Below are 72,089 nucleotides of genomic sequence, written 5' to 3' on the forward strand. Positions count from 1 at the left end.
CTCTCAAGACTTCTCTTCAGGAGAGTATTGGGTAGTCTGTTATTTGGATTTTACAGTTATTGACACCTGACAACCTTTTCAGCTGCCAGTGTCATCTACTCTGTCTTAATCGGGAAAATCTAAGCAAGACCTCCTCCTCCTCTTCCTCCCAGCCTTGAGGTCAATGGTCTTGAAATGAGAAGCTCTGGTGTCTTATTTCAAATCTAATGGTTGTCCCTATGGTCAACTCATCTTTAGAGTGATATCTGGTCATCTGGACCCAGACTAGACATGGAGCTAAGCACATAGCTGCCTTTGCAAGACTGGATACAGAAAGCAATAGGCCTACATTAAGCTAGCTCAAAGACTCAGCTGACCGTCTAACGCCCTGGGCTGGGGTGTGAGGGGCTCCCAGCACTCCACCGGGGGACGGGCTGAATTCCAAATTGCTTTGGCCATGTTGCTAATAACATATGTGAATCTGGTGCTTTTTCTCGTGCCTGCCACCAGAGCTTGTGAGTTTTGAAAGACAATACTACTGATATCAGATCTTCTTTCCACTGCTGTGCCTTAGTCCCCAGGATTGCTGAAAACACAGCAGCTCAGTGTTATTTCAGAGTGGCAGAATGAAACTGCACATGTCTAGCAACCTAACGCTTATCTGACACTAAAAGGGATATACAATGGACAACTGTTTTCCTCCCAGTATAAGACAATATAACCATTGCTTAGCTCAAGTTGTTTCAGTAAATACAGGGTACTGAAGTAAGTTTAGCTTCAATTAGTTATATTAATACCCACAGCTCTCAATCAAGCATGTTTCCACCATACTGCCCTTAAATGTTTTATGTTTGTGTATTAAGCCAGAAGTTCTTTCACAGATCTGCTTTTTAAAGAACTGTAGTCAAAATAAAGACATCAAAGTAATGGAATCCAGTAATAATAATATGTTAATTCCAATACCACAGAATGGTAAAATTCCTTCACATTTCAGCAAACAATCTGTCTTTCTTACAGGCTATAACTGCGCAGATGACTAAGGCAGTCTCTGAGGGGGTGGAAAGGCATGTAGAAACGTTCTGGGTTGCAGCTTGTTAACCATTCCAATGGAAGCAGAGTCTAACGCCTCTAATAAGCTCACTATTTTTAAAACAAAGATACTGCAACAACTGTAGAGCTTGCTGGTGCCACCAATTAGTGAAAATATAGGCTTGGTTATTGTTCCTTCTAAGGTAAAACTAACTGTCATTTGAGAGCATCAAAGCCACTCTCATCACTGGTAAAAGCACAGTTCACTGTACCAACTCTGTGAAAAATAATCCAGAGGATGGAAAAATAAAAATAAATAGTATATTAAAAATAACACGATGATGGCTACTATCCAGCTGCAGTTGTTAGCTCTTACTCTTCTATTTAATTTTCTTAACCATGAAAGCTTGTAAATGCATGACTTTTATATTGGACTGCCTGTCTGCAAGGCATGATGTTTTGGATTAGTGCATTAGTTTAACATTAGATACCAGGACATGGAAAAAGATGGGAGTTTCCGCTACAACGTCAGACACATCAACACCACCCTTCTCGTGCAACAGTGAAAGTCAGTCTGAGGTTAAGAAAGAGGCTGTTACTGGTAACAGCCAGTAAAACATGATGATCATGTTGCATCATGGCACAGTTTGGTGAGACATACAGGAAATGGGGAAGCCCTCAGGGAACCAGCACAAGGGTTTAGGACAAAAAGCACCTTGAGAGAGGAACTTGGACAGCGGGGAGGAAACAGCGGGGGGACAGCGGGGAAGAGACGCTGAAATATTACCAGGTTGAAACAAGCCAGAAGAGCAACGGCACTAAAACAACTAGGGCACAAATGAGTGGCAGGCTCTGTCACAGACATTTTTGTCCCAAAACTAAAGAGAATGAGAAGATAAGTTAGAAACACAGTTCACATAACAAACTGAAATCTCCACAACGTGGGCTATGTAGCATGTTTAGCTCCTAAGGGTGCAAGAGAGCCAGTCCTGATTGAGAACCTGTAACTGATGATGAAGTTTTTAGTTCTGTCTCCAAGGAAGAAGTGGAAATCACAATACCAAACAACACTTTTCCCTTTGAGGCTGCACCTATTTACTATACTCCCCTGCCCTTTACTGCCTGACCAGACAGGCAGCTCCATCTAGGAAGTGGAAAGGAGGCAAATTCCTAGAACTCTTGGCCTTCTCTACAGAACATACATAGTATTTATTTAGGAACTAGCTTTCTGCTAGTAACCCATGCCCCTAAACAGATAACTTTTACTACATCACAGTTTTGTACTTCATAATTGCTGTTTGTTTGCATTTTATAAGAAGAGCTGGTCTAAAAGCAACAACATCTGAACCATCTCAAACTGCTGGAAACTAGAGCTCACTGGGAATTCTCCAGCGAAATGTGCTTGTTGAAAATGCTGGTTCATCAAAATCCATGTATTTTCCCCAAAGTCTCTATTTCAGCCAACATCTGATGAAATCCTGTCTGTCAGGCAGGTCTTGGCATGTCTGGCTTCCTGCCAGCCTGTCTGCTGAGCTGTTGGGAAGCCCAGTTTCCCAGACTGCTGTATGTCCTTCTACTGAAGTTCTCAGAATGGGACTCTTATCTGCCCAGAAGCCTTGCCAATCTCAGTCAAACCAGAGCTTTTGGGATCAAGGACCCTTGCCACATGCCTGAAAATGACTTTCAGGGGCTGTAGCTTGTGGGTGTCTGCAGGATGACATCTGTCATCATACTGAATCCCAAAGCTTTCAGATTCCCAGTTCCGATATCTGTGCAGGCTGCCTGGCTCCCGTACTGGTCCACAAGTTGAGAGCCAAGTGGTCTACAAATCTTGGGTCCCTGCTCTCAGGACAGACCGTACGATGGACTGCGGGCCCTGGAAGCCCTGGCACCAACAGAATTCCCTCCACTTTGACTCTTCTCTGCAACTCACAACACTAAAACTGACCAAAATTATGTCAGACTCCATCAGTCAGCTCAGTGTTCCCTGCAGCACAGTTCATTTCGGATATACTGTGTTTCCTGTGGTTTTGGCTTTTGTCAAAAATGGGGGGTAATTCTCCCCTCTTCCTTCCTCCAACCTCAAAGAAAACATGAAAATCTATGGCAGAATGGAAATTCAGTTTTCCAGCCAGCTCTACCTGCACTGTTAGAAGCGACATATTTGGCTATTTCATGACAGTATCCAGAGTTCTCTGTAATGCAGACATTGGTATTTCAAGGTCTGTTTTCTACAGCTCTTCTCTATTAAGAGGAGATTTATTTTCCTTTCACCAGGCAGAGGAGAATGCACCTGGCCCTGCAGAGGCATTTTTAAGTTTCGAAATAGGCCCTTCTATTTCCAGCATTTTCTTTGAGATTGCTTCAGTCAGTGCTTGATAAAGTAACCTGCACTGTATCAAAGTGTTGATGCAGAAGCCCCAGGAAATCATAATTTTCCAAAACCTTTATGCTAAGTCTCTCAACTCCTGCTACAGTAGCTAATACAGTATGAACAACACTCACCCTCTTAAACCTTCAGGTTCCCGTGTCTAAAAATTAATTCCTTTAGGGTTTGTTTGTTTCTAGATATCACAGGCTCAGTCCAGGATACATAACACTTTGTCAAGAATATGAAGCAAAAAGCAAAAGCATCTTCAGGAACTATAACTGAAAGACTGCCAGAGAGCTCACAGAACGTCAAAATGGTGTGCAACATGCCCAGGCTTGTTTTCCTTTCCAGTTAACTGAACGTTAGGCATAATTTAGAGCCCGATTCAGTACAAAATACACCCACAGTTTCCCTACAGTAAAAGCTTGCACAAGGCTTCTGTAATGCTGAGCCTGAATGACATCTTTGCTAAATCAGGCCCTCAGGATTCCCAGTACGCATACGTAAGCACGGCTGGAAATGGGGAAAGCAAAGGGGGCAGACTCCTTACCGCTGCAGTGCAGGCCTGATCTCTGTAGCAGACCAGAAGGTCACAGCGGAGGCTGGGAGGAAGCACTGTTCTGCTCCATTCGGGCAGAAGAATTTTGTGTTTGTTCAGAAGCATAAGAAACTTTGAAACACCATATAAGGGCCGAGACTCAGGCCCTGCTGGAAAAACCTGCTGGAGCTGAGCTCTGCGCATAACTCATATGAACATTAATGAGAGTTAAATGCATGCATTGAAAGAAGAATAGACCCCTTAGTGATTTGTCAAGATAAAATTCAAAATAACTTTGAATGCTCAGAGGTAAATATTAGGTTTAGGAATTAAAAACAGCAGAAGTAGTGGAACAATTGCCTATAATGAGATCCAGGAACAATCTACCCACTGTACCAGGTTTTCATTAGAGTTATGGCCTGCAGCCATACCACCTTGTGCTGTGATCTTAAAAGCTAAGACGGGCTGGGCTGGTTAGTATTTGGAAGGGAGACCTCCAAGCAAGCTTACCACTGCAGGAACAGCTTAGTGATGCCATAGATAATGTTCTTCCTTCTGATTCAGTATTGGATCCAGGTGTTAGCAGATCTGAAGGTCTTTTGTGCAAGATCTAAATCTAAGGATCTGATGATCTGTGGTCATTAAAGTGTGCCTGTCATTTCTCATGAGTGGTACAACATCACTTTGAAATGGCTACTGCATTTCACTGTAGAAGTGGTTGCATGTCAGTAATAGAGAAGTGCTGCCAATATAATGTAACAATCAACTTCACATGGAGGTTGAAAAGCTAACTTTGCCAATAGGGGGTAAGTGGTTTAGGTCCAGAGAGGTGCTAAGAAGTGTTTGCTGCATTTTTTTTAAGGGGTCCATATCTACCCTGGAAACACTGTTCCATCTCAGAGCTCTGTGAAGGGAGGGCACTTTTAACCCTGGAGTTACCATTGACATTATCATGTGCATGCTTATGTGCTCTAGCCCCTGCACACACAGCTCAGCTGCCTCTGCAGCAGGACCTGAACCATCGGAGTCCAGAAAACGGGCTCCAAGCTGTTAACAGCGGTGGTGGAAGAGCAGCTCCTGAGGAAGCTCAGCTGTCTAGCTGATGGGAGAACAGCAGACAGCTTGTCAACTGTCCCATCCCTGCTCTTAAATCTGCTGGGATTAAACCTCTTGGACATTAGCCCTAGCAAGGAATTAGGTCCATATTCAGTTGAAGACACTGAGTAGTTCCCTATATCTAAATCAATGGGACTACTCACAGTGCATGAAGTTAAAGATGCATCTGTCTCCAAAGAACGAAGGCATGAATGAGCAGTGCAGCTACAAAATTCCTAATAGATGTTCTTGATTTATTAACCTCCCTGGTTGTCATTCAGGACACTGTACTAACATCGTTTTGTTTGTCCACGTAGGACACGATCCTGAATACTGCTGAGAGCCCTTGAGTCTGTAGTGCTCAGAGGGCTGACTTCATCAGGAATTCACTGAAATACATCAACTGGAGTTCATTGAATTCAATGGGATTTGAGAGCATTTGGCATCCCTTAGGAGGCAATTAGCACCTTCCAGAAGCAGGCTTTAGACAATCAGGTCTAGGAAGTTCAGACAGGTTTTCTTCTGGGTTTTGTGGCAGTTAGTATTTGTATATAATAAATAGCCGTTTTAATTTTTTGCTTTCATTTTAAAATGTAATTTTGAACAGAGCTTGAGCTGTCTATTAACATTTGGTATCATGCTGGGACTGGACACAGCAACAAGTCTCTGATACCGGTGAGTAACTTACTGGTGATTTGCCAGAACTGAGTTGCTAAATTGATTTAATATGGAAATGCATTATAATGTGACCCAAATAAAACATCTCTCCCCTTTACCATGATGCTTTTATTTGCATCACATGGCTGAATAAAATGATCGGTTCGAGATACCCATACAACTTCCAATAGGTGCTCATCTCTGACTTCCTGCAGTGACAAGGAGGAAGCCATGAGTCTGTTGGCTTTAAGTAGCTTCCAGACTATGTCATGACTTGTGCTTGTACGTGGGCCATATTTGCTTAATATTCCAGTTTTACCATTGACTTCATGGGAACAAGCAGGGTCACATAAACCAGCTGGTGATACATATTTGTGAGGAGGAGGGAAACTATCAGCACACACTACCCGCTGTCTTCTATCAAAAGCTCTTCCAGCTTACTGTAAATGAGGTTGGAAACTGGAGCCGTAAGGAAAGCCTTTTCTTAATTTTGATATTTTTCTTTGCACTAAATAAACTTAGCCCTAGGACTTCACTTCTATTGCCACAGGCATTCCTCTTGAATGAGTATGTTTGATATCTGTGTGTTATCATAATGCTGAGAAAATACTGTAGCCGTTCAGTACAATGAAGACTTTACTACACAAAATGCTGGATAGGCTGCTGTGAACTGACAAATTGCACATGAAATCAGTTATTCAGGACATCCTGGTGATCCACTTGAGCAAAAAGACCTCGGAAGATTTTCTACAGAGTGGTTGTCAGGGAAGAGAAATTATGAATTGAAAAATATCTATTTAGTCACTGATAATGTTAAGGTGAGCACCCTGAGCCCATTCAGAGAGACCTTTCAACAGTGCCCCGTGTTTGCAATAGCTCCAACTTCGGACAACTGAGACTTCCTTCCTTTCTTGAGGTGTGATCCGAAGACCACTGGAGTCCATAGGAGTTTTTAAATCAAATCAAATAGGTTTTGCATTAGTCCCTTAAACAAAGACGATTTTACAGGAAAATGAAGCATTGCAGTTGGTACATTTTGACAACTAAGTATTTCATACTCATAAATAGCAGAACACTTTAAAGTCTGCACACTGTTCCTTCTTTTTGCTGTTTATAGGTTTATAACTACATTTCCTACTAATAGCAAATTATTACACAAAGAATCATGTAAATGTCCAATACTCAATACAATCAGAAGAACTGAAGGAAACATGTCCCCATTTAGTTTCCAAATGATGCTCTAATCCCTCCTAAAATCCTAACAGCTTGTACAGCACTGCACGGGAATCCTTATGCTTCAGAAATACATCTTATTTATCCATGCAGTAGGCAGCTCAAGGCAATAGAAAAATCCACATTAGAAAGAAGAAGAGTGTAATGCTTTTATAGCATCCTATATCAGCCTTCACACCAGAAAGATGTAAACCACCAAATGTCGAAAGAGCGTATTATCCAGGATAAACTGAGCACTGCTGCCACTGTCAACTGCTTTAATATATAAGCACTTGAAGCACTGACAGCAATAAGTGAAACTCCTGTTTACTTTTTTTTTTTTTAAGAAATACACAACCACTTTTTTTTTATCCAGATAATGCTGTAAAGTTCTACCAAGAGGTTACGCAAAACAACTGCAAATAAAGTGCATGTACATAAATAACTTTGTCTGACTTTTTGTTTAATGTCCAAGATGATTGGAACAGATTGTATCATGAACTACTTTCCCTTTGGCTAATTAAATAGCCGTCCCCACTTACCATAAAGCATATTCTTATTAAAACAAGTATCTATATTCACTCTGTTGGATAAATTACTTCCAAGTAAGTGCCATAAAGCCCATTACATTCTTGCTTTAGAAGTGGATCAGGTCCAAACAGACAATCAAAGGATTTCACTGGGATTATTTTAGATTAGAAAAACTACAGAAGACATGAGGCACTGACAGGATCGTAAAGACGTAAAGGATAAATTAGCAGTTACATACCAAACAAAGTACTCCAGCAGTTCCCAGCATATTCAAAAAGGAAAAAAGAAAAAAAAAAAAGAAAAAAGAAAAAAGGAAAAAATCCTATTGTACTAATCTGAACCCAAATGGAAATCTGTTTATGCAGAAATAACATGTCACGACTAAATGTTATCTCCCATACAAATCAAATAGGTATTTCAAAGTTTAAAAACCAACAATATACAAAAATAACCAAGTTCACCAGCTAGCTGAGTAGGAACTTATTTCTTTCCACAAGTTCCTTTTTAAATTGAATAGAAAAGACCATGTTATGATTTACCATATTAATGAGCCATTATTGCATAACTGTATTTTTATTGCAGATATATTACCTGCTAAATGATGCTGTTTTTCCAGAAAAAGTTCACAGTACAGATTCTATGGGAATGTTTCCTGCTGACAGTTCCTAAATCTTTCAGAAGCTGTCAGCAACCTCAGAAATCAAGTTTGCAGTACCCTAGCAAGCAGAAGCACATGCACAGGCTTTCTATTTTTAAACTGCAATCCAAACCATTAAAGAAACGCCTTAAACATAAAAGATTATTGAAAATAAGATGATCCTATCTCACTTGTCAATCTAAAGGACACTGTCAATTACATGTAATCTAAACTGCAATTTCTATAAATATAACTTGACATTTAAAATCTACTTTCCCCCCCCCCCCCAACTTCTGCCCAGACTGATTATCCTCAGAACCACATTAACAAATCCTTGATACTAAAATAAAGTAACATTAAGTAAAATAAACATTTCCACAGAGAACACTGATCCACGGGGAACACCGTCTTCTCTGTTTACCTGTACCCAGCCTGCCTATCACACATTCTTCACCCATGGAGCTCATGAAAGGATAGCAAGTCAGCCAGAAGCTTACAAGAAATTAAGCAAAACAGGCTATAATTGCAATCAATTACTAAAGATGACCTGCCAGAATTTTGAAATGTCCTCATGCTTTGCTTCACTGTAATGCTCTTGTTCTGCTTTTTACATTTTTTTGAATGAAGACACAGAGCAACCAGACCCAACCGACTGTAACTCTTTGCTGTACCAATACCACAATGTCCTATTATACGCTGAACATGAGGACAAACATTCCTTACCAAAGCTTACTAGAAAAACTGATTACCAAAGCTTCCATCCAATCTGATTACTCCCTTTTTATTACAGTGGCCATTTTCAAAGTGGTGCTCAAGAGTTTACAGGCACAAACTCTGTTATTGGTAAATTGGATTTTTATGACTAATTTCCCCATTTGCTGTTTGTTATGAAGATTTGTGCACATAAACCTGGTACACAATTTCATGACTATATTTTAGAATGTCCCTTTGTGTTGAATTTCAGCTAGAAGATAACTTTCTCAAGAGCATAATGTACTCTAATACACAATATTCCACGCTGCTTTTCAGCTGGCTTGAGCAACACAGAGTAGCTAGAAAACTGCCACAGTGGGAAAGGGAAATTTCCCCACCACAGCCAAGAGTTTGAAGGTTTTATTACCTCTAAACCGACCTCTTACATTCTGCAGGGCTGTGAATCAGGGCAAGGGTTGTATTCCAGAAATCACTGGCTGGCAGAACATTTTCTGTGAAGACCATTTTACCCGCTGATCTTAGCTTAATAAGTAGCAATTCAAATAGATGTGGATCAACTTCAAGATAGGCAGGAAAAGGCGACTTAGAGCAGTCATTTCCACCTATCTTGGGGATGCTGCCTTGAGACCCAGTTTAGTAGTCCAGCACATCATCTATACATATCTGTGTGAAAACTACTGGCTACTGACAAACAAGACTAAACTAACTCCTAACTCCTGGATGGGACGTCATTAGAACAAACTGCGACTGTTCTGAAGGACAGACAAAATCTGCAGTTTTTTAATCTTATCACCACAGAGGCTGCAGGTTCAATAGTTCCACACTCACCACACTTAAATAATAAAAAGCAATAGTAAGAATTATTTCTGAAAAGTAATGAGGTTTGTTTTTTTTTTTTTGCTAGTCTCCATTAAGCTTTCCAAATAAACACTAACTGCAGTTGGCACTATAGAAAATGCTGTAAAAGCAAAACCCATGGCCACGAAGGTTGCTTTAAAACTGAAGCCCAAGGAAAGAAGGGGAAAATGTGGATTATGATTTGCTACAAAGAGAGAAAGGAAAGGATGGATCATAAAATATGAACTATGTGCATGGAGGCACATGTGTATGTTTTATACACACACTTGTATCTACGTGCATCCATATATACACTTCTAGTCTATATATATATTGGGCAACATACATATTGATCAGCAAGTAAGGAAACTACAGTGTAGGGTTTTCATTTTGCATAAGATTTACAGTAAGTCCAGAATCTAAAAACATTTTTTTTTTTTTTTACTATTTTGTCATTGCCAATTGCCTCTCCTCTGCTATGGATTGGTGTAAACATCTTCACACGATAAACATGAGTTTGCCTTCCACCCCTAACTTTGGTTACAAAGCCTCCAACTGAACTTCAACAAAATAATGTGAATCCAGCTAACACTTTACAGATCTGTTCCTATGTAGATAGGAGTTTTCTGGGGTAATAGCACACTTCTAAAAGTTTTGGAGAGACCAGAGCACAAATGTTCAGCAGATATGGTTTGTCATATACTGTTTAAAGCTTTTCAGAAAACCACCACTCAGTGTTGAGAACTACTTTTAGGTCTTCAGCAAATCTGCAAAGCCCTCCTTAGTTTCAGTTCCCCCCCCTCAAAGTAGAGACAATGATCATATTTAACTTCCTTCATAAAAACCTTTGATACCTATTGAATAAGAACACCTTGTAAGAAACTCGCACATATAGAGTTGATTTCCTATACATTTATAAGTGAATTACACCTATGGGTACAGATGCATGCATAGAACAGATTGGCAAGTTAATGTTCCTACAAAAACAGAACTATAAAACTATCATAACATTTATGGTCAACCTTTATTTGTTTTGTAAATCGCATGGAGCCTTAAGCCAAGCTTGAGCATTATGCTATATACTGTGTATTCAGAATGGACAGAATTTCTAAAGAACTTCCTACTAGAAACTTAATGCATTTCTTAACCCAGAGGTTTGTCTTCAGTCTCAAATGATCCCTCTAAAAAAGTCTTCTTACAAAAAACTACCAGCATTGTCACAACTAAGTTTCTCATATATATCTCATATCACTCACATAATTGTACATACTTATGACTGGAATGGGTTGAATAATTTATAGTTTTTTTTAAAAAACTTCAAATCTTCAAAATTGTTTCATTTGCATATATGGAAATGTAACTACTTTTCCTCCAAAATTTTGTCATTTTTTCCAATGAATATATTAAGGGAACTCTCAAAACCATTACTCAAATACTTTTATAAACATACACTGAGTTTCAACAAAGCAGGGTAACATTTTGCTCTAAGTGCGTTAAGTCTTCTGAAGAGGATTGATTGTATATGATGCACACGAGCTCACTTACTAGAATTGTTCATTTTTCTGAGGTGAATGTTCAGCTATATGCCTCAGGGCACAATTATTGGGCTGAATCACTTTTTGAGGTAGTATATTTTGGTGAGTGTGTGGTGGTTACACATATGCAAACACAGACTAGCAGGAGCAGAAGGAGAAGCAGCAAGATGAATGCTAATATTTATGAAGTTAAAGGGCTTAGCAGGCTTAGAAACAGAAGCATTTTGTTTATCCAGAATCCAGCTACAATTTTGAGGGTGCCAATGCAAACTTCTAACGGCCATACAAAAAATGACAAAAACCAGTAAGAACCAGCCCAGTTTAAAGTCTGCTTGTGGTTAAAAAAACAGGCATTAAAATATGCTGTTACATAGCAGATTTTAAGTATGCTTTTTGTCTGGTTTTCTCCATACTTTTTATCTCAGCAGGCATCTACTATCAGCTATGCTCACTGTGTCCTCCAGCCAGCTCTTTCAGGCATCAGCATGTCCTTCAGACTTTCATCCGCCCAGAGCACCTGGTTCATAGCTATCACAGAATCTCTCTTTTTGTCTCGCCATGGTCCTCCTCAACTGAGACCTGGTGTCTGTAAAACCCTCGAGATACTCCTCTCCAAGGAGCTCTAATTCCCATCTTCCTCTCACACTTGTTTCTTTCAGCTGGCAACATGCTGTGCTAGAGGCCAACTTTTCTTTTTGTCAAGTTTTAACAAGCCTTGTAAAATGTGTCACCTCAAATCTCCTGATTTTTATCATGAAGTGAATGAGCTACTACTAAACACTTGGGAATTGCTAAAATGGGAAGAAAGGGGTTCCCTTCTGCTGTGGCCTCTAAGTCATGTTTAGTGGTGTATTTTGGTTATTTCAGCCTTTCCCAGCAGCAAGTCCTTCTCCCTGTGTTCTACAGCACTCTTTCTTTACAGCCCAGATTACAGCCATTTGCTAGTTCCCTGTGAGTTTGTCTCTCTACACTCTGTCCTTCCCTGGGCCTACAAACATGAGAAGAATCTATAGCTGAAGGTCATAGGAGATATCTTCTGTCTTAAGTAAGTGGACAGGGACCCACATCTCCTTTGGACCATTCTGTCTAATCAAGAGGTGCACCAACCTGACAGGATGCTGTTTTGGTCTGTTAACCCTTATTTATTCTTCCCCTCCCAGGGGTTACAGTGGGTGTCTCCTTAGAATTTCACCAATACATCGTGCCTGGAAGGGAATGGGATGGAGTTAAACCATCAGTTCCTTAGATGTGAACAAGTGGGCCTGTCGTTAGATGACCACATTGACTACCTTCTGCTTAGTTTTAACAGAAAATGCTATCTGCCATCTAACAACAGAGCTCTAATAGCTCTCTAGCTTATGGTTGCTACTGAAATAAAGCAATATATCTATCCATACCAGCAACACCTTCTTTCTTAGGGCCTGAATACAATTTATCAATTCCAAAAGTCACATTTCTAACACAATCATCGTCTAGATTTTCCAAGAACCCTGTGGATAGACATAGCCTAGCAGATAGGACAGTCTATCTTGCCATCATCGTGGCACTGAGGACAAGAATAAAGAAGTCATTAAATATTTTAGTAAAATAAGGTTATTTCGCCAGACTTCTTTCTTTCTGCAGTATTTAAGAATAGAAACATGTCGGATAAAAGATCCATCCAGTCAAGTATCCTGACTCTGACAATGTCCAGCTGACACTGAAAAACACACAAATAGAGGTAAGCATGTACCGACATCTCTCCAGAATACTTTCCCAGCAGAGACACCAGCACTAGAGTTGTATACAGTAACCCTTGTTGGATTCCCGCCCCCGACTCTGATTTTCCCCTGTTGTTTCTGAACTTGTGTAAAAAATTTTAGCATCATACGACAGGGATTTCTACAGTGACTGCCTGTTCTGCTCTAACAGATCACCTTCAATCAGGAAGTGACACTCAGAATTCCAGGTTCTTTTTAAACCACACATCTTTTACACAATCTTGAGAATAAATAAGGAAAATTATTTTTTTCTTTATCAAACACTTCCCTTTAAAACACTACATTTATACTATTACATAAAAATCCCCAAACAAGGCTTAATAAAGCAAATAAATGACAGAGCAACTAAGCAATGTTTGTTACACAAAACAAAAAAACCCCAAACAACCCAGGAAAGAGTTTTGGTTTGGGTTTTTTTTGCTGTTTTTGTTTTTTAATATTTTCAGTTTATCTGATAGAAGAGAGGCTGTTAAGCACCATTAAACATGCTCAGCCATAGCACATGCAAGGATGGTGACACCCAGGCGTCCTCATTGCCAGCACTACTGCTCAGGCTCCTTTACAACTGCAGGAAGACATTACCAAGAGCCCTTTGTGCCTGCCTGCTTCAGAGGTACGCCAAGCAAAAGCAAAGGAGAGCATATCCTATAAAACAGATGTGACTGCCTCAGATAAACTTTCTACTGTGTTTCCATACAAGGACCCACGTAGAACGCAGTTCCTACCATCACACAGTAATTTCTTTTGAAATCTTTACCACACAGGCAGTGTGGTAAGGCAGAATGTTGAAGACGAGAGCTTTCAAGAGATATTAGAAGACAAAGTACAGCCATGGACAAGTGCCTTGTAAAGGTAAGTACCCCCTCTACTGACCTTAAGGTGATATCTTCCCAACAGACTAGAAGTATAGCATGTACATGTGTGTGATTACACACACGGTATGGGCGTATATGCATGCACTGATATATTCACAGAAATGCAAAAGATGAATGCCAACCATTAATATGGCAATATTTTCTCTCTAGAGATGTATCAATATTGGTTTATTTCTAAGGTCTATAGCTAATTTCAACTCTGGGTCACATAAGCTTCATCTAATAGCACACCCATTTATCAAATATGTCATACTACATCACCAAGAAAAAGCATTGAGCTGCTTTCTAAATCAGCTCCTTTTGCCAGGAGTATTTTGGACAATGCCACCTGCCCAAGGAATTATTTCTGCTAAGCTGTGTCTTAAAGCCCTGTTGGTTGTGGGGCTGCATCCACTCTTCAGTAAAATCAATGGATACCCTTGACTTCAGTGACAACAGGGTAAGGTTTCATGCTATAAAAATATAATGCCCACAATATTTGTCAAAACAACTTCATTCTGAGATCTTCTGTCACCGTGAGGAAAACCCAATTACTGGCTCACTTTAAAACTGAACTATGGTTTAAGACCAAGTGCTAAATCAAATTCAGTCCCACATAGCCGAGGATTTAAATATATATTTTAAAGGGACAGTTAAAGAGCAGTTTAGGCACCACATCCACCAGCTAATTCATGTTTAAAATAAATCTGATGCAATATATAGTATGTAGTATGTTTGTAGTTAAGAATGCAATGTTTGCTGGAATATCTGAGGCAGTTCAGTGTCAGAAATATATAACCCACCATTGTCCAGCACTCAGCGAGTCCAATACGCTCAGAGAAGCTTGCTTAAAGCTCAGATAACTTTATGTAGCATGGAACTGGGTGGTATAGAAATACACGTTGTATTAAAGTCAGCTAGTTAAAATGTAGCTGTTCATATCAGGCGGGATGGAGTTGAAAGTCATCTGTCCTGATTGAGACAAGGCCTCAGAACTGATGCATGAAGGACAGTTAGACTAAAATGAGACAAAGATGCATGCGTAAGACAGTCCAGGATGGTGAAGAGATGGAACATGCCAAAGGAGGAAAGATAATCACCCAGAAGTTGCATTAGTTTGGGCTCTCTTTACATTCCCTTAAAATGCTCCAGGAATGGTCCTGTGCTAGTAAGCTGTTTCCTGAAATGCCAGCTGCTCGTTTCAAATTTTAGTTGCATAACTTTTTAAACTTCTAGAATTATAAAATAGTTAGAAAATAAGACGTCTGAATAACACAAGACCAGTCAAGGCATGAAAATGAGTATAACAGCACAAAGTTGTTTTTTAACAAAAAAATTATTTTATACAAATTTAGGTATTAGTAATAATGAGAATTATTACTTTCATGACTGCTAGATTGCTGAAGGATATTTGAATGCCAGCTTTTAAAGATGAGGATTTTTATCAAATTCATACTTAGAAGACTTCAGTGGCAGACAACTTGAAATACTTCTATATCAGCAATAGCATAATGTAATGAGAAACAGTTGATAACTTGTGAAGTCAACATCGTCACCTGTTCTGGTACAGGCCAAATTTAAGTGATTCCTGCTATTTCTGTGACTTACCTCAGCCATTCTCTTTTATCACACCTTATATTTGTGTTGATCCCCAGGTAGGTCACAAAGCTTTTTTGTTGACAAGAAATCCAGGTACTGAGGTCAGCCCTTCAACATTGAAACGTACGACTAGCAGGTAGGATTAATCTATAGCTATCCCATAGTTCTTTTAACTCCTAAAGCAATTGCTTCATTCCCACTAGCAGCACCTTTGTACACAAGTACAGTAAGTGTTAAGCCTCACAAACCATGAAAACTTGAGATAACAGCGGCTGTACATCAAGGTCCATCAGGTGGTAGATATCAAACTGCTGTTCTCAGTGCTGTGGGCTCCATATATTAGCACTCAGAATAGTTGAATCAGCACACAAGTCCATTTCTTGAAAGGTATTAATCTTTTTAAAGGTGAAGAATTAATAACACAGAGAGAGAGAAGGGGTGAGAGAAATGCAATCTGTTACAGGACTGGAAGAGTGCAAATGAAGATTAGAGCTGTAGTTAGCTGTCGCAAGAGATTGCAGCCTCTGGTGAACAAACCCTCTCAGCTCCCTGGCATTTGTCACTCTCCAGCATTCTAGCCTAAATTACATTTAAAATAATTTTGAGACAGTGGAATTGTTCATAACCTGTGTATAAGAGAATATGAGTATGACAGGAGGCTAGAAGTAATGAAAAGGGAGGGATAGATTCTTTATTGATTAACATGTATTCCTTGCAGAAGAAATAGGCAGAGGGGAGCAAAGCGGTATGGATTTTCTAGCTTGTATTAAACTACAAGATGGAAATAACTGCAAGTACAGAACCATCTGCAAAATTTCAGAGACTCAGCAGGGCTTTTAAGATAATTTGTTTCTCTAATCCCAGACTTCTACTTGATGTGTTTCAGAAAAGGCAAATGAGGATCAGGAATATGTCTACAGAAGAGATGCAAGCAGGTCAGACATGTCTTAATACGGTCAACAGCTACGCTAAACCCTCCTGGGAGTGGAGCTGAAGGGACAGCAACTGGAACCTCCAGTTTAGAAGCCATTTCCTGCTATTTCCCTCTGCTACTGAAGTCAACCCATAAAGCAGGATGGAGCCATTTGGGGTTTGGGATTGTGCCAGACTGCACAGCCTGAGGACTCAAGGCTTGTGCCGGCACCAACACATCCACCAACAGAGGGATGGTGGAGCTGGATCCAAGGGATGGGTTTTCAACACTCAGTGCCACACAGTGCAGTAACAGATCGCTTATGGTTTCTGCTGCCAGTAGAGCTGCAGGAGAAAGATGTATAGAACTTCCCTTTCACAGCAAGTACCCAGCCATCGTGAAATGACGGATGACTTAAAAGAAACAGCCTTCAGCCAGGCTAGGTCATGCCAAATCCCATAAGGATCACTTTTGGGAGTGAGTTTCCCTATGCTATCAGGACTCACAGCAATTATATATTTTTATCTTTACTAATACATGCTATTGACAGACATACATATGGATAGTGACCCTTTTTGTTCATTTGTTTTACCTAATCTGGCTTACAACTTCAAGGATAGCCTGTGGTAAGAGAGCTCATATGTTCATTCTGTGATGAGGAAAAACTATTGCTACAGTTACGTTCTGTCTTTTATCATAATTTTGTATCCCTTTATTCTTGCCATAGGTAGGAAGCTTCAATGGTGCACCTGAGAGAGCTGCTCTAAACTCATCTGTTTTCATTTACCTATATTGCCAGTTGCCAAAGTGTCCCATAAACAGGCCTAAATCTTTTCAATCTCCTTCACATTCAGTGGGAGAACTCATGTGGAAGAGTTTGCAAGACTGAAGTCTAAATATTTCATTTTAGTCTTGCAAATTAATTTACAAACAATGACATAACATAATATAATTGAAGATTTTTTTGTTACTGTTTCAGAGAAAAAAACATGCAAAAATCTGGTTAGAATACAGCACAGTAACTACGCTGTATAGTAGCCTTCATACAACGGTGACCCAAAGCACTGTACAAACTTATATAAAATAATGGTTTAAATTACATCACACAGTTACAAAGACGTTTATGATTAATAAATGAAAGCACTTGATCATAAATCCAATGAGAGAGAGAAATTAACAAGCATAAGCAAGGCTGAAAGATGCGTTTTAAGATGGATGTGAGAGGAGATGGAGAATCACCGAAGCAGACACAAAAGAAGGCTGGTCCATGCTGGCAAAGCATGGAAGAGTCTTGTGATGAGGAGCTGTGGTTATGGACAGAAAAGCACTTGAGAAAGACGGCGGGAGCAGTAACAAAGGAGCTGGTGCTCCACTGCCTTGTTGCTCATCCTGTCAATTTACCCCTAGGGAATGGGATGAAGTACAGCCAGATTAGACTGGTAATATTTACAGCAGTCGATTTTGCTCAGATATAAAAAGAGCTGGAAGACATGGAAAAAGCAGAGTAGGTTGATTGGATCTGAGAGGGCCACTAAGACCAAAGCTGTGGGAGTGGCAAAGGCAGATGAAGATGGGAGGATTTAGTGAGATGGTATAGAGGACAGTGTTTTGCACCAGGCACATTTATATTCAGAAGGAACAAGAACAGAGCTACTGGAGCATGTGTGCTATAGAGGTGACATTGAGACGCAACATAAAGGTGATACAAACCAGGTCTTTTACACCAAGGTCAATTGGCTGCAGTCAATCACTTGTCTCAAACTCAGACTACACATGTCCTGATAACCAAAGTAGGAGTCCTATACTAGGGACTCTGAATTGGCTTTTCAAAGAACTGGGACAAAAATTAATGTTAACTGCAACAATTAGCTTAAATGCACTGTCTGTGAACCCAAGTACATTTCTCTACCACCTTCCGAGTTAGCGTATTGCTGAGAGGCAAACCAGGAAATGCTCTAGAGAAAGTCTGAAGCATAAGCAAGTGATCTCTAAACTATGTGCTTTACAAAGTCTACAAGCAAGCCCCAGCCTCCTCCTTAGACAAGGATAAGGGATCAGGTAACAAAAGCCTGCAATGAGCTCCAGGTATAGAGACAGCAGTACCCTTCTGCAAGTCTGGTGTAGTCTGACCAGTTCTATATTGACATAGGCTGTACTGATGCAGAGGCCACTGCGACACTGATGCCAAAAGGATTTTAAGAACTCAGATTCATTTCTCTGCAATTTTGTGACACATATCTTTGGCCTGGGGCAACGCTGGCTGGGATCAGCGCTGCCTACTACTGCTGCCTACTCCTTCTCCAAAGAGAAATCACTGCTCTATCACCAAGTATCCCTTTTAATGGTAAAGGCCACCTTCCCTTTCTAACTGCCCAGGAAGAACATCACCTCTCACCTCGCTCATCCCTCTTTCATCTGAAACAGACCAAAGCCTGTGCCAACTGCCACTGATCTATGGGTGACTAATTTATAACATATTTCCATTGGAACGCAGATTCACCATGATTTAACAAAAAATAATACCTGAATATGAAGTCATGTTAATAGATGCAGACTAAAAGAGCGCAAACAGAATTTGTAACTGTGCTGCACAGCTCCTTGTGACAAGATATCATCCGTGTGACAAGACAACCAGCAGTTAACCCTTTGTGGTAAGCTGCAGTGACCCTCCACTCAGTATAACAATGAAAGTCCGCCATGAAGGCATGAGACCAGTCCTTGCCCCACCTTTCCTCATTCAACATCATATGCTGAAAACATTTTCCAGACAGAGCACCTTGTCTTTAAAGCTAGGATAAAACTGGAAAGACAAAATGGGAGGCAGAAAGATAGGACTCCAACCCAGTTTGGTCTAATTATTAAATGGAGGCAGTGTTTTTCACTCTAGATGCCTGCTTACTTATTCAACTCAAGCTCATTCTTAGGGGGATCTTGTCAATAAAGTCAAATCAGGCTCTCTGTGAGCAGTGAGGTTTTTGAGGGTCTTTTTTGAGGGCTTCATTAAAAGCAGACAGTTTCTCTAACCTTTTAGCAGAACCTGTTATCTGATGACGTGAATTAAAGTCTCTCAAATGACTAATAATCATATCAAGGCTGCCATGTCAGCTTGTAGATTTGAATAAGAGGGTCTGAAAACATTTGCATGCCTCGATGTGCCAGTGCTAAGAAGCTAATGTGATAGTGCTGTCATAAAGCACTGGAAAGACATGACTTAATGTAATCTGTCATGTCATATGCTAATCTTCAGCCATTACTTGAGTGCTGTAAGTAAGTAGAGAGCATTTGGGAGAAATCCTTTTCAATTTCTCTGAGTACCACTTCTGCTGCTGGTCAGCTCAAATGGGTTTTGTGCATCTAATGCAGAGCTCAAGTCAAGTTGGTTTAGGTCACACTTAATTAACCAGTACATTGATGGGTTGGGCTGGTACAGCACTTGGAAAATGGGTATTCCTGATACTGCCTAACAAGTAAATATTTCATATGCTGAAGAAAAAAAAAAAAGAAGAGACTTCCTCAGTCCTTGATAAGAATGTGTCCTTTCACAAAAACACTGACTTTTTAGCAAGACACTGTTTTTTGTGCCTCACTTACCTTGCTTCTACATATGAAGACAATTTCAACAAAGTTGATTATAAATAAAGACATTTCCATTTGTAACTGCAAACTTTTAAAGCACCTGATCTGGACTTGCCATTTCAACAACAATAGACAAGAGGCAGCTTTAAATGCAATGTACTTTTTAATAAGAACAGAGAAAATGATCAAAGGGAAAATTTCACTTTACTTATTTGTTTCAGGAAAATGACACCAACATTTTTTTAATATACAGCAGGTAGAAGAGGGAGAAATTCTCACAGTGCTAAGTACAGCATGTGGGATGGAAAATGAAACATATTAGTGAGAATGACAGAAATTTCAGGACAATTTTAGCAAAGTGTGAAGGGATTTTGAGTCAACACTTGAAGGTTATTTTAATAATAGCTACAGCCTATTCAAATAAAAGCTTAAGAACCCTGTGCCTTTTGCAGCTATGAGGATGTTTAGCAGGGCTCAGCAGTTTGCAACCTGCCCCAGCTAAACCTGAAGGCTTTGTGCTCAAGGATTTCAGATCATTTAGATTAGGACTGCCATAAAGAAACATAGGAACATTACACCCACACCAAGAATAAGAAAACTTTCCTCATTCTGTTTTCTTGGTGGTCACATTGCAATCAAATCCTGCAAAAGTCAGACATTTCATAGACCTACAGGAAACAGAGATAGACAATCTTTGCAGTATTAGGTCATTACGTTCATTCTCTTGCCAATGCTGGATTGTTCCCCATAGTAAATTCTGAAGTGCTTCATTCAGTCTAAATTTAAAATGGCTCATTTTAATAGGGCTTCCACCCTTCCCAAAGGGAAAGTGTAAAGTATTCTTACCCTCCAGCATCAAGCGTGGCTGTTCCTCCTTCAGATCTAAGCCCCTGCCCTGCCTTGCTACAGCATAGGGAAACCTGTGTCACAATTCCAAGCCTCAGTTTCTCTTGCTACTAAAACATTTAAGAGTTTCTGATCAAGAAACAGTCTTCCCCTTCTGGAGGAATAAAAAGACACAAAATATGCTGTCAGCTCTGTATGGGATCAGTAAACCTTCAGTCCTTTAATACTGGGCTGTTCAATTGTGTTCTCAAGCTAAAGACCTTCTTCCTTCCCATTTAATGGGTTTAATCCTTCAAACATTAGTCTTTTAGACACTTTTTTTCTGAAGTTCCTCATCTGATGATGGCACAACTACAACGAAATAAAGTCCTCTGCCTTTTTCTGCATCATATAGGTATGACAGCAGGTCCTCCTCCCATTCTCACTAGAAGTACCAACTGGAAAGGCAAGGACTTAGGGCAAATGCAACCACAGGACCTCAAGCCTTCACCAGTTCAACAGTGTAGTCTCAGCTCCTGGTGACCTGTCTGGCTTTAAGGCACCTGAGTACTTCTGCTGTGGAGTAACCCAGGACCAGAGCTAGCCCAACCTCATGGACAACAGTTTTAAAGAGACAGTTTCCCTGATTATTGAAAGTCATGTCTGTAGTCCAACACATGTCACTATCATGAAGCTCCTCCAGATAGTATGCCAGAATAGGTCAGCAAGCCAATCTGTTTATATTTCTTTTACTCTTTCCTCATATAGAACATTCACCATTCCAACTTCTTAATAATCTTTGTTTGTGTTCTCTTAACTCCTTCCACATTGTTAACTACCTTTGGATATAATGGTGTCCAGAACTATTTGTTAAGAAGCAGCTCCTCAGAGCTGTGAGAGGGACTGCATATCTAGAAAGTGAGGCTGATGCATTTCATTGTCCTGTACGGTATTTTAGGGGAAGCATGCCATTTTATTCACCAACAGATAGAAAGAGGCTATTTTCACAGACAAACAGACAAGCAAGCTGGACTTCAGCTGTACTGACTTGGTTGTCTCATTTGATCGCTGCCAAGTAGCATGTTTTTCAGCGTATTTGCCTTTTACTAGAGACAACATCTATTCAAGTTCAATTGGGCTTTGTCTTTGCTGTACTAGCTTGAGTTGTAACTCCAGTTTTGCATATAATTTGAGTTCTATCTGCACACGGTAGGCAAGCTTTGGTGGAGAACCTAACACATATTAATTCAAAATAACCCTTGCAGTAAGACGACTTAGCAGACGTTTTAAAGCATAGATGATACTCTCAGTCTTCTGAAGGTCATCCCAAAGACTGCAGGTCAATATTTGGTTCACCTCCTGAGGATACCATGAAGGGCCCTAGTTAACACCATCTGTGATGGTACTTGCCAACCAGAAGCGTGCTAAAACTACCTACTATTTCACTTGTGGCAGGATATAGCCAGCCATCATGCAGAAGCATTTTCAATTATTGTCATCTGAGTTTGCAGGCTCTGACTCAGAATGTCTGTGTGCATGATTACACACACTCAGTTATCCAAACAAAGCAAACAAGGTCTAAGCTAGTTCAAAATTACTATTTATTGGTCTACAGAGTGATATTTATCAAGTGTCACAAAAGTATGGAGCATCAAAAAAGAATGGAAAGGCATCCATTATTGTAAAACCCACTTACAATTGGTTTACAAAGTTTGTAATAAACTTTTGGAAGAAGATGAAATGTATCCTAAATTTTTCATGGTTTATGATCAATAGACTATAGGAAATCAGCTCAAAATGACAATATTAAACTATGAATGTTTGCGTGCACCACTGCAGATAACTACCTGAAAGATGTAAATCAATAATATAACAGATGGGAAAAAGAGAGATTATTTTTATATGCAAATGGAATGACTTAAACTAGTACAAATCAGAAATCAAGACTGTTCAGCAAAAGGTTTTCTGAAGGTTATCAAATTTATATTAATTAGTGATTTCTTCTTGTCATTGGGGGGAACATTAAGACTGGAAAAATACAAAAGTGAGATTCTCCATACTGCTTCCTCTCATACCAATGTGATCGTATTCCTCAGATGATGCAGCAGCACCAAAAGGAGACAAAGTTTATAGACAGGCTAAGTAAACTAAGATTCAGAAATAATAAACAACACAAAGATTATTAACAGACTGACTGCACAAAGAAGCAATTAAAAGCAGAGAGAATGCAACTGTTTAAAGTCTCCTCAGTCCATGTTAAACCGATTTCCTCAGGCTGACTTTTTTAAATCATTTATGGCTTGATCTGTCTGTATGAGTGTGATCACAGTGGAAGGCACCTTATGGGCTAGCTTTATAGGACTCTGACATCCAGATGAGACAACAGATTTGAGGATCCCTTTGTATCTATTTGCCAGTTGTAAGGTAATTTGCTCATGAGATTTCTTACACTCTGTTAATAAGGATTAATGAAAATAATAGACTAATGAAAGAACAGTGTTTTACATTTTCACTGATATATGGTCAGATTTTTTGATATAACGCAAGAAATCCATACTCAATATTCTCCAGGTCTCACAGCATAAAAATCTTTCCAATTAGGAATGAAGAGAGCTGTTTCCTCATTTAGGAAACCTAACATTTACCATATCAGATTAATCAGAAATAGTCCCACACAAAGAAAGTCTTCCCACCAGTACCACCATTTTCCACAGTAAACTGGACAGGTTGGATAGTTGCAGGACTTCATAGATGTAGTTTTCTGGTCTCTAGACACATCTGCTAATGTCATTAGGCACAGACACTGGGGTGGGTCCCCCATTTTCTTTGGCCCAAGTTTTGACCTCCCCTAAAAAGATGTATTAAAAGCCAGCAGGCACCAATTTAGTTCCTTGCTTTTCCATAAGCAACAGGGCCAATGGCAAACAGTCAAAATATTCCCTCAGAAGCTTGAAGTGGCATTAATATGAGCTTGGGACTTTACCAGGTCTTTGAGTGCAGAATTTAGACTTTTCTACCGTAACGCTACACGCATGAATGTTCTGAAGCTTCCATTACCTGCAGGCTTTTTTAAAAACAGAAGAATGTTTGATTTGGATGGTTGCATTAAATTAGGGGATATTAATGGATTATACCCACAGCCTCAAAAGTAATTGCCAGTTGTCTACAAGTGACTACTTCTATATGAAGGCCAAAATTATCAAAGCAAACCACAAACAGTAGTTCACAAGCACCAAACATGTGCTCCCTGTTTATCTTTCTAGGTCAGTGCCTCCAGTCTAGGCAGAACCTTCGTTACTTCTCAAATACAATAGACAGCAGTTAGAATTCAGAAATTAGGCTTTATTTACAAATGAATGTCCTGTTTTGGGGCAATTGTTGCAGCATGGCCACCCTAGAGACATATACACACTCATACCCAGACCTAAAATGAGTGTATTTGGAAGACAGCAAGAAAAAACGTATACTGGAAGTTCCTTAGTAGTCCTATTGTACAGGCAAATGGAGGGTTTCAGATTTTCTTTAGTACAGATTCTTTCACAAGCACATCATCCCCAAACCCAAACTACAGTACACATATATAAATACGTGTATATATATGTGTGTGCATGTACAAACATAAAACTTGCATATATTGTTTTTACTGTATAAGGCTACAAAAATAGACTGCAAAGGGAAATAGAAACAAGATATTAAAAACAAAAAATTGAATGTAAGAAAAAAGTTCATCTGAACCTCTTATGGTCTGAAGCATCCTAATGTGAATTGCCATTCAGCAGTGCCAACCTAATAACCAACATCATGATGGTTAACCAACAAGATAATAACCAACAAGAAACCTAAAAAGTGAACCTGAGTGGAACATATCAGTTCTGAAGTCTGAAGAAAATTAACTAAATAAATATCTAGAGAGAGCTCTTATTTATGCATAAAGCTTCAAGTGAGATTAATGCACCTTAAAACTTTTGCAAATAGCTAACAGGGCAGTTCTGCCCTCACAGGAACGTTTGTGTCCGAGTGCTATAACTAGTAATGGGGCCTGCTTGGATGTTCCCAACAAAATATTGTAACTCCTATTAACTGTGATTGGACACACACATATTTGGATTTGATGCCTAATGCTAGACACTCCAGTTTGTGTAAGTCTGCCAAAACACCTATACCATGCATCTGCAAATAGCCTACAAATTGCTCTAATGTCTTCTATGCAAACAGTTATAAACCTGAAGCTGCCTCAGTGGAAATAAAGTATGCATATACTCCCAGCCACCCCTGACTGGGAGTATATCTATCCACAATACTTACATAACAAGCAATGGCTTCTCAGACTTTTTTTTTTTACTTCTGTTCAGTCCAATTTAAAAAAAAAAAAATATTCTGTTTTCCCCTCTTCCCCATTTTGTGCCTTTTTTCTATTTTGTATTTTACAGTAGCTATGAATAATAGAGATGAGAAAATACCTATATCAACACAGAAAATCATTCTGGACATGAATATTCAAATGCTAACGCATAGTATATTTATTTTCAGAGTAGTTGTAGCTTGAGTACTCTGGGCATCTTCAAACACAAACACAGTTACGTCTCTAGGATGAAGTCTCATATAATAGGGTAAACTTCATAGTTTAAGAAATAGAACAGAATAAGAATATGAGCAACCCTCTTATTTGCACCACTGTTGCTTCCATAACTTCACAAAACTATCCACTTCTCTCTTTGGGAAGCTGACCCTTCAAAAAAAGTAGCAGAAGCATGGGTTATGTTATTTACTTCAGTGTTTTGAAATTTCAGTATCAACACTGACCTCTGACAAAGAATCAAGACAGCCAAAGAGCAGGTGGAACAGTGTAGAATGCACTAATAGATCTGAATGTAAAAGCTCAACTACTTGACAAAACCAACCCATCATATCATCAGAGCAGTTCTGACAACACAGAGATGCTCAAAGTAAACAACAAAAGATTTGGGTATCTGGAAAGAACTACCTGAAGAGCAGAAATTCAACAGAAAGGCCTCCTTTGAGAAAAGAGAGACATAATAGTCATTCCCAGGAAATTCACGATTTCATAAGGCAGGCCTCTTGTCAGGATCCTGTTTTTAGACAGGATGACAGAACAGAAATAAAATTCTAAGTATGCAGTGGTATCAAATTGGAAGAAATAACAAATTATGAGGAACAACATAATGAGATATGGAAGCCATTTGATGTTTTAAAAATCCAAGTTAATAGATATTAAATGCAATTTGGTGGAAGTATTCACCCATGAAGGAAACAAAACCTACAAAATGATAAAATACTGTAGTCTGCTGATCAAGGAAAGATTACTTAAAAATATATTATATTGAAATGATTGCTAGTAGAAAGGAAGAGTTGTTTGTCAGAAGGAAAGCAGACAGGCATTCTCATGTGAATTTAGCAGTCTCCAACCACATGGCTGTGGTTAGGGCGTAACAATCTAAATCCCATTTTATTTTAGGTATGAAATGGGATCTCTCTGTTTCTGAGATGTCAGGGTCTTTACTAACCGAGACAGTCAACTTCTTGGATCATGAAACAGTGTTTCTAAGGGATTTTAGACTTCAAAATAGCTCTTACTGAAGGGCTGGTCAGATTGATGAGCTTTGAGTCCAATTTTATCTGTACAGAAGACTTGGGAAAGGATTAGTCGACACACAAGGACCAGACACCTACATATATACTGGAAGGATCATATAGTCAGGACTTTCTCCACCGCTAAAAGTATCACTGGAATTCACAGCTATTACCATCATTATGGTAGCTTTCCACATTATGTTTTTCTGGTTTGAGTTCCGTGTGATCACCTGCAGAGTAGGCAGGGTGGGTTTATTCTAGTCAAAAAATCTATAAATAAAGTCTAATTTGATTAATATGGACCAAAACCATTTAAAAAAAAAAAAAGGACCACAACAATTACAACACAGAACTCAAACCTTAGAAAGTTAATATATAGGGGAGAAAAAGCAAATATTGTACCAAAACATTAAATAGATTAGGCCAAATTCAGTCACCACCAATATCTTCAGATGTGTCATAACAGCATTTAGCTGTAACAGAGGGGTATAAATGGCTTTTTGAAATCTCTCCATACTTTTTTTCTCCAGCCTAGGATGTCCATGGAAACTCTTCTAATCTAGGAGGACAAATATCTTCCAATACACTAGTGTGTTGCCATTAGGGAAAGCAATGTTTCAAGTAGGCAACATTCTTTTCTAAACTACCCTGAAATTTTGTGAAGGTAAGCTGAAGGAAAATGAGTGCTACAACTAAGGTTTAAAGTGGTTGAGAACTGGACCCAAAGTGTCTGATGTGAGACAGCATGGTAAGGGGGGAAGAAAGTGACAAAAAAACCCAAATGAAATGCAAGGGGAAAACCCCAAATATTCTAAGTCTCAGATTCTTCTCAGTGCCTGTACTTTGGGGTCCTCATTTGGCAGAAACATAGAATCGTTAAGGTTGGAAAAGACCCTTAAGATCATCGAGGCCAACCGTTACCCTAGCACTGCCAAGTCCACCACTAAACCATGTCCTCAAGCACCACAGCTACCTGTCTTTTAAATACCTCCAGGGATGGAGACTCAACCACTTCCCTGGGCAGCCTGAATTAATAACAATTCTTTTTTTCCTGGAGCTGAGAGTCATTTTTCCTTCTTTCCCTCTCTTTCTACATCTTTGTACTGCCTTTGGCATAACAGAGAAAACAAAGTTAATAACAAAGGACTAGATTTCTTTAAAATGTTTTATTGTCAATTGTAATTCAGCTTTAAATGGACTCTTGTCAGTTAGGGAATTGGTCTCAATTATACTTTTTATGAATGTGAGAACACAAAGCGTGAACTACAAAATATTACTTTATTTATCAGCATTGTATGAGCTACCCTATGGGATCTCCCCTTTCTTTTCCATTCCACCCTCTTTGGAGAGTTTTTGTTGTTACAGTACCATACCTCATGATTGCTGTTTATCTGAAGACTCTTCTAGAGGCAAGAACAGGGAACAAAAGGGGGAAGAAAAGGGAGGAGGGAAAAATCTCAGGTTCACAGCTCTGTCTGTGCTTATATCCATATGCCTTTTTTTCCCCCCCTTCCTGCTGCCTTCTGCCAACCAAACTCTAAAAAAATATAGTCAGTGTCTGCTATTGTATTGAAATATCTCAGACAGTTCATCAGACTATCACAGCTAATACTAATTTTAGTCTTTAAATAAAAAGCGAATACTTCTTCTCTGGCTCTTATTATATATACACACACATCGCTCCTAAAAAATGCCTCAAAATTCACTTGAAGTTCTTCGACTGACATTAACATCATCTAGAGAACTCACTTCCTGTGAAGTATCTGTACATGTAGGTGCTACTAGTCTTCTCTTGAAAAGGAAAGTTTGTTTATATTGAGCGTCATTCATTCACGTTCATCTTCACCCACGCAGAAGAAAGTGCCAAGATCCGACCTTCAAAGGGATCAGTCCTTTGACCAATCTGACTTTCCCCACAGGCTGAGGAAGGTTCAGAAGAGCAATAAAGGAAGTCTGACCTATCCTCGTACTGTGAAACAGACTGTAAATGTAAACTATTAAGAAGCAGCATGGCTTCATTACTCAACACACAAAGGAAAATATTTAAGAATGCAATGAAATGTTTCCCAGACCCTTGGCTCTTAAAAAGATGATCCATCGCTTTGATAGAAATTCCAATATTACACCAAGCATAAATGACCATATTAAATTTGCAAAGAGAAACTGAAATCTTAATTGAAGGTGGAGTAAGACACTGGCTGATTGGACTAGCAGTATAGTCTTTATCATAATGCTAAAAAAAAGTAAGGTACAGGGCTGAAAGACTAAACCCATCCAGAAAACAGTAAGTACAATGGAGAGCGTCATGTCTAAGCTTAGGGACAGATTTCTGATGATGAAATAATAGAATTATAAAATAAAAGGATTAAAAATATTAGAGATAGCCCTCTAGACTTTTCAGCCTCTAAATAGCTTTGAAAATCCAATCTATCAGCACTTTTGAAAATTTTATCCCAAAGCTTTCTACCAAAATATCTCAAAGAATGCAGATCATATATCTTCAGCCTTGTTGCTGTCAGTTCTACAGTTAGGTAGTTTTTCTTCAGTCTTAGAACCTGCAATGTAGTAAATAACCATGAGCTACAGAATTTTTTTAATTTTTAATTAATGATGATGTCTTAGTTTGGGGTGCAAATACTCAAGACAGAAAGTGTAAAATCATACAGCAGGCCAAAGAAATATTGCCTTGAATAGTAAACAGAAGAAAACTAATGTAATCAGGATGAAGTTGGAAATGTGCGGACTGTGGATGTTGGAAGTGAGGTAGTTGAGTTTGAGAAAGAGAGACGATGAGAGCAGTGTAAATGGGCTGTTGAATGACTTAACCACTTATTTCCTTGCTTTTTGTTTGTGTTGGCATACAGGAAGTCTAGCAATCCTAACCAGAAGCTGATAAAATCTGAGCATGTGGCTAGGTAGACAGAGAAGTAGACAAATACAAGTGTAATACACATTATCACAGAGCATAAATAACATAATTGGCTAAGAAACTAGAACAGCTTTGTTTCCTATATCACAAAGTAGAGACAGAAGCACTATGTAGCAAAATACAACACAGAGCTGAACGGAAGTGAAAAAATAAATTGAAGACTTCTGTGATTTTAGCTCAACAGGAGGCAGTAGCACTTGCAGACTTGTTTAAAAGTAGTTCAAGATACCTTGTATATGAACCATCCTGTTAGTAAGAAATGACACACTGAGTAAAAGTTTGAGACGTGGGGACTGGTCCACCTCAACTGAAAGAGACAAAGGGAGTTTGGAGACATTCATTGCAGAAGGACAAAGGAATATGTTTTAGGAATGACTGATATCAGGTCTCTTGAGCTTTAGAGGAACCCAAGAGAAGGTGTCATGTTCAAAAGAGTAAATGACAACATGGAAGCAAATAGGACCATTCAGAAAGGCTCCAAAATCACCTAGTATTTCCTGCATGACAAGTTCTTTGCCACAACATCCTAAGCCTACACAAGGTAAATACTTTGTGATCTTCATCTAAAAGTGCAAAGCATATTCCAATGAATCATACATAGCATTCTAAATGGTTAAAGAACTGTTGAAAAGAACTACTATGCAATGCTTAGGAAACCAGCCTCAATGGCAGACTGTGCTACAGTATCATCTCTTTTGCTTTCCTGATCAGTTCTGTTCTTGTCATTGCTATGCTCAGAATACATATTGCTCTGAATGCTCTAATTTGATACTCTTCTCTGCTGGTCTGAAGTGATCAACATCTCCGTATTCTTTTTTTGTCAGACAATTGAACAAAAAAAGGCTTTTTTCCCTGTATAATAAAAATGAAAGTTCATGACTGCTAGGAAAGGCAAGTATGGCAGTGGATAAGTCTGTCTATTGACTGAAGCCGTTTGCAAAAGTGGGGAGAAAAGTAGAGTGGAGGGTAATCACACTGCCGATGCCTAACACGGGAGGACAGGCAAATTCCTTATATCATCAGTAAATAGATGGGCTCCTCTTGAGGTTCACTTAGGGGAACAGAATTTTCCTCTTTGAAGAATTTTGAAGTGTTTCCTTTGTCTTTCCCGCCCCACTTTTTTTTTGTTGTTTTGGTTTGCGTGTTTTTTTTTTGTTTTTTGTTTTTTGTTTTTTTTTTGTGTGTGTGTGTGAAGTTTCCCAACTACATCTTGCAATTGCAGACCTAAAGAAAAATCACTTAGTTCTTTCTTCCTGCAAATTGGACCACAAAGCTGGATTTTCTGTTTGTTTAAAAGGAAGGTTCCAAGTCATGGAAGATGCTGAGCGCTCTCAGCTTGATAACTTCGTAGATCAGGAAATCAATTGGCAGTAGTACAGATGCAATTATTTTTGGATTACTTAATCTGACATCTCTGTCTGTTCGGCAGACTTTTCCCCTCCCAATCTGTTCTAGCCACCTCACCATCTCCATACAACCTCTTGTTGCTTTTCTCTTCTGAACTCCACATCCATAAGTGTAACAGCCCCCAGGTTCCTTCCTTCCCAGGATAGCTAGGAAGTAATGGGGAAGTTCTGTAGAGGTGGGTTTTCTTCACACAGAGTCCACAGTCTTAATAACCAGTAAGGGTGAATGATATCAAGACAGTGACAAAGAGTGTCCAAGAGACATTTCTAGTCAGAGTAATACAGCCAATTCCTCTCCCCTGCCAGGGCACGGCCAGAAGCTGGACACTTCACTATCACTTTTGTCATTGTTCTGTAACACTACGGCAGAGCTTCCTCCCAAACAGCATGCATTTTGAAAATGCCTTTTTTAAAGGCTGAAGTAATCTTTCTAAAGAGAATAATAAATTTTCATACCACATTTCGCACCGTAAAATATTATAATTTTTAAAACCTGTATTGTATTCTATCAAGATAGAATTTACCAGTAGACAAGTGACACATCAAGAGCTTAATGAAAAAGTGTTAGTGTAAGAGTTTGGTTGAAGACAGTGTTTCAACAGGTACATTTCAAAGCCATAATGCAATTAGCATTAAACCCTCCCTTAGACTTGTGCAGCTGAACACAAAGTTTAAAAAAAACCTGTGTCAGTCTGCTATAGTAGCTTATTGCAGACTTCCTCACCTCTGTGATATAGTGTGTATGAATTATATAACATTAACCAAAATTTAAAGGTATAATAGCAAACCCCCTCCCCTCCAAACAAGTTGAGAACTGTCTTTCAGCCAGTATGCATGATTGTCTACATAAATTAATTCAATGAACAGAATACAATTAACATTTTTTCTTCATCTATCTTCATTTTCTAAGCAGCTCAGCAAAAAAAAAAAAAAAAAAAATAGTGCTGTTTCTTACTCAGTGCCGTGAGTTTCATATGTTAAACAAAGACAGACCAACCTTAAGCCTTTTGATAAATATGATACTGTGGTAACTGCAGCATTCACTTCGTATCCCATTTCTCCAAGTTCCTGTCAGCCAGATGTCACTTGCAATGCAAACACTAGAAAAATATGAAATAATAATTTCATACATCATCTATGTGAGCACGAGCCAGTCAAACATTCAATACAAATTCAAACTGCTACTACACATAAAGCAAATATCATCCAAATAATATTTAGAATGATTGAAAGGCTTTTGATTTGGAAGTGTATACTCTTAAGCTAAGTGGTCCCCAAGACCATCTAGAAAATTCAATTGTTTCATTTTAAAATGTTTTCTGCCCAAAATTATATCAAATCCTAATGTCTCAGTAGAAACACATGGGATTGGATTGCTGACTGGGCGCCTGATGTCAAAGAGGAATCTAATTTTCCAATGGCATTTCCTCATACTGTCTCACCGAAACACAAAATTGATAAAATTTTAATGGATAATTTTCAGAGCAGGACATTAGCCATCGTGCTGGGAAATAGCGCAGGAGAACACCATGTAGCATCAGAAAGGCAATGTATCAGAAGACAGTTTGAATAAATATTAATATACAGCACTCGCCTTACATTCTACATTTTTCTTTGCAAGCAGAAACAGAATTTGGAAAGTAAGTTTTGCACTAACAGGCACATCTCTCTTCCCTTCTTTTTCCAGGGCATTTTTTACAAGTGATCTCTTAAAAATACAGGTGCAATACAGTACTTAAAAGTGCACAGTGTTCATCTTTTACTGGGGTGACACAGTCACAGTCAACACAGTCCTCTTCTGATTGAAATAAATTGTGAAAGTCATATTGACTTCAATGACTACACCACTAAACACTTCATATAACAAAATGCTTTTGTTAAATAACTCTACAGCAAAGACTGCTGTGATGGAATGAAATAAAATATCCCCCTTCTGGATCTCTTGATGGGGCTAGGTACTTGCAAGCATTGAACATAACACCAAAAGCCATGACATAACACAAGATGAAAAGGACTAAATTCTGCTCCTGATGACAAAGTTATACTAGGGAGAAAGGTACTCATTAACTGTATTATGTTATCACTCAGTCATGATGCAAAACATGTGTATGGCAATGTGCTATTTAAAATCTGTTCTTCTCTAGAGAATTTTCCTTTTGATTAAGTTAGGTCATTAACCATGTAAAACTTGAGACTTATTTAGAAAAATACAAGTGGACAAGTGAAAAAAGTGAAATAAGATTTTACTAACCTTTGTCATTTACTTTGACTTTATAATGAAAGTGTAACACAGTGGAATATACGGTGAACAGGACTGACCCAGCTTCCCAGCAACTATTTCATGTCATGTATTACTATCTGGGTTTTGACATCTGTATATATATATATTCAGTATATTCAGGTGATTGTTTATGCCAGTACAGAAAGGAAGAGCAGCATTTATGGTCAGGAGGCCTATATTTGCTTTCATCAAGACTCAAGCATTAAAAAACTTTAATTAATATCTAAATAAAAATTGCAGAACATTAAAAAGACCACAACAAAGGAAATCACAGTGATGAAAGTGGAAAGGTTTAATTTTCGAGGGAAAAAACAGCCTGTCCACACCACACGCCAAGTCTGCCACAGGTTAGGATTTTTCTTTCATCGTGATCTGAAAAACATCACTGAAGTCCTCAAATTGGTTAAAGACTAGGGCTGGTCATGTAGCCAAAGATACCTGCATAGCTACAGCTTTCTTTCAGAAATGCTCAGTTGTATTTCACTGCTCAGAGGCCAGAGCCATTCTGAAGAAATGAATATTTTTGTAAGTAAGTTCTTCGTGGTTCACTGCATGCTGTCTTCCAGTTAGCCTTGGTAGGGAACTTCTCTAGATCTAGTCATTAATATGGTTTTGGCACAATGCAAATGCCACGCTAGAGCTTAATATGACATAGCTTCCCCAATCCCGAACTATGAGTAGAACATAACCAACCTATAATTGCCTATCCCATGGACCAATCAGTTAGTTATGTCTAACTGATGCCCCCCCCGCTCCTTCTTTCCTCTTTCCCGCTCCATTCTCTACAATTGGCAGGGCATCCCTGTTCCCTCTGTTGTTCACAGGCAGGAAAAGCAAGCTCTGCTTGCAATGCATAAAGGTTCAACTGGGAAACGTACCCAGTTCAGAGAGGACTGAAATTCTCAGAGGGTTGGTAAGATCTGTATTGTCTCGATTTCACTGCTCACAGTAATGAAATCTAAACAGACTTTTATTAACAAGCCTTTTCACACCTCCTCTGCTCTCAGCAGCTGAGCTCAGCACAGAGAGACAGACTGTAACGCAGTAACTTTGAGAAGGTTTCTGTGCCTCTCTTGAATGGAGCATGCACTGGTTACCTAACTGTGCATGAGTACAGTACAGCACAGGCGTCAGCCTCTGCCAAAACTCTATTACTGGAGGAAATTGCGAAATTGACAGATTTGCCATCCTAAAGTCATAATGGCCTAAGAATGAAGAGGAGAGTGAAACGGCCAATTCTCCCAGTAGACTTTGCTCTGCATCCTGGCTGATCTGCACTGATAGCTCTTGGTAGTTCAAGGGCTGAGAAGAACTCTTTAATTATCAAATTGACTTATGAGTCTACTTCCAGCTTTTCAAACACCACTGAACTTTTATTTTAACCAGAAAAAAAAAAAACCCACAGTGAAAACACATTATAGCTGCCAACACTTTTCTTCCTCATTCCTAGAGAAATGCTAAGTCTGAGACTTGTAGTTCTATCCTTACAGTCTGTCCCTTCTCCTCCTCAAAAGGATTTCACCTCTCTCAGTGCCAGCGGAACCTCTCTTTTCTGGTTCTCTCCTTGTAAGACTTTGAACTTTCTAAGCAAGTGGATTAGATGGACATCCATCTGTCCAAGAGTACAAGACTTTGTGGGCCATATTCAGAATACCTAATACAAGGTGGGTAGATAGTGGAGATGATGGAGAGAAGCAGGCGCAGCAGAATTGCTACAGAGGCTGTTGGCAGTTTGAATAACTGGTGCATCTGTGCAACCTAACTACATGTTTTGACTCTACTCAAACAACATACCCCCTTGTATAACTTGCCAGTGGTTTCCTATAGCAAGCATTTCATCAAATAAAATCTGATATTATTACAGTAAGTTCTTCCCACAATGAAGAAGGAGCCCTGCATGCAGAAATACACTGTGTTGGTTTCCACAAGCTGGACTTACTGACCCACTACAGGGATAAATGATACCATAAATGCCACTTTGCAATATTTAATCTTGAAAATGTGCAATTGGGCATAGGTTGGTCTTACATGTCTGTATTCCCTTTGCTTAAAGGTTGTTTAGATACACATCTATATCTCCAAGACAAAGTACTGGTTAATTACCTCATGTTTGCACTGTACCTTCAGGAAGGAAAACGCTATATAAGTGCTAAGTGCTATTAACATCACCCCCTTCTATTTTTCTCTTTCAGCTTTTAAGTGAATATAGTGCTTTTGAAAGTTGTTGGATTGACAGCCCTGGAGACTGAAGTCTAAAGTGTAGCACACCCGCTGAGCCAAACAGAACTAAAAAGTACAAAAGCTTCTCACCAAATTTTAAATACATGCTTCATTTAGTTATTGTTACATGGCTGGGTGTAATACTAATACTGAAAGTTTTGCTGCTCCCATTTATTTGTTCTAAACATCAGTTCAAACTCTTTATTTTCTACTTTCAAAAATAATTTCTTGCTGATGTGCAACACTCCAGAGACTGCTTCCCTGCCTTCAAAATCCTACATTACAATGGAACGCTGTTGACGCATAACTTCATGCTACTGCAGTCAGGTACAATGCTGCGTCCTGGCATTCACTTTGCACATCACAGAAAAGTACATTAGCTAATCTCATACAGTTTTAGTACCGATCACACTAAGTGCTTGGCTGCAGAAACGCTACTCTATATTACAATCTAAATCTGAAGCTAGGAGACTTCTGATGGAAGATCTGCTCCTTTAGTTAGGAATACTAGCGTTTCTTAGAAGACTAAGTCAATACTTAAACAACAATTCAACATTTCCTGAGAAAGGGGGCATTTTGTTTTGGTTTAAACACTCTAGATTTCCAGGAGAACACTTTCAACCACTGCAGGACTGTTTTGGGTTTTTTTTAATTTATTTTCTAAAAATCCTTTTTGGTATACTTAAAGACAAATCTTACCTTCTGAGAAATCTCTCTTTGTACAAATACATTCAGCTCACTTGTAAAGTTTCCCTGTGATTTTAGCTAGGGCTGCTGCTCCTTCCAGGAGACTGCCATTCCTGCTTTCTTGTAAACAGGTTCTCTGAATTACATAAACATTTACTAGCTGCAGGTTTCACACTCTCCTTTTATCCACTGTCTGCTTGCCTCCAGATGGGACTGTTTCAGATTTAAGTGAAGGGACTGATCCCCATTGAGTAGAGTGAGCACATGAGATGCAGAGCACCTGCAGTGTGTAGAGCTGCTACTAACAGCTGCTATTTCAGATGCTTCCAGAACATTCCTTCACTTGTCTTGACAGGTCCCAAAAAGCAAATTTGGTGCCTGGGTCATCTTCAGTCCTGAGTAACTTCAAGACCTGGCACTTACAGAAAGTCATTCCTTAGCATTTCCAGTTACTTTTCAGTTCAGGAAATTTCTCAGGGTTTCTTGTCAGGGCAGGCTGGTCTTTTATGATTTTCAGCCTGCAATGCTGCTCCTTTCTATTTCATCTCGACTTAATGTCATTAGTCTTCTTTCACAGAAACCTGAGCATTCTTTTCCTAATTCATCTAGATGGTACCCTGACAGCAGCTCCCTTGATCAAGACTTTGCCATTTATGTCTCTTCTCCCGTTAATCATTCTCTGAAATGAGATTTGTAGTAAAAAAGAATTAAATCAAGTCTGACTGCCTTCAAATTTCTTGACTTTCTGGGATTCTGGATGCTCACTCAGGCCAGGCCCTTTGGAGACCCTGTGCTTTCTCTGGTTTACTAAACAGGCCGTTAGGGCTATTTTCCTATACTGGAGGGTCAAAGCAGGTTTTACCATTGATGAAACTAAGCAGAGGTTTACAGGATGCAGCTATGACACCCAGACACCTTGCTGTTCGATAGTTCTCCCAAAAAGTATCTATCTTTTTCTATTTCTGGTTATGCACTTAAAAATTTAATCTGGAAGCAATGTGGCCACATATTTTTTCTTGTCTTTGCTTCTTGAGAACAAGAATTCTCTATTATGCAAAATGTTTACACTGAACTCCACGTTCCCAGCTGTCCTCTTTCCTTCAGATATTGATTTTCTATCACTTCATATGTGGGGAGAAGAAGGTAAAAGACTAATGATTCGTTGGAAAGTGATATTAAAAAAAACCTTTTTATAAATGCAGTCTACACCTTATGTTTATCTGCCTCATGTTTCATGAGGTCTGATTCTGAATGAAAATCTCCAGCTTCAGCAAGAGCTGAACATCTCAGCAAGAGATCTCCAGGATCTCTTCTCAGCAAGATGATCCATTTCATACAGGACAGACTTGTTCTCTGCTGCTAGCATATTTTTGCAAGTTAAATTTTTAGTCCCTGTGTCCGAGGTGTCTGTGGCCTGATCCCTAGAAGTCTAAAAGGCCAACCATGCCCAACATCCTCATTTTTCTGACCAGTGGAAGTCTCTACATTAAGAGTAAAGCTCATTTGTGAAGGAGATGAAACTCATCAACCTGAGATGATAAAATGAACTGCCCCAAGGGAATAAAAGAACACTACAATATTTAGCACCTCCCACCTCAATGCAAGGCACATTTCCTTATGACTTTGCTGGCATAAACATGCATATAAGATGAGCCTAAACCTACTTAAACAAGAAGTCTTATTGACCACCTTCTCTCAACTTGGGGAAAAGTAGGAAGAAAAAATGACATGATAGATGTGCAGTCACATTATTTGGTTCAAGGCCAGAAGGTGCTGAGGTTTTACACTGCTCAGTATGTTATAGGAATGTGTGTGTGTGTATGTACAAAATAGTTATAAGACTACATTCAGATCTACATATGTATAGAACAGGGTATAAAAAAGAAACACACACACACCCCCACACACCCATTAGGACTTTTGTGACATCTCATATGACAGACGTGCATTTGTGGTTAAGCCAGAAATGATCATCCAGCTTTGTCAAACACCACTGATTTTTATGAGAAATAGGTTTACAGTCTGCTAAATTCAAGGCAAATCATCATCCAGTTTCTCGTAGTACAAATGGCTGCATTTAAAGCATGTTCTTGCTATTAGGTCTAAAGCATTACAAGACCGAAATGTTCTGTATCTCATCTCAAATTTTCAAACAATCCAATATCCAGGCTATATATAGATATTCTTGCTGTTCAATCTCTTAAAAATCAATCAATATTAATGTGTCTGCCTTAAACTTTTAAGGTCATTGTCTCCCTTCTGACATCTTTAACTACATCAACATCACATTATATCATTATAGACTCATGAAGCAATGTACTTTTACATTTTTGCAAGATAATGTCTCTTTTGTGTTTCGGTTTTTATCATAATATAAATCTTGAAATGTAATTTGCATATCTTTTGTTTAGCAAAGGAGACCCCCATTTAAGACTTTGTCATTTTAATACATAGACTTAAAAGTGGATGACTTTTTAAAGGAAATGCACCAAAATATTCCAATTTATTCTTCAGCTGAAGTGGCTGCTGCATCAGTAAATTAGTAAATTCCCTTAACAATACACTTGCTAACAATTATGGTCTGCCTGCCTTGGGCTCGCTTGACAGTAGGGCTGCCATCTGTTGAGAAGTCCATTCATGGATTTTAAAGGGCTATTTATAGGTTTTTATTTTAAACACTGCAAAATACCTCTTTGCTCTTCACCCTTCCTTCCTCTTATTCTGTCTGTTCTGCCCTCTGTTCATCTTTCTTGCCACCCTGCTAAAGAGCACTGGTATGCTTCCAACACCGAACTGTCTCTCTGCGCCAGCAGCCACATCACAGCAAAAGGATTTCAGGTGCATTCAATTCTGAGGCAAGTCTGACCCATTTTTAATGGCTGAGGTGCTCAAGCAGAGAGGAGGGAGGACACTTATGGAGAGGAATAGACAGAAATGAACAGGATCAATCAAGAAATTCAAAAGCAGCCATGAAGGAAACGAAATCAAGACGATGAATGGGAAAGGGATGCTAGGAGCCCCAGCTCTGGATAGATGGATATTTCATGAATTCCTTCAATAAATAGGGAACCTCTAGGGAAATTCAACACCTGGCAATCTTAGTGGATAGTGGTGCTGCAAAGAAAGCATAATGTTCACCCCTCTGGTAAATTCAAGCAATTAAACCCCCTTAAAAAAAAGGCCCTCTTAGGCTTTCTGCCCAGTAAACTCACAGTGAAAAGCAACTTTAATAAATGTTATAAATCTCACCTCTGAGCCAACAGGAAATTCAAATGTTTGCATGTGCAGGAGCCTGGGAGCTGCTGAAACAAAAGGTAAATGTGTATATTAGAATAGGTTATGCCTACACGCCAACTGGACAGCAGTAGAAGCATGAAGCCCACTGACATGACAGGTTTTTGAAAGCATCCTTTCTCATGCCACCTTTGACCATTTCTGCTCGTGTTACACCAGAGTTCTCCTTTCTTTGTGAGTGGACAAATTTGTTTAGTGATGAGTTTGCTGGCTCGATGAACTCAGGATTACTCCTTATCATGCAGTATTATTGGAAAGCAGTTTTGAGTTTCAATGTTTTAGACATAAAACAAAATAAAGAAATGGCAACAAATATCTGTGGTTTGTAAAATGAAAAGATCAAAGAAAAGAGACTGCAGAGAATTTTTGATCAACACCCTGACAAGGGGTGTTAGTTTTAATAAACAGTAAGAATTTTAGGCCATTATGAAGTATGAGATGCAGTCTCAGCTGTGTTTCTAATTTCCTTTCCTGCCTTTACTGCTGTTATATAAAGCTCTGTAGTGACGAAAAACATTTATTGAAAAAATCTGAGCGCACCGTTCGGGATTACTTTACTTCATCTGCACGGAGCCTTCCCAGCCAATGAGAAATATTTCTTTCTCCAGCCTCCACGGTGCCCAGAGCTGCAGGCACATTCTGCATGTGGGACAAACCACTGGACAGAGATGCACTTTTATAAGTGAATAAGGATTTTGTTATTGGGTCTGAAGACTGAATGATCATGGAATACTGTTTGGTTTGATTGTTGTTCTTTTAACGCCATAGATAAACACAGCCAGAGCTTTGTGCACATTTTTTAAAAGTGAATTTAAGAATATAAAAACAATACATATTTGGCAACATATCCTGTGAGAAAGAGGTTTTCTGAAAAAATTTCTGGTAACATGTTGTCTAGCAAGCTATGAATACTGTAATTTTTGTCTACCACACATTCTACAGGCTTATGAAAATACAAAAGGCCATGAAAATTAAGATGAAGAAAAAGTGAAGGAGAGGCAGAAGGCTGCATGGAAGTGAGTTATATTTGCTGCTTGAATTATTCACAGGAATCAGGGCAGAGGCCTGTTCATTCTTCCACTCTTAATTTTTGGGACCTTTCAGGTGGGCAGAGAGGGTCAGTAGCAGAGAAGTCTCTCCAGAAATCTCTTCATCACCCTTGAAAAAAGCTGGGAATTAATTATTTTATTACAAGATGGGCGCAAGGAACAAGTCTCTCTTTGTTATAATGACTCCATCTGTGGCTTTCCACCTACAGTATTTTTCCTTAGGGGATTATCAAGGTTACTAGTAATTATTACTAAAAAGCCATTACTATGAATAATGGTAATTACAGTATCATTTAAGGACCCTAGTCATAATCACTGTGGAAAACTTATAAGCATAGTGAAGACCAAGGCTTTGCACCAGCACATCCAAATCTCATAAGAGAAAATGAACAAGCACAGAGTTATACTCCAGAGAGCACAATACTCAAAGCCTTTCATCCCTAAATTGCCAATGGCAGCATCAAATCCAGTGTTTGTCCACAGACAAATGACTGGCAAATTTTAGCAACTATTTTTGTTTTAAAAGAAAGCAAAAATAAAACAGTGATTTTTTTCTCTTTAAATTTTAGGATTTGGGAGGATTGGTAGAACCTTAATCCCATCTCTAGCCCCAAAAAGTTCTGGTTGTGTGACATCTCTGATTACAGTAAATATTGGGTATGAAAAGCAGTTGAGATCCAGACACCAAATGGAACGGGGATGCATGGAGAACATTCAGCCATTATGGATATTCCACAGAAGGGCAACAAGTTTTTTTCCAATCCAGTTGGCTTGGTCTGTGTCCCTTATTCAATAGAGTTGTAGTTTTTCATTTAACAGACAGCAAAGCCCTACCTGCTACAAGTTAATGTCAAACATGTGCTCAGCGTGGACACATCTTAATTTTCTCACTTTTTAGATTTGTTTTTCACGGTTTTCTCTCAGGAACACATACCCTCCCTTCTCTCTTTGCCTCTTCACATTAGCTCTAAATCCTTGTCTATCTTGCTTTCCATCTTCAGAGTCATGACAGAACTCTTCTACAAGTACTCCGCTGACAATTTCTGATCTGGTTTTCCACTAAGATAAGCAGAACTGCATTTATAACCTTCTAACTTCACATATACAACTTCATAACTTTAGTTTACAACTATATAAAATTTTGTAAGGTTTTATTTTTAAAGGATGGCCTTTTCTTATCTTAACATGAGATATGAAGTCACGCATTTGGTTTTTTATGTATATATAATATACAATATGTATGCATATATACATGTTATATATGAATATTGTTACAAACGGAGAGATGCTTCTGACAACACGTGAAGAGGGGATCTTTCATGCCATAAAAAATGGTATTTGGAACCGCAATCCAGAATATACCACAAAGGGTATGAAAGCGTGGATAGTTCTATTTCAAAGAAAAACATTTTCCAATATAACATGCTGCAGCTGTGTTTGTTAGAGATCCTGTTCACAGGGGTCACTGTAAGAAACTCAGCACTACCTTAGCAAAGGTGACGAGAAGCACTCTGCACAAAAGTACCTTTCCCTCTGCATTAGAGGAGGCATTGCAGGTCAGATGCTCGCAAGCACGTCCATCAAAGCAAAAGAATTACTTTTGTAAAACGACATTTAAGAAGCTAAAATCACGCAAAAAAATTACAGAAGCTGGTTATCCAGCCTCTTTATTACTCTGGCATTACATCTACTGAATTTCTGGTACAATCCAGATGCAGCTGAATTTCAATATACAAACCCTGGTTCTTGGCTGTCAAGCCCCACATAGCGGTTTACATGAATTTAACAACAGTACAGGGCTAAAAAAGATAAGCATTCAGGGCTGGAAGCATCTGACAACCACTGTGTCAAAGCTTGTACAATGTACAGAGCAACAGCCAGTTAGGCCAGCTCTGTTATCTTAAGTACAGAATCTTTTCCAATGCCTTATTCCTAAAAATTAGGTAGGCCTGATAGGCCTTATCTATTTGCATAGAAAAGTCTACTGTCTAAGTCTTTTATGTCCCCTAGGTTAAGCAACTTTTAAATTAATCTTACCACAAGTAAGGTACTTACTAAGGAGGAAAAAATGCGCATCATGGGAAGTTCTATTCATTTCAATTACACGATTTTGGAGTTTGGTTTACAGCTTCAGGTTTACAAGCTAGATTTCCATAAACCATTTTTGCTTGTTTGCTTGTTTTTCCCTGCTGTGGAAAGAAAAGCAAAAATTCAGTAAAGATCTGCTTTGGATCTGGAATTTTGTATGACAATATTTCGGAATTTTTCAGTTTTCACTCATGAAAATTATAATGCTATTATACGCCCCCATTCCTGTGTGAAATCTCAAGATACCTCTCAGGACTTTCAAGAAGCAAGTGTAGAAAAGTAGAAATGAAATGCAATAAATGTAATTGTTGAGATTTAAGCCACAAAGTCACTTCAAAATTTGCTCATTTTTAATAACCCATGCATACTTAGTGCCCTTGTTCTGCATTGGCCATGAAAATAGACATAAGATGTGTCCTTTGCTTTGTTGCTGTATGAGACCCTGTCTACATTAAACATTTTTGCTGGGTCCTTAAACATTAAGTTAGGCAGAGAGAGGATGACAGACAAGTTGCTATTTCAGACTTGAAACAGCACCTGGAGGGCCAAGACCTTTCACAGTTTAATAGTGGACAGAGAATCACAGTAGTGATCAGGGTCATGTGGTGGGTGAGGCAATCACTGATACCGAAATATCAGATGTCACCGTGACAGCTGTAATAACCAGGGCTTACTTCCTTCAGCTAAAAAATACCCACAGAATATGGTGAATACGCTGCTGCAATATGTACCTCTTCTACCTTTGTTTCCTGCTATAAACATTTTAACTCCTGAAGGTTCACAGTGCAAGAATAGAACAACTAACCCTCACAATACATTTTAGATTATAGGGGAAGTATGCCAGAAGAAGAGGGTTTTTTTTAAATCTTGAGAATTCAGCAGAAAAGTTATTATTTGCTTGTTATTGACAATTCATTCCTCTGAGATAAAATAACTTAGTTACTAGAGGATCCCAAGGAGACAGCTGGTAGTGATGAACAGAACAACATTCAATACGCAGCAAGTGTACATCATAAAACAGGCGCCACTGGATTAAAAAGTAACCTTAAACTGTTTAGTGTACACAAAGGCAGCCTAGTCAAAACACTTCAACAATGATTTAAAATCTCAAGTTAGAGGCCAGTTTCAACCTTCAGGGAAGCCTTCTCTATTCATAAGGAGCTTAACTAATCATAACTTTCCATGACTTATCAGAACTGGATGCAGTGTGTCGCAGCATGATAACTGAGCTCTGGAAATGTAACAAAAGATGCCTTTTTTATAAAAATAATGGTGAGACTAAACCCCAAATTTTAATCTTTGAACTTGGTGGGGGAAAAACATCCTGTTACTCATTAAGTGTTTCCATTAGCATGCAGGGAGCCTTAGCCAGGCTGCTCCTGTTCATGTTACCAAGTGATGTGTAGGGCAGCACGTGTAGCAGGAAAGGAGCAGATTTCTGAAATCCAGTCCCAGGATGCTGCATAAAGTGCATCACCAGGAAACAGAACAGCCAGTATCAGACACGCTGCGTTTCTGCAGATAGCTAGCTATGGAGACAGGTAGGTCTACCTGAAACATAAGATCACTTTCAGTTGATCTAATTGCTCAGTATTAACAACCAACTAAGAAAACATGTAGTATTTATTTTTTAGCGTGATAAATACTCTAGCTCTAAGAAAGCTTCAGAGTGAGGGTTAAATGGAGCCCAAAAAGGACAAGATTTCTATCTGTATTTTCTTCCGTGTAGTTCCAGATGCATTAAGACCTCAGCAGAGACCTGCAAGTATTATGTACGGCTTTCTTTTATCTTCCGGAAAAAAAGGAGGAAAAAAAAACCAGTATGAAAGAATGAAGCAGTGCCAAACGCTACAAGAAAGGCTTAATAAATAGAGCCCAGGGTCACAATGTTGCTCTTATTTGCCCTGGAATATATCACTGAACTTCTGTATATTCATATTTGTTTACATTATAAATGTACTAAATGAGCTAATTATAGTGATCATAATTTACAATTAAAAACAAACAGTTAGAAATTTCAAAGGCTTTCAATATCTTTTCTTTAATCATTCACCCAGGCTCAAAATATGCATTTTTTAGATTAAAGCATTAAAGTTGCTAATTATATTCTCAGAACTAACAATTATTTCTTTACCCTTTTACTACCTTCTTCTGGCAACAAAAAAAATGTCAGCACTGATTTAATTTTTTGTTATTACAGGATTAAAAGAAGTTTCTAAAATGCAATTAAATGTGCCCTATAGCTATAGTAACTTTCCTATCAGCATCCAAAGCCTCTTCACTAAAACAACAGCATAAAAAAATTATTCAGACTTTCTAGACATACTTTTTTTCTCCTTTTATAACACATTCCTTTGGTGATTATCTCCAATGACAACTCAACCATCTTAATGAGACTCTGTGCAAATCTAGATCTTCGTGAAAGTAGATTAATAGGAGAAAATGAAAGTTAAAGAGGCTGTTAAGAGTGCAAAACCCCGCACATGTCAAGCACTGGTTCTTCACCTTTGGGAGCTTGGTTCAAGTTCACCCTGAGGCCCTAAGTGAAAAGTTCAATAGTCTCAACTATGTCCTTACTTGATATATGACAAAATCAATTATTTTATGGTGGTACATTTGGTAACCTATGCTCAGACAGAATCAATTTTTTTCCCATTGGGAATTCACCTGCTGTCAGCAGGAGTTTCTCATTATACTGCCTATCAGTTTAGTAGTTGATCTGTTTTGGAACAGTGATGTTGCACTCAGACCATGCACCATTAGCCACCGCGCGATCACAGCCATGCATGGTGACAGGACACCAAAGCATGATTCAGTGTCCAAATTTGTACTGTTTTGGAAAAGAAAAATAGTCATTGCAAGCAACCAAAATTACGCCACAGAAAAATTGTAGCAAGGCACGTCATTGAAAATTCTACAGTTGCTCAAGGACTTAGCTTCCTCTAGACAACCCCGAATGGTAAGGCCCTGCGTTTAAGTTTCACAGCTGTGAGGACCATTTTCTAATTGCCATCAACAGCATGCTTGGCCCAGGCTGCAGGAGCACGCTGATCCACCTTATTAGTAGCACTCCCAAATCTACATCTTGTGTTACTTAATATGATATGCCTGTTGCTGGAGTTGATGTATTTATGTTAATTATTTAAAATTGTTTCCAATCTAAATACATAGAGTTTTCACATAAGTGAATGCCAGTCTGAATAATAAATACAAGTCACTGAGTAGCTTAGATATGGAATATACACTCTGTATGCTGGTGCATGACTGTTTAAATCAAGCCCCACTCATTGCAAAGGACCATTTTATACCCTGCAGTGGTCTGTCCAAACGAAGCTCAATTTGCTTAGTCTAATTTTCAGCAGTCAGAATTTTGTTTCATAAAACCACCAGCAACAAAATTAATATTAACCAACATCCTCTGTCAGATTTGGCTAATGGCATACACTTTCATTGTCCCTGAAAGGGATTACTCAGTCCTAGGACCAAGTAAGTCAGCACTGATACTGTCCGTGTTGTGGTCATTTTGTGGAACCTATTTTGCTTTAAAAAGACATCCTTCAGATAAAAATACTCCAGTTTTTTTTTTTTTTATAGTGGACAATTAAACAGAATTCTGATCTTATTCTTTCTAAAGTGGAAATGTCTAGATATGAGCAGTGAAAATGATGGGGGCCTAAAGGGATATCCCCATGTGCGAAGATTAAAAAGACACAGACTGCCCAAATAAAGGATAGTGTAATAGAGAGAGGCCACATAATGAATGATAGAAAGACAAGAAGTCAAAATTCCTATTTACCCTTACACATAATACAGGAACATAAGGACAATGTCACTGAGAGGATATAAATTTAAAAACAATGCCAGGATGAGTTTTAGTCATGCTGACTTCTTACTACTGATCAGCTAATTTACACTTTCCCAGCTATAAAATGGGGACAATATTCTTGGCACACCCCATACAGAAAAACTCATCGGGGAAGTATTCAGATAAGTCTATAATGAAGAATGCCATTGAAAACAGTAAAAAAAAAAAAATTAAGAATTTCAAATGCAGTGCAGGTTTGGATTACATTAGCTGGCACAGTGGACAATAAATAAGACCTAAGACTACAGACGAGGCAATGAAGTTAAAAAGAACTATTCAATGCCTTCCTTATTCCCTGCGAATCATCGCTCTTGCGCACAAAATGAGGCAAAAATAATATGTGATTTGTAAATAAGGATGCTGTCGTACCACATACCTGAGGGATGTTATCGTAACACATACCTGACTTAGGATTCTAGGGCCATTCTCTAAATTGGGAGTACTTAATCTTGCAACCTAAACGACTTATGATGTGGTTTTTAATACACAGTTACAAACAAGTTATCTCTTCTACAAAAATAACCTGATTATTAAGTTGATTGTTTGCAAAATTAATGTGAAATGCTTTCATTGCTTCTCTAGAGAGATGCAAAAGATTTCGTTTGTAGCCTTCATTTCTGTGAGCATTTAGTGAGTTTCTCATAGGAAAAATGCATTGCTAGGAGCATTTCAATTCCTCTGTAAACGTTACATTCCTCTAGTGAACTCTATCAACAAGCCCACTCAAAGCTCATGCTTAGTTTACTGCATCTTGCCAAGCAGACTCCTTCTTCATCAGGACCAGAAATATGCCCATTAAAACAGTGATGAAGAACGATGGGACAATTCAGAATTTCGCAAGTGCAGAACCTAATGTACCTGCTCTAATTTAAGGAGGCCTCTGGACAGTCATCAGGCCAAAATCTTGATGGAAGGATTTTGAAGACTGAATAAATCGTCTAAAATAAAACAAAGGAGTAAGTGTATCAAAAGTTATAGTACACACTTCATTTAATGTGTCCTGAACAAAGGGGACTTACAGCAGGCTATAAAAGCTGATTTTTCTTTTAGAGCATAGCTGGTATAACACAGCACATGCTTTTTCATAACAGCTCCGTGGGAATACTTACTGATATTCAAATGGATTTGAAAATATAAAACCTCAAGGTAGATTTCTGCATGAGGCAACTACAGCACAAATTGTGCTTCTCATACCTTCCTTCGGTAGGTTAGATGAGATGAACTGGGATGTGTCAGAAAGGCCAAAGCATGAGATGCTGCACCTAACAGGAGGGAGGGTAAGATATTAGGAAAAATTTCTTCATCGAAGGGGTTATCAAGCACTGGAACAGGCTGCCCAGGGAAGTGGTTGAGCCCCCAACCCTGGAGGTATTTAAAAGACAGGTAGACATGGCACTTAGGGTCATGGTTTAGTGGTGGACTTGGCAGTGTTAGGTTAACAGTTGGACTCGATGATCTTAAGGGTCTTTTCCAACCTAAACGATTCTATGATTTTATATACATTGTCCTGGGATGCTGGACTCTTACCTTGGGACAGTAAAGTATCCTATCGTCATCCCTTCTGAGCTTCGGTAGTACCTCAGGATGATCTCCAGAAAGTACTTCCATCCACCATTCCAAAAGAGATGAATGGTTCTACTAGAGCAAATCACCATCAGATCACAAACCCGGCCAATGATCAGCTGGCAGGAATATGGACCGCCCATTGCCTGTATCAAGTCAGGAAATGTTTGGAAGGAATGACTGGATGCAATGTGCAACTGGCAGATCCTTATCCACTGAGGGTAAGAGGGGTGCCATTTGTATTGTCGGCAAGCTGCCCAGCCACCTCGAAACAAAATCCTACCGAGACCATCTATGGCTTCAGAGCAGCATTCACAACAACTATTATTCTCCATATTCACTGGTATTCCTCAATTCAGGCTGAATCTGGACACTTAATCATACAGGTTAGCTCTCTGAATAAAGGATTCATAAACCAAAGGTTTTCAAACTATACGTGCAAAACTTTCCTGCATGATACGCTATTCTATTGTTACAATCTTCAGAAAATAAAATCCACCTTCTCCAACTGTTGACAAAAAGCAATGAAATGGATTGTGTCACAGGGGTGCTAAGATACCTAGAGAAGCGACTAGTAAGGAAATTTTATGAAGGCATTTCCTAGGTCTCCTGTCTACATTGGCATATATCAGTGGCTTTAAAAAAGAATCCATTACAGAGAAAGTCCATGGCATAATTAGAAAGCAATCAACACTTTTTCTAATGCGGATTTTTTTTTCACTTTAAACTGCTTCATTGACTTTAATTAAACTTGCCCTAGGTTATGAATCTAGCAAGCTGTAGAAACATTTAAAATTAAATAAAATAAAACCATCTTTCTTGTCAGGAGGGTTTTTACCAGCTTGCTCACCTGTACCACACTTCTGATTTAGAGGATTTTTAAATTATCAGAAATGCTGTATGTGATACTGCAAGACTCTGTTGTTTGCTCTTGAATTAAAATGACCTCCCACTGCCACAGTAAGAATCACAGAATTAAATTGTTGAGATTCTCTCCACTGCTCTAGCTTCACTGCAGAATTCCTTTGCTGGTTTCTGAGAAATGGTATGAAGCTGTCATCACAGACTTTTATACCAGCCCTACTCCCGGTTTTGTCTAAGGCCAAAGAAAAGGAATGTTGTATATTTAGGGTACTGGCAATTTCCATGCCAATAGCTCAGGCCAAGGTTAAAAGTACATGACATAGACTTCGGAGGAAAAAAGAGATGGCCTGTGTCCCGCCCCAGCCTGGGCCTCGCTTATGGGAATATGATCAAAAGTCATAAGAATGAGAGTGAATGGAGTAACTTATAAAACATAATCATCACGAGAAAAGAAGGTTGAAACAACTGTATTAAATATATTCCAGCCTAGAGTCAGAGAATCATAGAATCATAGAATTGTTTAGGTTGGCAAAGACCTTTAAGATCATCAAGTCCAACCGTTACCTGCCAAGTCCACCACTAAACCATGTCCCTAAGCACTACATCCACTCGTCTTTTAAATACCTCCAGGGATGGAGACTCAACCACTTCCCTGGGCAGCCTGTTCCAGTGCCTGACTACCCTGTCAGTGAAGAAGTTTTTCCTAATATGCAACATAACCTCCCCTGGCGCAGCTTGAGGCCATTTCCTCTTGTCCTATCACTTGTTACTTGGGAGAAGAGACTGACCCCCACCTGGCTACAGCCTCCTTTCAGGTAGTTGTAGAGAGCAATAAGGTCTCCCCTTCAGCCTCCTCTTCTCCAGGCTAAACAACCCCAGTTCCTTCAGCCGCTCCTCATAAGACTTGTGCTCTAGACCCTTCACCAGCTTCACTGCTCTTCTCTGGACATGCTCCAGCACCTCGATGTCCTTCTTGTAGTGAGGGGCCCAAAACTGAACACAGTATTTGAGGTGCAGCCTCACCTAGTTTCATTAGACAGTGATCCTTACTTTATAAAATACTAAATAAAATCAGTTCTGGTTAAAGATCGGCCTGAGTACCCCCAAAACATTAGAAAAGCTCAGGTCTGAATTAACTTACAATTTGGTCCACCTTTGTTTTGATTTGCTCACTGAGACATTTTCTCTTTGTCTCCTCCACAGAACTTCTTAGAGACAAGTGAGAAGGGTTCAAAACCTGCACTTTTTATCTCTAGAAATGTTATTAAAGCAAAAATATATTTTGCAAAAATTCCAAAGTTTGCTAAGAAAGTACAAAGCACCAATTACTTGCAACTGTGTTCATTCCTTGATGAAGTGCCATGGAGTATTGTAGTTTAGGTATTGATCTGGGGTTCAAAAGACTCAAATTCAATTTTTGAACAACTTGTTTATTTCTATTTTATTCTGCACACATCCACAAAAGACAGAGAACAGAATTTCCATGCCTCAGAAGGCTACTATGCCCTACTGCTCTTAAGGTATTACCCAGAAAGCCTCACTAAAGTCAAAAGAAAGATCTTCATAAAGTTCAGTGACACTGGGATCAACCATATATATCTGTAAATTTAACAGATATTATGTCTCCAACAGAATACATATATAATACGGTAACTGACATTCATTATATCTTGAATATATGCATAATGTTGATGAGATGTGAAGAGTTTTCCAAACTGGTAAAGGTATACAGTGCAAGCAATTTATAATAAGATACAGACTCTACTTATGTCAACTCAAGCTGTTTAATACCACAACAGAATTACACCATAGTTTATGGACATTTTCCTTCACCAAAGTCTTTGAGAACTTTCCATTAACTTCAATAGATGCCAGAACAGACCCGAGAGCAGGAAATGAAGAAATATACTGTACCCAAATGAAACTGCAGTGGGAATTTAGGTAGGCAGAATGTAATTATTCACACTTGAATCTGGATAGAGCACTAGGTTTATATCCCCATTCTGGCAAACATATAACAAGATACATAATAATCAAGAGGAACAGGGCTACTGGCTCTCCTCTCAGTCAAAAGATAAGACTTACGAAGGAGAATGATCTGCTTGCTTGATATTGAGTAAAAGGAAGAAGTGACGTTTATTGCATTACCTGCAAGACTTGCCAAGAAACAAAATGTATTACTAATCACAGTTTTCGGGACCTTCATCTAGAATGTAGTCACTGCTTGTGAAATAAAGAGAGGTTCTGAAAAATTAGAAACTTGGTTCTTTGCTGGTACATGCACTAAGACACATATGCAAATGGAAAAGTATGGTTTTCCTTCTTTTGTGGACAGTCCTAGGGGACAGTCTCTGGAAATTAGTGGCTTTGCAAAATACTAATACTCATCATTTCTATATTCATTGATGCAGATGAGGACACCAAGAAGCACTGAAAGAACAACGGATTCTCTTGCAAATGTACTGGATTGTAAAATAACAAAAAATTCCAAATCTTGTAATAGAACTGCATCGCATTCTAGCAAAGTGGATCCATTTCTGAGGTAGAAAATGACAGCTTTTTTAACTTTCTACAACAATATGTGACAGAAGAATACTATATTCAGTTGATACCGTAGGGCGATTTATGGAGGCAGAATGTAATAATATAAATTGAATTTCAGAAAAGACACTGTGACTAATCTTACAAAAAATGCTACGGGATGTTTAATAATCCTGGTGGGTCAGAAGTTGTTCTTCAAAAAATTCTCTTAAGACTGATTGTTATTAAAGTATGTACTGCATTTGGTTCATTTTTCATTTAACTATGTAGTCTAAAACTGCTGTCAAGTGCAAATATTTGAGTTGTAATTGGATACTCATACAAATGGAATAGAGCCACCAACCCTCAACCAAAATTACAATCATAGAATATTTAAGGTAGTAAATGCCCTTTGAAGAGCCACAAGACAAGCATCTGTCCACATCTCTTGAGCTATCCCTAGCAGTTCTCATTGGTGTTTATTGTTCCATTAATCAAAAATAAAGCAGCAGAAATAAGGCAGCACACTAGAACTCCTTCCTTGCATTCCCTTCCTCCATTGCCTCCCTTCAGCATTTAAGGCTATAGTGCTTATTCATTAAGCTATGAGTGGTAATTTTGAGGAGATTGAAGCGAGCAGAGAGGAGGGGAGAACATGATATATATAGTTAAGGGGCTTGACTCAAATCCCTTAGAAATTAGCAGAAGTCTATGTTTTACTTACATTCCCTCTGTATAAGTCGTAGTGGAGAAGCAAAGAGGTTACCACAGTACTTCTCTCACCGTCTGCAGGAAGGCTGCGACTGCGCACGTTTCAAGTCCCAGTCTGAGCCTACGCGGTTTTACAAGGAGACGAGAAAGAAACAGACACCATTCCGTCGGTCTGATGTATTCTGTGACACTAGAACATGCAGGCCTCCTGCTTTATTGTTTAACACTGGGGCCCTGCGCAGGCCGAGGCCTCCTTGGCACCAGGAGCGTGGAGGCCCCACGTGATGGCAGGGCAGGGCCTGGCAGCCAGGGCCTGTCCCACCCCCAGCCAGGAGAGGGGCAGGTCGGGGCCACCGCAGGCAGCCCCGGGCATCGGGCATCTCCCTGGGGACAGGGATGGGCCAAGGCTGGGCCAGGATGTGGGCCTGTGGGTGGGCCCGGCTCGAGTGGGGCGCACGGCTGGGCAGGGCAGGGCTGTGGGGAGCTGGAGACGGGCCCTGCTGTGGTGTCACTGGGGCAGGGCTGATGGCCCTGCGGGCTGAAACGGGGTCCTGTGCGTGGGCAGGGTGAGGGAGCCCCGAGGCGGCTGATCTGGGCCAGTGAGGCCTGGTGGTGCCCTCAGGGCCCTGACACTTAAGAATAAAAAATCACGAAAACAAACACATCTGACACTCATTTTGTTTCATAGGACTGCCCTTCTTTTCATTTTGTATTTTCCCTTGCATTTTCCCCTGCATTTTCTTTATGATTCAAAATCTACTTAGCCATGGCTTTCAGTACTGCATTCAGCTATTTTCAGTTCACCATTGTTAATGAGAACAAATGAAAAAGTAATGTTTGTGCTTTTTCAAAGGCTATCCAAATGGGCTGAGATCCACTTATATGGTATCCATTCCTTGGCTTCACAAAAAACCAATATTTTTGTAACTCTGGAAAATTTGCTCCACCTAAAGGTTTGGCTAACACTAGCATTTTCATCCCAGATTTTGGGCTTCCTATAATGCCATAAAGTTTTTGTTAACAAACCCACGAGTTCCTTAAAGAACTTTTCTCAGAAGGTAAATAGTAAGATGTTTAATGTATACAGTATGTCAGGTTTGCTCCCAATATCTTTCTGGCTCTCAGCCTTTTCCACCACGATACAGTATATGGCAGAGACCACCCAGCAATTACTTTTTTCACTGTACTTCACATTACCTCTTTGTTAAGTTCAGTTGTAGATTTCAACTCCATAAGGTAAAATATTCCTAGATACTTAATACCCTGTGGTTTTCTATAATCTAGATTCTGTATTTCTGTAATCTAATCTATATTTAAATCCTGCTTTATCCACTGGTCGCACAATATGTTCAGGCACATAAACTCCAACTTACCTCAGTTGATTCGCCATTCAGATACGCTTGCAAAACTCTCAGCTAGCTTCCACAGATTATTTTTTTTTTATGTTCTAGGAGCTGAAATAAAAATACCATTTATACGGTATGATACTTATTAGAGGTGAAGAAACAATGCATAGCAAATAACTTAGAAAACTATTGTTTACTAAATATCAATGAAGTGATCGTTATTTCTTTGAATTTATTCAACATTCTCCAATTGTTACAGTTTTTACTTATTGCTTTTGAACTTATATATTTCAAATGTTCAATAGTCATTAGCCAATCTGTGTATATATAGCTCTGATAAATGTGCCTGAGTAGTGATTTTTAAAATTTTCACAAGTAAAATTTCAACATGTAAGTCTGGTAATATTAATATTTGTCTTGGCTTTGCCAAACATCTGTGCAATGGTTCCTGAACTAGTTGCAACCACATAGGGCTGTACCAATGCAGCAGAACTTGAAGCAGCACAGCATCATCAGTGTGGTGCTGTCCCTGATTAATTACCACCATCAAGATGGAGGATGTATTAGCTCAGGTGCAGCATCACTTGACTGTGGCTCTCTTGCTTGCAGAATCCAAGCTAATAACCTCTTACGATGCTGTCCCACTCCCTGTGGATGTATTATCCCCTTTGGAATTAGCTTGCTATTATTTGTGTTGTGCTCCAACATGCAGCATTGTGGTAAGGGTACCATGTATTCTGACTACCAGCAGAACCTTCAGAGTCAGCTCCTTTAGGGCTTTTCTCTTTCATAGACATAAATACAGAGAGTTGATATGAACATGAACTGTTGTACTATTCTGGGACAAAAGTTAAATACTGTAACTCATAGGACAGTCCAGGGATGGAATTATTCAAAAGTTACATATATCTGTGAAAAAGCTTTCTTTTCTTAAAATTACCCTTTCTGAGTTAGAGGTATCATTAAGCAATATGACCAGAAACAGGTTTGGCACTCAATAAAATCATTTAAACAAGGAATACATTGTATATCATAATTCTCTATGCACAGAGCTACCAGTACTAATGCAGATGAAAAAGAGAACCAGAAGAAGGTTATTAGTTGATTTGTTAATGCACATAAGTGTCAACAGGTGTGATCAACTGGAAATAGGCAGGTGTTACCAATGCATTGCTGCTGTCATAGAAGAAGGATGTCCTGCAGAAGCCTTAAACGTAAAGTTAAAACTGAAAAGCTGTTGAAATCCTCTATCAGCCACCACCTTACAAGTATTACACATCTGATTTAAGACTGGAAATGTGCCAGAAAAAAGCCTTAGTAGTTAAACATGTGGGTACTAAAATACTTGAACTTAACTCTGACATCTGCACATTTAGATTTTTATGAAGATGTCGTCTTCAAGGGAGGCATCCGACCCTATTTCTGTCCCCTGTAGTTCATTTGCAGTTTCAGCTAAACACAGTACCATCAGATAGCTGTCCAGCTAAAATATTTTATTTGTATCCCCATTATACCATTCTTAGAAGTTAAGGGTTAAGATCATCTAAAAAATTAAGACTAAAAGTTCTTCATTTTGAGACCATACAACTTAATGAGGAAAAAAATACAATGAAGACTTAAACAGAGAAAAATACGTATTTAAAACTGGCAACCTAAACAAAAAGTCTGGAAAAAAGTGCTATTTTTGTACTAAAATATTTAATCCAATTAGTTTCAAGTTGATGTATATATAAATCTAAAAATAATCTTCACTTTTTTTCTTTATGTTTTTCTGAACATACTTCATTGCTTGTGAAAGTAAGGCATTAATAGCACTTGAGATGGGAAAGCAGAGTGTAGATTGGCACAGAGCAAATTTTTCCTCAGCACAAGGCTGTTTTACTATACAAGGCTGTTTTACTATACTTGCTTGAGTCCTGATCTACAAAAGACCTTCTTTGCCAGTCCTCACAGAAGTTAGAGATAGAAAAGATTTGTGAGATTTCTTAATTCCAGAACATTGGGATCAACATCAGTTCAGTTCATATAGTTATCGTACTTTTTCTAGTACATTGTCTACTCTGCACTGAGTTATAATGATGAGGGCTTAGTGTAGTTCTCCAAAGTCTGTTCCGCTATCTAATAGAAAGCTCCTCGGAAAAGAACTTTTCTTCATATTTTCAAAAATCCGCTCACTTCATTACTCCTAACTACATATTCTTTTAACAGTCCTGGGCAGTGATGGCCAGTTATAGCGAACTGTCCGAAATAAAGAGGTAGTTTCATAAAACAAATCACACAGATTTACATATCTGACCTTTTCTAAATTCCAAATAAATTCTGCAAAGGAGAAGAGCTATTGCATTAAGTCAATTTGTCCATGTGGTAGAGAGAACAGAATGGTACTCTCCAGAGAAAGCAGTATGCTAAAGCCAATGTACAATGTGTGAAATTCATTCTGGTGCACAATACCATGTAGATTTGTGATGGTCGAATCCCACACAACTCCTGTGTTAGGGCTAATGTCATTTCACTGGGTACAAGGTGCTTGTTCTTTACATGACATACTTTTCACTCAAAATGTCTATAAAAAAAAAATGGCCCTCTCTGGAAGATACACAATGTGCCAGCAAAAGAATCTCCTGAGCTATTATCCAGGCTGAAACATTTTTCCATAAAGCAAGACCATCAATGTGGGATTTTGTTTTCTTTGAACTCTGTCGCTACTCTGTAGTTCCTCACAGCTACTGTCTCCTGATCTGATCTGCTGAGTGGCCAGTGCTTCTTGCAATCCCCTTGTTGGTGAAAACATTCTACGAGGGCATCAGCATTTTCTGTATTGAACTAAATGATTCACTTTTATACAATAAAATTAATACAGATGGCTAGTATAAAAGCATACAATTAAAATCTACTGAGTAAAATCTATAAAAAAGGATATTTCAGTGTTTGAAGAAAGCAACTAGAGCTGTGCAGAGAGTCTGTTTCACAGGGAATTTCAAAATTTGGTGGTGTTTGTATGTGGAATAAAAATCCCCGAATATGTTATAATTCATCATGCAGCAAATTCTGAAAAATTGCATTCTGGAAAATAAAAAAAATTTCCTTTGACAATTTCCAAACAAAGTTCTTCATGGTGGGTGAAGAACTCTAAAACTGCTAGCGTGCTGGTACAGCCAAGACTTCCAGGTCCCTGACTACTTTTCATTACATATTTTGGACTGAAGTGCAGCTAACTCCCTGTACACCTTGGGAATTCCAAATGAACATCAGTGCTTGCAAGCCAGCCTGACTAGTGACTTGACTCTCTGTTGGTCTTCGACACAGGTTGCTGAAGAGCAAGGAGCCTGAAATTCTGGTGACCCAGCAGGTTCCACGCAGACTGCCAGAGAGTCAGGAGGGGAGATGGAAGGGAAAGCAAAGCTTTGATGGATGTTCATTGAAATTGAATCATCTCCGCTAAAATTTTTGCATGCTTTGCATTTCAGAATTATCTTTTTAATTCTCTTTTCTTGCCTGCACAAGAGGCAGCATCTAGGTGATGGTTATATAAAGAAAAAAAGCACCAAAGTGCAAGTGAGATCAGACACGCTCTAAATAAACCATTTTATTCTCAGAAGTGGGAATATACTACTGAGACTGAAGCTACTTGGGAACAGAAACCTTGGTTTCTTATTTGTCTCACATTCTGGTACGAAGCAGTTAATAATGCTCACAAAAGAATGACTTTGCAGATGTTGCATTTGCAGCAGCAAATTTGGGCCATGCCAGGAAGAATTAGAATGACCTGAACTGTGTGCTGCAGTCTAATAATGTGCCATGCACGATACAAAATCCTGTGCCTCTGGTGAGGGTATTTTTTTGCCAGTGAAGTTTCTCTACCCACAGAAGATCTGTGTCAGAACATGATTAAGCCTATTCCCGATTTTTAAAGTTCAATCCTTCACAACACAGGCACCAAAACCAGGATTATAGTACAGGAATGTACTATAATGTATAAGAATGCACATTAAGAAATGACTCCCAGTCTGGCTGCCATACTGATATCAGTGCAGCAAAAAGTGTATGGTAGAACAGAAGGTTTCGTGCTAGAGAACAGATAAGTGACATGGATTGAAATTATGGTAAATTTAAATTGATGGCCTAATTAGTATTATCTCTTTTTGTATTCTCTGTAAGAAATATTATCCAGGAGGAACTCATTTTGCATTGATGTTGATATAAAGTGTAATTCTGTAGCATTTCCATTGTAATCTGGCATTAATTAATGCATCATTATTCCAAAGTGTTAATTAAATTATTACAGAAAGGGACATCTGCCCCAGTTCAGAAAGAAAAAAAGAAGTATGGTCCATGAGAATTAGACTTGCAAAGGTCTGAAATGGCGTGTGAGTTCCCACAACACTGGTAGAAGCACAAAACCAAGCAGAAATATAGGCATGATGAGCTTGTGGCTCATAAACCACAGCTTATGACATCAACATTGCTCACTCGTGATGGAGTCTGATGACAGCATCAAAGCCTCAAAGCCAGGCAGTCATCAAAAATCTGAAATGGCAAATTTCTAATATGGTAAATTAAATACACTGAACACCCTCACAAGGAATTCAGGGAATTAAATAGGGGTATGACAATATTCACGACTTCTGCAGGCTCTACAAAATACTCTACTTGGCAGTTGGGCAGGAATACCACTATACAGTCACTGGGAGTGCCAGGGCAGTACTGGGATTAACTGCAAACAATCCTGCACTCCTCAGTGTTGATTGTCTCGACCTTCTGCCTGCAGTCCTAAGTGGCTTCACTGAAACCTGAAATCAGCATTTCAGTTGTTGTTCTTGTTACTATCAGCTGGGTGGTAGCTGTTTTCAAATGCAGAGAGGAGAAAACTCAATCCTTTGTCAAAGAATATACAGTCCAATCCAATGCTCAGTGAAATCTATAGAAGTCTAACCACTGACTTCACACAGAATTGGCATTTAAGCCTGAGTCTGAGAATTGCACAAGCAGACCTCTGAGGGAATGCCACTGGCAGCAAGTGGGGCTCTCTGCAAGGGGCCACACAAGCTCTGTGGAACTGGGGTCTCTGTGAATTATTTAACTTGATTAATAATTCAAGAAAACATTAGTCCAGAGCATGAAGGAAATTCTATGTGATGTGACCTACCTGCCAGCTACACACCAGAGCCAAAGTTGCACAAGATGCTTCCAGGATGTGGCTTCCATAAGATTCAGTGTCTACACTATTCAACTACTCTGCCTGTTTCAACAATTATCACTTTCTTTTGTTACATTTGGACTTGCATTGAAAGATCTTTAATATGTAAAAGTTAAATGAGGCTCTTATAAAGAAGTGGTTTGGGTGCAGTATATTAAAGGAAAACTTCAAAGGAGCTCCAGATACCTTTCAAGCTCAGGTACAAAAATTTAAACAAGAACAAAAGCCTCTCTTGTATTTTGAAGCATTAATTGTTCCACTTCTGTTGATGTAAAGTGAAAGGAGAAGCTTTTAGTTAAAAGCACGTAGTATCAACCAACATGGAACGTTCCAAAGTCTCATGGAATAATTTTAGCTTTGATATAATGGCACAGGTGAATCCCAAATTATAATGCTTTCTGTAGCATATGCAATAATTTTTGGTAGCTGAATCCACTAGATAAACATTAGTGCTTGAAGAGATTATTGGCATAAATCAGAGTTTCGCCTTTTATATTTATAAGATATTTCATATTTATAAGGTATTTCATAACTTTGTGAGTGGTGTTTGTCACATAACCTTGTGAGTGTTGTTTGATACTTCATAACTTTGTGAGTGAAGTTTTATATATTGTTATGCCCTGGTTTTCAAAGGATAAAATACATAACATTGTGCTGTTTGCTCTTTTGTCCATCTGTCAGCTCCCCTACTTTAAGGAGGGGGCAAAATTGTAGAAACTGTAAGGATATAAAGCCCGCCATAAGTTTCACGAAAACTGGCACCTGGGTAGTAAAGAAAGAGCCAAATTAGTGCTTCCATGGAAGAAAGGTTTCAATTGAGAATTTAACAGTTGTGTTGACTATTGGCCTCTCAGCTGGCCGGTCTGTGGGTAGTTCAGCGCCAACCACAATATGTTAGCTTGCCCACTTGTAATTAGTCGAGGATACTGTGGAGGGATTTATGAGACATATGAAGTAATTATAAGTTCCACGTGCAAGCACATCATGGAATACACTCAGAGAGGAACAGTGAGTTGTTTTGGTGCAGAGGTATAGGTAATTGGGACACAATGTGCAAAAACACTACATTTATTGGTGCTGCTGTTCATGAACAACCCGTTGTGGTATAATTTGGGCATACTCGTAGACCTACTCAGTAGAAAAAAAATACATACCGATGTCCCTGATACTTACTGCATTATCGATAAAATATATAAAACAATTATTTTAATCTATAATGCCTCTAACTCTGGTCCATGTAAGATGACTGTGACAGAAAAAAGAATGTCTTTTTCTCATCAGTTCTGCTTTGTATCATGGCAAGAGTATTCCTACTTTAGACAGTAGTTAGGCAAGCTGAGACACACAACGATTGATTTATAGATTTTCTTAAAGGTAGATGCTGGTTACTCACACTGGGAAAAATGGTCCCCATTTTCAGAAACATGATTTTTTTTCAGGTTTTATAAGCTTCTATTTGATTTTTATGCACTAAGAATCTTTGAAAATAAGGTCCAGTGTCTTTCCCTCAAGACTTGAAACTAATGGTATAATATATATGTACACGTACATTACAAGTACTGAATGCTGTGTTTCAGTGCTTCTCCTACATTGTATGGGATGTCACTTAGTGGAAGTTATGGGAAAATGTGCTTAACAAATCCAGGAGAATCAGCTGCAACTTTACAAGAGGAAGTACCATAAATCAATAAATATAAATAAATAAATATAACTAAATTCCCAGTCTCTCCTCTTTCCAGCTAGAAAGTATAGACCTTCTACTTCCTAGAACGGAGCTGCATGATTCATGATTTTTAGATTGAGCTGATTATGCTACAGAAATTCCTGATTAGTATGGCAACATCAAAAGTTTGTTGCTGTGCTCAAGATCATTAACTTACAGCATTATCATAAACCCTACTCTACTGCCCTGCATGTTGCTTATTTTTACAGTGAACACTGATAAAAATGCAGGCTTTACTATATATATATGAATTATTTTACTACTCAGTTTTCCTGCCAGATGTTTGAGTGGCCAGCCAAAGCTCCAGAGATATACAAGCTTGATCTACATGCACGCAAAAAATTAATTAAAAAAGTAAACTAATACTGTCTCTTTTGTTCATTCTTTAACAAAGTGACAGGGTATTTTCATTATTTGCTGAGTACTTACAGATAATAACAAATTAAGTGTTGATCAATCAATATAATGATCCATTTGACCCAGAAATAATAACAAGAGAAGATATGCAGAATTTCTAATAAAATTACAATCCCAACAGAATTTGAATTCATTACTTTTGAAATATAAGGCAGACAGTTCCCTTCACTAACATGGATTTGAACTTGCAGAGGGTAAATTATCAAAGAGGCCCTTGTTGCTTGCATGCTGCAATACAATTTTATTAAGAATTACAGGGAAAAATTAATAAGCACTCCAGTGCTCAGAGTCCTGAGGTACAGCATGGCTTAGATCTTGGCACAAACTTGGGAACATGCCCTGCTTGGAGTATGTATTCTTTCAATTTAAATATTATTAATGTTGTGGGCAAGGTTAAAAGCTCAGCCCATGTCACAACGCCAACCTGCGAAAAGCCTCAGAACCTGCCAAATGGTCTGAGTTTGTCAGCGTGCAGTGAGCACGTTCTTTCTCTGGATCTTCAGTGCTAATGAATGAGTTACTGGAAGTGCACATTCCAGTGCTGTGCTCCTAGCATCCTAATACAGTGATTTCCTTTCAGGAGGAGTTACGAATTGCCATGTTTCTCTGTATGTTGAACAATCATCTAATGCAAAATCATCATGCAGCAGAGTCCCAGTAAGCACAAGGATAATCTTCATTTCAGGTCAAACTCGGCACATTGAATTCCCTTCCCAAGTATTCACAGTTGTAGCTCAGAGGAGAAGTTGTCCTTTTCATTTCTTCCCAGTCTCTCCTCTTTCCAACTTGAACTCACAAATCTACAATGAAACTTTTAGATTGAGCTGATAATGTTACAGAAATGCCTGATTATCAACCATGTTAATCCCAGCAGGGTGTGCTAGGTTTATCTTCTATCGTAGAACAGTGTAAAGTAATATATAGATCCTGGAGCAAAATTTCAATGAGCTCCCTTACATTCTGGAGGGAATCCAGCCCTGTAAGTATACAGCTCCATGCTGCTGTAGCTATATTGCTTTCTACAGCTCAGTGCAGTGTAGATGTGCCCATCCATTCCCTCTGTGACCGTCATGATGTCACAATGTTCGGAGGGAGAAATGGAATTAGCTACAGGAATATCACAGCAGAAAAAAAAAGGGGGGGGGGCGGTGCTAGAAATAAAAGAAGATGTATCTACACTTAGTTTCAGGAGACTAAACAGCTCAAATTAGGTTTCCGTGTTTTCGTGTCTTTTCTCTCCCCCACTTTGTTCTATTGGGGAGCAGATGCTCAGCAGAGGATTATCTTCTAATTCCTTTCAAATTCTTAATTTGAAAGTGTCTCCCTGCAATCCTGGCCAAACTCTGATCTCGTGATCAAGAAGTTCCCTGGTTCAGATTAGAGAAAGTAAATATTCAAAAACTATGAGCCATTGCCTGTTACCGAGAGTGTCAAAACCTGTTAACTGATGCTGTTCTTCAGATCTAAGGCCAGAACAGCTGATTTAACTCTGAAGCGGCCCTTTAGAAGCCATATAACAACTACTGAGATATACGTGCAACGTTTATAAACATAACATAGGCAACATCCAGATTCCTAAGAAAACATCAAAAAGATCAGTCAACAGATCTGGCAAATTCAGGTAAATTTGCTAAAGCAGCAAATCAAAAGATTGCTCAGGAGCATCACCCTTTCAAAGGCATTTTTCTGCTTCTAAGCAAGAGAACTCAAATACTTCCACGAGGCGTAACTGGAACAGAACTGCAAACAAGCCATTATCTAAACTATGATTGTTTATTCTGGTCACTTAAAAGCCAAGGATGAGTATGCGGGATTTAGGATTCTTCTTCAATGGTAAATCCAGTTTTATTTTCTCCCTCACCATTCAGCATTCTTGCAAATGCTACAGGAGCATAAAACCTGTCTTTTCCTCTGCTCTTTTTTTTTGTGTCCTAGTTCTGTTCAAAAAAATGGCAACCATTTCTTTTGGCCTCTGTGAATTATACGCCCAAGTGAGGTGATGTGAATACAAACGCAAGTTGACGAATAAATGAGTATTACCGGTCTGGATGTGGGTGCAGGAGATGGCAAATGTACTACAGAAAAGCAGCTGCCAGAGGTAAGCATACAAAATGTGGCTCCTACACAAAAGAATGAGATTTTCAGAGAATCTGGTGGAAAGCCCGACAAGTACATTTTGTTGCTGCTAAAAGAATTTATTTCTGCTGAAACCTATAACTCCTGGGTTAATAAAGTGAACTTTGATGGGACTAGAGGGAAATATGGGCTTCCCAGGAAAGTTAGGACAAACTTAGATGCATTTCTAGAACACAGATTTATGGAAGTGATTGAAGCTGATAAGATCAAAACCCAAGTTAACACTTTCCTTTGCTTTCCTATCACACGCTAAATAGACCTCTGCCACAGTTGGCCTGCTACCAATAAAACTAATGATGCCTGTAAACAATAAATTTTGCAGAATCATCAAGCTCACACAATTAGTATCCATGCATGTTGTTTTGAATTTTGAGGGATTTCACAGAACCTCTTATTATGTTAGAGCTAACTGACTATGGAAATAGCCAATGGCTTGTCAGGATGGACTGCTAAATCACAAGGCTCAAGGAAAAAACACATACAGAATCTGAGTCAGTCTGATCAGGCTTATACATTAGAGTGGGTACCTTGGTAAGAGTCTCCAGAACCAGTAACAATGAAGAATCTTGAAAAGATCGGCTCTGCTGCTAGTTCTAAAAAGTATGCACGTATCCACTATACATTTATACTATTAAAATGCTAAACCTGGTGCATTCTTTATTCTATTCCTTCTTGCTTATTAGTGCGCTATCTAAAAATAAGCAACAAATAAGCATCTGTCATGCTCTTGTTGGAGGGATAGTCAATACACTGCAGGAAACTTGAGCACAATGAAAACCAAGAGTTTGGCAGAGCTGATAGGCGTGTTACAAAAGAACAACCTTTTTCTGTTGGGAAGGGGAAGCTTTCTAGGTGCCTCTAATAACACATCCTTTTCTGCAGGCACTGAAGGCCAGCTAAATGGCCTTTCTCGTGACACATGTACAGAAGAGCTATTGAAAAAAACAAATACTTGCTAAGCAGGGATGTGGCAGATAGATACAAATCAGGTCATATGATAGGCCACATCTGCATTTTGGTCACGCGATGGGCATATTTCCTTACATTCCTCAGGGAGGGCAATAACAGCTCTAAGGAAAAGAGCAGGGCATGGGCTGAATGAATTGTTCTGATGAGACAGATTCAACCTGTGGGCTTGAGGTCAAGCTAGAAAAGAAAGGTCTAGGGCTAACATGTTCTCTGTTTCTCATAAATTTAGAGCACAGGTTAGTTTATGAAATTTAGGCAGGAAGCCAGGTTTCCACTATCTCTCTGTTTCTAATTTTAACGTGGAAATGCTCATTTCTATATAGGAAGTGCTCAAGTCTAGATCTAATTTATACCATTTCTTTTTTACCATAGGCTACTCCAGGCTTCTTTTTCAACGTCTTTTTTTTTTTTTTACATCTTTTCTTACTTAAGTCAATGCTACCTGCAGGTAGATTATTCAGATATTTGAAAGTTAGACTATGGTACATATGGCTCTAAGACTACAAAAGGAAAACAAAATTGCTTCATTAGTTGTTTATTATATATGTATATTCATGTGCATATGTGTGTATGTATACATGTGTGTGTGTGTGTGCATATGTATATGAACTCTCTGGTGGTACCTGATACATTAATTTTTCCAAAATATCTATCAGAAAAGATATTTTTCATCTTTCTAGTTCACTCATTCAATATAAATCAAACATCAGAGACATAATTAGACAACAATCTTTTAAATGTTTCAAAATTAATTGACTAGGGTGCCTGAAAATGAACACTACAATGGAATACTACACATTGCTATATTCCCTGAGGACTTCCTTTCCAAGGTTCTTGCCAGAAATTGGAACAATTTGTGAAATTAATACAGTGTTTCAGATATTATGGAATTACTACATTTTAGATTGCATCTAGTACTAAACTCTTTGTTTTAGGATAACTTGCAAAGTCTTTTGAAGGAAATATCTCCACTTATCAATTAAAATCTCGCTAAGGAAAGAATGTTAGTAACCTTTTTTCATGGGTAACAATCTTTGTCTAACCAACATGTATTTTTAGTCTTGGAATTACTTTAGGCCATGAAAATCTTACATTTCCAAAATAAAGCATTGGAAATTTCTAGAGTCAATTCAAGATTGCCTTTCTGTAATTCAAAATTTACTATGCAATCTTAATAAAGAATTTAGAATTATTTTTGTTTTGCAATATGTGTATTACAACCCTCTATTAATAGTTTTCTATTCTTACCTCTGAGTTAAAACAGGCCACGTAACTTTATTATACGTGAGGACTGGTTTTCACAAAGACCTACCTGCTTTACCAGTTTTACTGGGACAGGCTTTAAAAAATGATAAACCAGGGAGATATAATCTCTTAAAATTAAGTCACCACACCTACTTCTTTCTAAGATACTCACTATGAGCCGTATTGAAAAACGTGCATGCTTCTATCCTGAAGAAAACTTGCCTGGCCCAAAAAACTTAACCCAATTTTCAACAATAGCCTAATTAAAGGTTTCCTTCTCTGCTAACAACATGGTTACATAGCAAATTGAAAGAACCTTCAAATATAGAGAAGTACACAATAACCAATTCCTATTATTAACAGGAAAACTTTAAGAATTAACATGTTTAAAAATATAAGCATATAATTTTTTCAAATTATGTATTTGGAAAAAAACAGGATTTATGAAAACATGTTCAGCTATTATTTGTGCTACTGGTACTACTTGTGTGCATAACTCTGATGACACACAAAATACACGGAGCAAAACCCCTGTCTTCCTCAATGATTCTTCAGTTCTTAATTTCACAAAAATGGAAAAGGAGGATCTGAATTTCACAGGTTGATTAGATGGCATTCACTCACAAGCACTTTTTAACAACCTTTACTGAAAATTTCTTTGAATCAAGCATATTGTTCCTTAAGTCAACAATACATATAATTCATTTTGTAAACCGCCTGTATAAGTAAATGTCAACTGTTACTATCTGAATTTCAGGTCTAAGTTAAATCTTATATATTTAGAACCACAATATGCGAGTGACACAGTAGGATCTTGTTTATTGAGATACACAGTAGAACCTAAGGAACTGATATTACAGTAGAAAGTAATCTAAATTGCTTTCACAGAATTTCTACTACTTTCAAGTAATAAAAATGTTACACTCTACACTCTAAATAAAATCTTAGTTGCTATCGACAGTTAGTATGAGATTCAGTCAGAACTACCAAGCTGTGAAAATAAGGCCCAACTTCTGTTGTTTTTGTTGATACATTTGGCATCCAATCATGAAAAACAATGTCCATGTCACTAAAATGGCCTCCAGGCATTCAGTATATCTACATCGAGGTTAAACATCTATGTGAAGATGTGACAGCACACCTTATAAAAGATATTATTGAGTAATATAGACTTTCTGTAATAACCAAACAGTAAAGAATATAGCTTTTTAAAGGTCTCCCCATGGCTGATCTCATGACTCAAAGATGAGAGACTGTGCTGCAAGCTAAGTAATAAAATCTGGTGGATACTGTGGGCTAGCTTGTGACAAATCATATCAAAGTATTATTAAAGAAGGAACTTGAGACCCAAGACTATTATTGATTCTTGACAGAATTTCTTATAAATAAATGTTGCAATCTGATCCTGGACTCCCAAGGCCCTGGTAGAATTCTGACTATTATGGGGCAGGTTGCAAAACAGTAACATTATATTAGTGAAAGTTGAAAGAAGCATATTCAGTGTCAAACAGGCAGCATGGTCTAAAAAGACCAGTAAGAAACCATTTTTCACAGGCCTCATGCACCTACAGCTGCGGATCACTGTTTAAAATAGGAAAACAATTTCTGAGCTTATAACAGGGCTGTGAACGTGTTAGTGGAATGAATCTGTGACCCTTTAGAGCACTAAGGACACACCTCCATTAGTGTCCATATTCCTGCACCGAAGAGGCTGATACAGTCAACTGAAATGACAGGGTGATAAATATAAAACCACTATCATCAATAAGACTGGAATGTAAAAGCACTTAGTTTCAGCCTAAGTAACTCACAGAAAGTTTGGTTTCAAGAACCAATGTATCATCCATCACTACTCTACCTTCTGTTGACAAAGTAATTGTAAGATATCTAGAATGGAGGTTCAATATGAACTGACATTTTTGAAAGGAGGAATTGTGTGCTGCACTTACTCATTAAATGTATTTTCCTCCACTAAAGATGTTTCCTTTTTTAGTTTATGTATGAATAACTTTAGTTAAAGTTCCCTTGACACACTGACTTTGCTTTGAATAGCACCTATGTTCATTAACATAAAACCTGAAAGAAAATAATTTTAATGCAGCTTTTTTAACACTTCAAAAGCCTTTAACAAATTGATCGAGCACAATTATGTATTCTAAAGGGAATTGTAAAGAGATCACACAAGGTTGAAAAGTTCTGGTTAAAAAGAAAAAAAATCCTAAGTAAAAACAGGCACTCTGTGTGGAACTTTGACGCACAGTGGAAGAAAGTAATAAAATTATATAAAAAAACCCTAACGTCTCCTTAGTTTAATACAGACACACAATTATTGTCTGTATTATTTAATGCATACAAAATACCATGCTAGCGCGATAATGTAAAAAGAAAGTGTAGAGGTCAAGATAGTCAGAAATTAGAGAGAAGCTAAATTACCAGTCCACTTACTTACTACTGAGACTAGTGAGTCAAGGCAAATCTAAACAACTACTTAGCAAGGAGATCACACCAATTTATAAACATGGCTGGCTGCCTTTGGGCAGGAATAGATCTCATAATCATGGAATTCTTCTCTTAGCTAATGGTATAGTATTACTAGTATTATTTTAAAAGACTGTATGGTAACAGCGTTCTTTCAAAACCCTTATAAACTAAAACAACAACCCATTGCAGCTGAATGGATCAGCTGATATTGAACGAGCCGTTACCAAATGGGAAATAGATTCCGATCTGCAGAAAGCAGTGTTTTTTCCCTTATATTTATGGGCCTAAATTTATATCTGATTATTTTAAAGAATATTTTAGATGGTGCTTTTGTCATTACAGATTACTGAAATGCTGCCACATCGGTTAAATTCAACATAAAGAAGCAGAATAAAACCATCTGTAGATGGACAGTATAGGCCCTATGGCTTCAAGCTCTAAAGCCCCCCACTTTACTCGATATTGAACAGAGACAAGCAACCACAGATCTTCTTTGTTTGCATAAAGTATTTTCCCAGAATGGCAGAAGCGCTCTTTGGGAAGATGCTATAGGAAGACCTCCATTTGCACGCCCTTTCTGTCCACCAGCCTGTCAGCAACACTGAGAGCAGACATAAAATTGCACAGACTCAGAACTAGATGGGGAAACAAACTGTGAGGAGAGGGAAACAAAACAGGCTGCAGCTATATTTCGGCAACTACAAGTTGCATGAATCTAAAACCTGTTCACCTGTTCCCTCCAGTGAGCCTCTTTGTGCTATTGAGAAGACTTTGAAGATGGATCTAGCGTACATTGAGGGATTTGTAGTGGTATGAGACAGAGAGATGCTTTTTGATGGTGAGTGGGGAATGTCCTTACCGACACCTCAGAGAATCGCACAAGAGCTCAGTGAACCCCACTGAGGACACCTGCTATTCTTAATAGACCTGAAAGCACGGCAGCAGGAATGGGCAGAAGTCAAAGAACAAAAGCAGGCCGCGCTGCAGGGAGTCAGACACAGAGCACCCTGCCCGCGCCCAAGGCCTGGGCTCTCTGTGGCCAGCACTCCCTGCAGGAGGCAAAGGAGAAGACCAGGCAGTAAGGACGTACCCAGTGAACATTATCCTGCTGGAAGGACATTAAATAGCTACTAGGAAAGTTACTGTTAGGAAGAGACTTGCATTGGTGGATATGTTATTTCTAATATTGCTTTTTGGACAAATTCTCTATTCTCCCTCAAATTTTCTCTGTTGCACACACAGAATGAGGGTTTATAAGTGGGAAAATGTCAACTTACCTTCAGACAACGTTTACTGAACCCAGGCTTTCAGTGTTAGGCTTGACCTAATGTCTTAGTTTTAAGAGAGCTGCTTTGACCTGCCTATTCTTTGTTCCTGGTGACAACACTGGGCACAAGGGATACATGACTGATGGTTTGCAACAAAATAGCTATTACTTGGTGTGAGATCACTATCATCATTTGAACAAGATTTGCATTTTGCTGCAGATAAGGGGGAGTCTGGGAGTAGGCAGGTGATGGTGTCAACAGCAGGAGTGTTGGAACAAGACCAAGCACAGGGAGGGCAATCTTTATAGCAATCTCCTAAAGGTTGAAGGAGTAGGAATGTGGAACTTGCAACCCCACAGCCTAAGCAGTCATCCTCCCCCCTTCCTGAAAACCATCTTTAGAAAGGACAGACAAAAGAGAAACTCTCAATCCATTTCAAATGCCTCCTCCCCTATCTAGAGTATCAGATACAGTGAGACAGGACTACAGACTGAATGAAGAAATGCTGCTAAATTTATTTTTTCAGTATTTCAGAGCTGCTGACTCAACACTAAAAACGTCTTTACAATATTTTGCGTAGAAAAAAGTCATAAATAAAAATAAAAAACCCCAATATTGGCAGCAAAAAACCCAATAGCACTGTGGGTCAAATTCTTTTACACATATGCACAGCACAGAAACTCATGCTCTCTCTTAGTTCTGTTAGGATGTATAGGATGACTGGAGGAATAAAATACCATTCAGTAAAATGAGGATGAGAAAATCTGGCAAAGGATGGATGTTAGAAGTAAAGATGAGTTCCAGCAAAGTATGGACAGAGTACATGTTTTGTTTATCCATCAAATGACCCTACAAGATGGAGGTTTATTCTCTTAGGTTCCAATGTGGTTTTCTGATAGGCTGGAAGGGATGTTTGTTTTTTTGAAACTCAATGATCTCTGTTGAAGCGTCATTAAAACAAAAACCCAAACCAAACCAAAGCCAGATTAGTGCCAAGCAACCTTCAGAGATGATAAAATGAGTATGATTGAAGTTGAGATTTGAAAAAACAAATCTGTGTGTCGATAAATATAGTGATGAGGACGAGCGAGAGGTGTCAGACAGAAAAACCTGCTGCAATGTTTGTTGCTGCCAGCGCACAGAAAAGAAAGCCTAGGAGAGCTTGTTGAAAAATTCTTAGGGAAATTTGCAGAGCACTACAGATTGATGTAGTTGTTGTCTTCAGGATTGTATCATTTGCGTGGACAACAACCAATAACACAAGAATCCTACACGGAACACTCCTATAGCAAGATAAGCTTCTTGTATCTCCAACGATGCAAGATCACAAATACTGCATCCTTCTCTACCATACATTAGCCTTTCACAGTATGAGTTTTGTCAGTGATGAAGCCAGTTTAGGAGGTTCCTGGCCCTTCCCTAACATACTCCTTCTGCCTGTTCCTGCTCCTATATGCACATGCCCTCATGTTCAGACTGACAGTTGTTTAGAAGGGAGGGGGATGATCTATGAAAGAGACATCAAAATGGTTTGGATTAAAACCCTCTCTCCCTTACTACCTTCTCCTCCCCACAGCTTACAGCTTCCTTACAGACAGAGGTATGGGCACAACCAAAATGGCAAAAAGAAGCAAATGGCACAGACAAGGAACTTCGCATGCAAACCTCGCTCCTGAGGAAAACAATGTGCAGTTACAGTCTCATCTTATGAGTATAGACCTTGGTATCGAATTAGGAAGCATCGTCAGACTTTTAATCACTGTTTACTTTAATTAAGCACAAAGTACTAATGTATTCAGATACTAAATGCCAGTCTAAACAATACAATGCCAAGTAATGGTATTCCGGCTACCTCTGGGAAAGTCTGCATTGGTATTAAAAAAGCATAGGTGCCTTTGTTATGCTTTCCTCATTCCTGTGGAAAGGGCTGCAGAAATGCTACAGACACAGACAAGCTCATACTGAATTCCTTCTCTAGTTAAGGCTACTAAGAAGTAAGAAAAGTCATCACTTAAAAAGTCAAAGCACAGAAAAGCAGCTGTCATGTTGCCATGGGTGGGAACAGTTACTGGATTATAAAGAGTGAGGAAATAAGTAAGATTTTAGGACATTCATCAGGAGATGAAATGTAGGAATAGTCTCAGCAAAAAAAGGGAAAAGGAAAGGACTGGAAATTGGATGTGCTGCCTGGAAGTGAGGAGGAAGAGCTGGATATCAAATTTATAGGTCCTTTGAGCTCTTGAATGAAGAATTTGGAGAAGGTAAAATGTCACCTTCATCAGTCTCGGCTGACTTGCTATTCTATTGCCAGATGGGACCATTATTGTCTGATTGAATTATAATCATGTCAAAACTCTACTTGGATCCAGGAATGAGCTTTCAGAAAAACCCTGAGTTAAGGCAGAGCTTTCCTGCCTTTGAGATCTGTAGAACACATGACCTGAAACGGGATTTAAATGTCTTTGACTCTTTGAAACACACTTCTATGAACATTTGTTACTCTTGGTAACTCCTGTGTGCCTTATCTCTATATTTTTCTTCTCTTTGTTTCTTTCTAATAGATAAGATGGTTATCTAAAGTTAAAATACGATAGTTTTTTGACTCACTTGCAATTCCAGGAAATGGGGGGATGAGAGGAGAATCATTTTGGAATGACCTGAAAACAATTAAAAAGTAAAATGCTCAGCAAACCAAAAAGTCAAATGTTTAGATCAGGGGCAAATTTTAGATAGCATTTCAGCACTAAAGGGGTACTTTGTTTTGTCTCAGTCAACTGGTTTTCTTGAAATAGAAAGTTATTTCAAATAACAATGAAATCATTATATTTTGAAAATGTTGAAACATTGTTTTGAAAATATTTGAAATGCAATTAAATATTCTGACTTTAAAAATTTAGTAGTTCTTGAAAACTACTCTACCAAAAAAGAAAAAAAAAAGTAAACCTGTAGAACTTGTTGTTCTCATTAAATTGGAACTTTCCAATGGTGAATAAAAAGGTTGGGGTAGAAGATGCTGAAGTATACCTTCTGGGCTTGCTCATTCATTTCTTCTTCGCAGTGTTTCAGGAGCTGAGGAGGCAGTCACAGAAACTGCATTTATTCTAAGAAAAAATTTTGAAATTATTCTGGTGGTAATTTCCAGCTGGACATAAGACATTATATTGCTGCTGGCATGTCTTTCTTTTTGAAGGAGCAGAAGTCAGACTCCTGACTTACAAAGTGATCAGATCACCCAATAAGGAATACTTCAGCTTTGATTTTTAAACTTTAGCAGAATAAGGATATTCTAACAGAACAGCTCAGAAACTGGCATTGGTCTCCACAACTTTTAGATCTATTGCTACCAGAATTTGTGCAGTTAGGTTTGCAGCATCAAGCAGCTGTGAATTATCTCTCCGTGTCACACATATATTCACTACAATTGGATGATTATTCCCTTTTTCCTTTTGTTAAGAATTAACAAGTATGTTTTTGCAAGTCTTGCATCATTCTCATATGCTTTTCCTAGAAGGGGTGCCTGGAGCTGATCATGAACTACCCAGCAAAGCATCCCACTCTTGCTTCCAGATGTATTTG

This window comes from Nipponia nippon, unplaced genomic scaffold (genome assembly GCF_047370975.1).
Source record: "Nipponia nippon isolate SJK-2023a ecotype South Korea unplaced genomic scaffold, ASM4737097v1 scaffold_5, whole genome shotgun sequence".
NCBI lineage: Eukaryota > Metazoa > Chordata > Aves > Pelecaniformes > Threskiornithidae > Nipponia > Nipponia nippon.